The sequence below is a fragment of the Euprymna scolopes genome, chromosome 37, assembly GCF_053919585.1.
Source record: "Euprymna scolopes isolate OS-2025 chromosome 37, ASM5391958v1, whole genome shotgun sequence".
NCBI classification, from domain to species: domain Eukaryota; kingdom Metazoa; phylum Mollusca; class Cephalopoda; order Sepiida; family Sepiolidae; genus Euprymna; species Euprymna scolopes.
This window is the reverse complement of record NC_136518.1, coordinates 30,902,120-30,974,208: the sequence shown is the minus strand read 5'-3', so window position 1 is coordinate 30,974,208 and position 72,089 is coordinate 30,902,120.

The following is a 72,089-nucleotide window of genomic DNA, read 5'->3' as shown; positions in this document are numbered from 1 at the left end:
GTTTCAGGTATGGCAAACCTAACTGTGCGAGTGGGTGAGGAAGACACTACCCAATGACTTTATGTGACTCCCACCCTCTGTAAATCAATGATTTTGGTAAGAGACTGACTGGAGTATAATAAATAATAATGGTGAGATGGAATTGGCCTTGTTGGAAGCTGTAGTGAAGGACAATAGCTCAGGCTGCATGCCCATCATGATGGCCAATACTGCGAATGCAACCATAAAGGTTCATAACGGAGAAGTGATGGGAAGGGCCTTGCCGGTATCTCCTGAAAAGAATGTAGAGCATAGGGAGATATCCGAGTGTGAAAGTTCGCAATCGGTATTTATTATTATGTTAGTATTTGAATAATTGATGAGGAAGAACACAGTAAAAGTTAAATAAATATGTATTAACGAAAATACAGGAACAAGACAAATTGAGCTATATCTTATCTCAATTGCTGGACTGGTGGGTGACGACCATACTCTCCAGCTGTCTGTCTCTGACGGATTTTGTTCACCGGTTCGTGTCACCAGGAAGTGACGTCATGGAATAGTTGCGTTAGATATATGAATGGGCTGTGATCGTCAACTCCTCTTGGTAGTATAAACAAAAAGTTATTTCATGTTAAAATGAATACGAGACACTTTTTATGTTTTCAATACAAATTTGTTTATTTACACTTTATTCTTCAAAATAAAGTGATAACTAACATCGGAACGCAGTGGAGGTTAGTGGAGGGGTGGGTTTGAAGAACTTAGTCTCGACTTGTATTTCGCTTTGACCGTTTTCTCGCCAGCCTGTTTATTGTTTTACAACTCTCTGGGTTAGAGTTCCTGTTGATTGATCTGTTTACCTTATTTTTGCCAGTTTTTGTTTATTGTACTTTTTGCTGGTTTTGGTCTAACCCATTTTAATATCGGTTAGCTTTCCTGTCCGATTGACGTAGTATTGACGCATTTCCAGGCATCAAGGATATAGGTCGTTTTACATCCCGGGATTTCTCATTGTGTTTTTTGATTGCCTGGACATTCTCCGTAACATTATTACAGATCACCTTATTCCGGGGATTGCCCGGACACCTCTCCGTGACTCTATTATAGGTCACCTTATTCCTAGGATTGACTTATTGTGTTCTTTGATTGCCCGGACACCTCTCCATAACAGTTGATTATTCCAGGCAGTAGGGGTGCGTCCCCAACACACCCTCCCAATATTTTTCTTTGTAAAAGCTGTTAATATTTCTTTCGTTTAGAGTCGATCATTAATGGATCAGTGACCTCTCTTTTCTGAACCGACCGTCGTTGTTCAGATGTTGTTTGGAGAGGTTCGAGATCAAATGTATCGAAAATAGTGTCGATCATTTCTTTCCCCAATATCGTTGTATCGTTGGTGTCATCTGTGCGACATTTTCATATTGGTTTTAATGACGTTTATGAGTATGTTTCGGTCCTTGCACGATATATACAATATCACCGACTCCCTTACTGATCGTACCCACATCCCAGAATGAGGCGGTATTTTAGTAACTTTTAAAGAAAACTATCCTGATATAAACATTTACTGGGTACGCAAGTGACCACTTGTGATCTTGACTGTTTTCATAAGAGTTTGTTAAAAACAGATCTCACCTTCCGTGCAAACATAGTTTCCGCCGGTGACGCCGCTGTTGGGGTATTAGGATTAGGTGTAAGGATTATTGGAGGGCTTTATCTGTTGGGGTACATCGAGCCTTCTTCAGTGCTGTTTTAAGAGTGTCCATTAGATGTTGGGTGAACTTAGGGAGTGGTGATGTCTTTAATTTGGAACGTGTCGCAAAAACGTTTGAACTCTGCAGATGTGAACTGAATTCTATTGTCGCTCGCGATACACCGAAACGAGCAAACAGTTCATGTAGGAAATGTATTGTTGTTTCGGTTGTCAATCTTTTGCACCTTAATACCTCAGCCCACTTGGTGTAGCGATCGACTAGGATTAAATGATAATAGTCGTCGAGCAGACCTGCAATATCGACATGGATTCTAGACCACGGCTGGTTAGTCTTCGGCCAAGGTTAAAATGTAATCGGTGGTGCTTTTGCGTCCAATCCCAGGCGTTTTCTTTTTTAAGTAATTCATTCAGTGGGGCACGCAAAGTCATGCATGTTGTTAATGAAAACTTGGTAGTAGTAAGCTAGTCCCAGAAAGCTTTGGAGTGCTTGCACATTATCGGTAGCAGGCATATTTTTATGGCTTCTGTCCTCTCAGGGTCGTGATTGCTATCATTTTTATCAATTACGAGCGAACGCGCGTTTTACATAAAAATAAATATTTTTAAATTTTATCTTTATAGCTTTAAAAAAAAGTTTAAAAATTTTATCAGACGGCATAATTTATTTTTAAATATTGAAAAATTTCAGGAAAATTAATTTTTGCTAGATTTTCAAAACATTGTTTTCGTGTTGTTTACGTGTCTGCGGCTACACCAGAATGGCGGCCGTGATGTCGTAGGTTGGATTGTAAGATTGTGTAAGTTTCGTATTTTTTTTTATTTGTAAATAACAATTTATAAAAAAATTAAACCCTTCCAAGATGGACAATAAATAAAGCCATAATATTTTATGGTAAAGTTAAGAGCCTACGAACCATAGTTTTTTAGGAGATGTGATTAACCAATCAGAAATCGTCTGTGGCACACACATCTCTGTTTTTATAGATATATAGATGTGACCTAAATATTTTAAATATTTTTTTATGTGACCTAAATATTTTATTTCGTTCGTTTAAAACCGAAACTTGGAATTCTTTTAAAACCTCGTGGCAGTGCTTGCGATGCTCCCCTATGGATTTACTGGCAATGACGATGTCGTCCAACTAGGCAGAAGTGAATACTATCGAAAGTGAGCACCAGTGATTGGGCAGCCCTTGACGTATATATGACTAAAAAGACCAATCAGATTCGTGTATGTGCAGATGTCTCCACCTGTCTGAATGCAGCTTTAAAAATGTACCACTATCCTCTCCCCACGCCAGAAGAGGTAAGCGATGCGTATTTACAGATCCCTGCCGAGGAGGAATGTTCTAAAATTCTCTGCATCAATACGCATAGGCGACTCTACAAGTTCAGAGGTTAGCATTCGGGGTCAAGGTAGTACCTACGATTTTCCAGCAGATCATGGACACTATGCTAGGCGGCCTTGGACGATTTCTCGATAAGACGATAAGTCGCCTATGCGTCATGAGTAAGTTACTGGAATCTGTGTTAATTAGAAAAGTAGTCAACCACCTCAGCAAAAATAACCTTCTTAATGACATGCAATATTGTTTCCGTTCTGATAGATCTACAGATATATCTCATAAGATTAGAAAATCTCTTTATCAACGCTTCCTTTCTAGGGCAATTGCTCTTGATATATAGGGTATAGCATAAAGATCTACAAGGTATCGAGCTATGGTATAGCTGGAAATGTTTTCTCAGTTATGAAATAATTTCTCTCTGATAGGTTCATAAGAGTAGTAGTTGATGGGCAGAAATCAGAAGTTCATAGTATTAATGCTGGAATCCCTCAGCGGTCCATTCTGAGTCCAACTCCTTCCTGATCTACATCAAGGATCTTCCAAATCACATCCTTGAATCATTCGTAAACATTTATGTTGACGACACTACCATTTATGGCAGCACCCCAAAGGCCGTAAACGACGAAGTTTTCTCTGACGCTCTCTCCTCTGATCTTGAGACCGTGGGAAAAGAAGTGACTGATTACTTTTAATGCATCAAATACCAAGCTTCTATCTTTACATTAGCAACGCTCTTATCTCCATCTGACATCAATTGAAATGAATAGGTCTCATCTTCCGTTTGTCTGCTTTCCAGTCCAACGTAAATAAATTCTTGTTAAACCGTCTCCTTAAGTAATCCAATTTAACAAATTTACACTACTAACGACTCCTATGATATTGTTCCATTGGCTACTGTACACTCTTTAACCCTTAACCTCGTGTGGCCTCTGGGCCTTTATAAGTGGTGACTCCAATGTAAAAAAGAAAGAATTTCCAACCGTTATGCTCTCTTTCTCGCAATTCTCGGTATCAAATCCTAACGCACATCTTCCAGAAACTTACTTACAAAGTGCACCCTCTCACTCTCTGACACACAGACGTTTTATTTGAAAACCTATTGCATCTCATTTGCATATTCCCCAATTCTCGTTACCTCACATTACTATAAGGCCATAAATAGCAAGAGCGACCATTTTTTTATCGTTCCCTGAAACGAACGGCACATTGTACGAGGTCAGGTTTGCACTATGTTTTAATCACAGCGATATCGCATAACTAACACTTTGAATCTAGAAAATTCGGCAGAATTTTCTATGTAAACGTCACTATGTGGCGACAGTCTTTAGTGCAACGAGAGACAGTCTGTAAGACAATGAAAGACACTTAGATTTCGCTTTAGAAGTGATCAGTTCGATGAGGTCTGTGTGGAACTGGACGACTAGATAGATATCTGCGCACTTACCCAAAATCTAACTTAACTATATTCAATACTGGTTCTATGTTGTTTATCGTGACGCGATCCCGTCGGGGATATCTTCAGACTATTACAGACTCATAACTCTGTTAAACACGGGTGTAATGATTTGGGTCTATTGAAGGGATTGCAGGGTGTTATTGGAGAATTGATTGATCTCGAGCAGAACTATAGAACAATAGTGTGACGGGAAGATGAATTCAGAATATCTTCCGATTCGTAAGATTCTAGAAGGAATAGAACACGACGTGGAGGTTGCGATAATCAATTTTGATTAGTCCAAAGCTTTTAACGAGGTCAATCATCACTTCTCAGCATTTGTTTTACAGATCGTCGGTTTTAAACCGAACTTCGCAAATGGATTTCCATTATATATCGCTCGCCGTCGTAGTGGTGCAACTAGATGAAAAGCGTTTGCAATCTTTCTCTATATCTTAGTTGATGCGTTAGAGCTGTTCGCTCTCTCTCTCTCTCTCTCTCTCTCTCTCTCTCTCTCTCTCTCTCTCTCTGTTCTACATTAGTGCGTTGAAACTGCTACTGAGTAAAGAGAGAGGCAAACTCGGTCGCTCCAAATCGCTTTGGCTGGCAGGCTGCAAGCTACGATCTCTGTGTGCACCGATGACATCGCCATCTTTGTATCGTTCTTCCAAGACATCGAAATGGTAAAAGAATCGCCCATGCATTACGAACCAACCACAGGAGCCAAAATCAACTACTGTAAAATCCCGCTCGTTTCTGTTGGACACATAGCCTAGTTCGAATCCTCAATGTGTAGTTTGGATGGGATCCTCGACTCGAGAGAAACTAGTCGGAGATACAATCAAGGGTCGAAGTATCTGTTAACATTTGACTTCGTATGAACTCTCCTTAAAGGTTAGATCCACTTACGCTTTTCTTCTCATACTTTACCAACTGGTTGTACTTCCCCTTTCTGAGAACTGCCTAAAGGTCCTCCAGCGGGTTCTATCCTCTCTTATTGAAGACAGGAGAGTGCATTGCGTTCACCAGTTGTCATCAACACGCCAAGAAACTGACTTTCCTGAGTCAAATCTTGACAAAGGAATCTTTCTGGAACCCTGTGATCAATATCCCTTTTTCCAACCTCATTCTTGGCCATTCGGTTGAGAAGCGACTTTAGCCGTGCATCGGCTCGTAGTTCTCATAGTAGAATACCAAGCCGCGTTCAAAAAGTAAAATCCACAGTGGATTTAGTGAGGGAAGAGGCTACTGACGATCTATTCGTAATCGACAACGTCAGGCCGGTGTGGGTCCCCTGAGGGGTATGGTGTTTCTGATGGTCTTGACTGCGTTTGAAAGATCAAAAGGTCAAATCTTTTGCTGATGAGAATCTGATCTTCTTCAAGCACAAGATTTGGTAGGACTACATGCTTCGAATTTTGAAAAAGGTACTTCTCGAATTGTTAAAAAAAAGCTGAATACAAATAGCGAGCTCGTGTGTACTAAAAGGCGTCAAGTATAAGATCGTGTTTCCCTTTGTGAACAGGGTGGGCGCGCTTCCTGATTCTTTTGGGTCCCGTTCCTTCGTGTAAGTTTTAGCCTCTTAGCTAGTCGAGTAAATGATTTTCCTCCTACTAATAGGAAGCTTCAAAGATGGCGATTTTGCACCTTCAATTTTTTGTTCCAGATATCCCTCAAATTGTATGCATTTTAGTTGGACACCAACTATTCTCCAACCCCATCTTCCGTCACTTTTCCTTTTCCACGTAGCTCTCAATCACATTTAGAGAATGGTTGTTTGTTTTCGGACAAGTAGGATTTTACTAACCATTTTTTATTTGCTTTTTGTTCTGCCTTCATTGCTCGTTTTATGCGAATGAAATCACTCTATTACATATATTTATGAAAAATATGAAATATATTACAGAGTCTAAGTAAAGCAGCCTCTGATGTAAATGTGGTATTATGGTAACTAAGATGATTTTAGTTAAGGGTAAGTTTATCAACCAAGGATAATAAATGACACCCATTTTCCCCATTTGATAGTCTTGTACATATGCTTTATATATTTTTTATCTGATGATAAATTAATAAAATATACTACACTTTACTGTTCTTCCTTAGGGAAAACGAATTTCTTTTAGATTGAGATAATTTAATTCGTGACCAAATCGCTGGATATTTTTTATATTACAAAAACGACCTTGTATGATAAACACCATCAACCTACGCGACTAACCAGTGCAAAACCATTACCAGACTAGATGTTCATGTTCATGAGATCATTTCTGTACCCCTTAAAGTCGCGCAGGTAATGGCATCGATTAGGATAAAGTCAGAATACATATCTCTCGGATATTTACCATGTTTCAACAAATACATATACATTATCACACACACACACACACACACATATATTCCCACACAAAATATTATATATGTGTGCATATGTGCGTGTAATTATTAATACATAGGATTCTCCTAACAGGTATCCTGACTGAGTTGTCTACGTTACGAAACATCATAATCAATTCCAATAGCTTTCTGCAGTATTTACATTTTTCCGTGATTTTGGTAACACTTTCTTTTCAGTCCGGCAATACGTATGGCATAAAGCTCTGGGCATCGATCGAAGAATTTCCGACAGAAAAAATATCGCCATGCTCGAACAATCATCCTATTCACCTGATATAGTTGTTGGCAATCTATTTTGGGAGGGAATTGAAAGGCCTGCAATTGCAGAAAAGGGTATCTAAAAAGAATTGTTCTTACAGTGCATAGAATCGTGACATAAAAAAATAAAGTGTATTAAACTTGGGAGGTTTAATTTGAAGGAAAGACCATGTACTTAATTGTTTGGAATTAAAATAAATTCTAGGATTTCAATTCTGTTTGTTTTCAGAAACTTTTCATATATATATATATATATATATAATAAAAATTATATATATATATATATAATTTTTATTTTGAAAAGTAAATCTTTCTAAATTAAATTAAAATATATATGTAACACCAAAGAGGGGCCACATCAGATCAGTAGGGTTGATGTGACGTTTTTTGTGTTAAATGTAATATTCAATCACGGGCGAACGCCGGTTACAGAAAAAAAATAATTTTTTTTAGTTAATATTTTTATGTGTCAAAATCTTGTTGTTGAAATACCATACGGTCGGGGGATAAGAATAGAAATCGCATGCTAAACTTCAAAGCGAAAGATTACTTATAACATTTTTTAACCAAAATACGCTCGCGTTTGAATTAAACGAGCCAACACAATAATATTCCGAAACAGAGATTTGAAATGTCGGTCGGCTTGAAATGTGGTGTTTGACAGGTGAAATGTCGGATCGTTTTTGATCTGAGAAACACACACACACAAAACACGAAACAGATCGGGCCTGATAAATTAATGACGTCAGCCCAAGGTTCGACATGAATTGTCTTTTAATATGTATTATTTGAGAAACTTCAGAATGATAATATGTTTTGGGCGTAAATAGAATATTTTGGGGAAATACTCAACCTGCCGATGCACAAAGGACTTCAAAAGCAAGCCAGTGTTTATTTCCAATTATGACTTATCTAAAAATGTCATTTGGCAAATTGTTTTGGGCGCTAATAGAAATTCTGACATGTAAAGAATTTTTTTTAAATCACACGGATGTTTTTAAAAACAAATAATTCAAAGAGGAAAGGAGATCAAACGGATATTTTTAAATAGATGAAATCTGGTGATCTATTACAAGCTAAAAATAATATTTCCTCTGATTATCAGTTGATAATATGAAAAAACCATTATCGAGAAGGCGGGGTCAGACAAGTTGGGGAGGAGTCAATTTGATTTTGGAAATTGAGGGCGGAAAAATAATACCTGCCACAAGCCAAATTGACTAATGAGAAGGAATCAGGTGGATTGTTAACAATCAATTTGATTGGTCGAAGACGAACGTAGGCGTCGTCATTATTCAAGGGTTTTACTAAATAAGATCTGTAAAACTCGATTTAATCAGATAGAAGAAGAGAGAAGACAGAGAGAGATCTTTGGAGCGACAGAGATAAAGGTCTCGGTAGAGGAATCCAGCCACCCAACTTCTCTCTCCCCCTCGCTGGTCGCCAGAGAGCTCAATTTGCAACTTAATAGAATTCAGAGGACCTAGGAAGAGACCAGCCAGAACACCTTAACGATAATTACAACGGTCCGCGACTCCGACCGAGTATTTCAACAACAAGAAGCTCATTCACAAATCTAATTGCTTGCTTCCATTTAATCTTCAATTGTACATACGTTTGTAGATAATCATTTATGAATTTCCTAAATACATTATATATCAACCAACCTCCGGAGTTTGTTTGCTGATGTGCTGTTGTTCCATGTAACTTTATTTCTTTTACTTGCCACTTGTGACCCCGTTCCCGTCAACAAACACCCAGTCAACAGGACGACCAACTAGACGATCAAGAAGAACAGGCCTTGAGGACCGTGCAACCGAGAAGAGTCCTCCAACGCCTTGACGAGGACTCACTGGGTGACGCGAGGTACCAACGGTTGGCAGACCTGGTTGCCCAGTCGACATAATTAATTACCCGGTGACTAGGATAGTCATAATTGGGCATCGACCAAGGTTAAGATCATAACTGTACCGACCAGGTTGCAGATCATAACTGGGCCGCGATCAGAGGTTTAAGGTCGTGTAAGGTCACGTGTAAGGTCACATATAAACCCTGATATATGTATATATATATATAATAAAATTATATATATATATATATAATAAAATTATATATATATATATATATATATATATATACAAACATACTCATATGACGATCTTATGATTCCTTGAGTTCTTAAACTATTATCATTCCCATCATCGTCTTTCAAAGAATTCAATATTATCTTTCTCTAACCGCATTCTATCTTTCTTCCCTGCTTCAACCTTTTTATCTCTCCTCTCTCATTTATCTTACACATTCTCTCCTTTCCTCTCTTACTTTCTCTTTCTCTTTCCAGCTCTCTCTCTCTCTCTCTCTCTCTTTCTCTTTCCCGTTCTCTCTCTCTTTCTCTCTCTCTCTCTCTTTGTTTTAGCATCTCCACACAATTCTGTGTATTTTTTTTAAAACACCAAAAAGAGGGAATTGCGTTTCCCCGCTTTCTAATCATATATTCCTCTTGACTACTTTAACTGTTGTGTCTACTCCAATAATGATTGTCACATTTGATAGATTTTCCCCCGAGGTTTTATTTTCTTTTTATTATGCTTTTCGTTTTCTTTTAATCTCACTATGACAAACCCGGGCGGCCATGCATACAATGCGCAAGTCGCTATTACCAACAGATTAATCGGGATACAGACGGAGAGAAATGGCCAATCTTTATTCATAAAATCCAGCCATGGAAGCAGCGACATTTTGTTCTTTATTCGGCGGATACAAACACGATTATCCCTAAACAAGCATAGAAACATGCGTAGAAAGAGAAGACATTATGAAATGGAGAATTATTCGATTTCTGTTTCTGTCGAGATGATTGTTGCATTTATTATTTTAAATATCACCCATCGCATTATTTATCTCTATTTATATATATTATTATATATTTACCCATATTATGTATCTATAACAAAATTATAAACATTTGTACGTATGTGTGTATAAGATACATAGATAAATGTTGTTACGAATATCTATCCCTTCGTCTATTTTTTAAGCGTCTGTGTCTGTGTATGATTTTGTGTTTTGTACATTAATAAGACATCATCGGGCAAAATATTAAGTAAGATAAAATATTAAAATTGAAGAAAAAAGCTGACATAAGTCAATACCGGATCATGAATTAATTTTGTATTTCGCCTTCAATAAAGCTTCATGAAGAATAGATATACCTATAATTTCTTCGTATTTATTCGTGATATCTTGACTTATTGAAAAATGTTACATCTATAGATGACGTGATATTTTTCCGTTTATGTTGGATTGTCTTCTTGAACAACTGAACTTTATCAATATATATATATATATATATATGTGTTCTGAGTAGACATTGCTCTTTGAAAACGCTGGATGGTCATCATATATATATATATATATATATATATATATATATATATATATATATATATATAATAGACCATCCAGCGTTTTTAAAGAGAAGTGTCTACTCAGAACAGGTAGAAGAAGCTGAGTGCACGTGGTGAATATCAAATTTCTTTCTTTGAAAAATTAGCATAGGAGTTCAGTCAGCGGAGGTGAAGAGATTGAAGAGGTAGGGGTGAACCTGTTAGTGGTTAGACCATACGCTGCACTCTACATCAAATTGGTGTGCATGCTGACAACCCAGGAGGAAGCCTCTTCTTAAGATAATACACAAGAAAGCTCGCAAACAGTTTGCTGGAGACATTTCAACTAAGCACATGGATTAATGGAAACATGTCTTATAGTCTTATGAGATGAAATGTAATTTGTGTTATTCTGATGACTCCAAGCATGTGTTGTGAGGATTACAAAGATAAGTGTACCATGCCTAGAGTAAAGCATGATAATGGGAATGTTATGGTTTGTGACTGTATGGGCACCGAATGTGTTGGAAAGTTATATTTCATTGAGGAAAACATGCACTCTAATATGTAGTGTGAAATACGACAATAGAGATTGACTCCCTTCTTCCAGAAACTGGGTTAAAAGTGTTTTAGCAATGACAATGACTCCAAACACAGCTCACAGCTTTGGTAGATCGTTAAACGGAAGGAAGAGGTGCGAAAAGTTTCAAATGTCCTCAGCTCTACGATATCATCATGGTGGTGTAAAAAAACATTCGAGTGGCTACATGGGCAGCTCTGGTAAACTCCATAACCAGGAGAGTAAAGGCAGTTCAATGATGATGACAATGATGGTGACCACAAAAAATATTGAGAGTTAACATGGTATATGTTAATGTTTGCAAATTTCCCTATAAGATGTACTCACTTTTGTTGACAGGAGTTTATCTTTATACTTTGAGTTATGTGGAGGGGAAACTAAATTACCATGCACACAAATTACTTTGTATCAAAGTGTCATTTTGTAGGTGTTGTCCTATGAATAAGTATCTGCATACATGTGACGAGTGTATATATATATATATATATATATATATATATATATATATATATATATATATATATATAAGTTTAGTGGTTATATAAAAATTCTGAAAAAAAACAACATTAGACACATGTATTCGAATTAAGAATTTATGGTTTCACAAAAGGAATATATAGAAGGGGTGTTGATTTTCTTAATCCATGGATTTTCAATAAAGGCTCACATCATCAGAGGAAATGAAATACCGTTAGTAAAATGTTCAGCTGTGAATAGACACTTATTTTGCTTTTCAGCACAATGATTGAAAATAGTTTTTTTAAATAGTCGATGATAATTACCTGAAAATAATTATAGGAAAAGTGAATTTGATACAACCTGAGCAGTCCATTATCGGAAGGAGTACAATTCCTCCGGGGTTATAAATCCAGGTAGAAAGAATATTGGTCCAGGGGAGAACACAGCAGTCCCATATAACAAAAAGGCGTGATTGCTCCTTATTGATTTTCCGAAAGGTATACGGGGCAGCCGTATTCGTTGGTGCGTTGAATGTGTTTTGGTAGATGTAATCCAAAATCTTTTTAGGTGTTGACACAATGTATCAGATGTTGAATGGATATATCATTTAATTGTATATATCCCTGTGGGTAAGAGAATTTGAGCATTAAATTATGTATGCAATGGATCTCGAAATCAATGGTATGGGTAGCAGAATAATTCGGGATATGCGTTGGACGACTAGCTTCTGGTGAGAATCCCGGTAAAGTGTTGGTCAGCTTTCTTGTTGATAGTGGGTGAGGGGAGCCTTTTAGATGAGGGAAAGAGGATGGGTGGGGTGAAGTAGAGAGGGTAAAGAGAAAAGAGGGTAAATATTAAGCGAGCAGGCTGGTGCTTAATGGAATTTCTTCGGCGGAGTTGTATTTTAGTATTCAGTGTTGACCTCTTAATTTCAAGTTCAAATGGGAAATGGATATTCTTGTGATTTTTAATGGGATTGTGTATGAGATGGGGTGGCGTGCTGTTTTTGCCAAGCGGATGGGTGAGTGGGTGAGGTGGAGATGACGAGTCATGGTCTGAAGTTTTGGAATGCTTGTAGGATTACTTATTTAATTGAGTTTAAGTTTGGGTGCCTTTAATTCTGAGGGTGTATTTAAAAGTAACTTGATTAACTGAGATGCAGTTTGTTCAGTATGCTTGTTGTCGTAGTGTGGACTCGTTTAATTAAATTAATTTAAAATGTATATATTTCTGTTTGGAGGCGATCTATGGATGATTTGGCTTTGCTGTTCGTTGGATTTGAATCGATGTTTGAGTGAATGCTTTATATACTGTGGTTAATTAGCTATTTTTATAATGGGGAGGGTCTTGATGCAATTTCGGGGCTGGGCGTGAGATTATCCAAACGTGGTTGAATTTAACTATTTATATAATAATAAACTGTATACCACTCTGTGAAACCTATATATAACCGCAGATATCAGCACATATACACACGCAGATACACATATATACGCAAATATACATATACTCACACATACACGTACATATATATATATATATATATATCATGCACATACGCACACACACTTATCCATACCATGCATGCACACATACACACCTAAATGCATACATAAATAACACGCATCCTTATATTCATGCACATGTGTACATATTTACATATATACACATCATAAAACATACACGCATGCACACATATGTAAAAAAGGGCATACACAGGCTCTACATATACATCCAGGCGCACCTGCATGCGCATGTATTGGGTGTACAGCTGCGTCCAGATACACAGCCGAACATCCCAATAATCATGCAAGTCACATTCATACCATCGTATACATACAGCAAATAAACATATCTACATGAGTGTTATGTCCATAAAGAGATAAAGACGCGCACACTGATATATCTACACCTACAAATACAACGAGCGTGCACCTCACAGTTAATACATGCATCAACAAATGATCGGGATTGTCTAATAATTCATATTTTATACATACAGATGGTCCGGGGAGATAGAGATAGCTAGAGCGTGTGTGCCACACCCTCAGACACGGAAAGTTCATGAGCTTGAAAATGACATTTATTTCTGTCGGCGAATTCACATGCTCAAGCAGACTTGACACTGAAGACGGTCATTGGTATACATACGTATATATTCACGCACGCACACATACATATGTACATATATCACACACATATATACATGCATACATGCACAATACGTAATACGCACACATACATATACATACACACACACATGCAAACATACAGAAGACGGTCATTGGAATACATACATATAAATATCTACTTGCATACATACATACATATCTATAAGCATACGCTCATATATACCCATATACATACACAATGCATAATACACACTCATCCATATACATACCCACATGCATATATACACATATACATACATATACATCCATATATACACATACATATACAAATACATACACACATATACTTACGCATACACATCCTTATACGTACACATATGCACATATATATATTTACATACACTTACCTACATATACATACACATACATATATATGCATTCATACACACACATACATGCACATATACACATACATATACATACACACATGCATACATACACATATATGTGCATGCATACACATAAACACATATATGCATATACACACATACATGCATACAAACATATATAAATGTATATACACACACACAAACATATATACACACAGACACATATACATACATATACACATATATAAATAAATATACACACATGTACATATATAGATATGCATACACATATACATACATATATACATAGATACATATAATGATGGCAGATTAATCGTTACGTGCATCCAGCATTTCAGGCGTACACATGTCACAGCGTTTTTATCACTACAGGACTTTTTTTTAATGGACAAATGCCTGAGGGAGTATTTATACAAAGATGATGTTACAGAGTTTTAGCTTTGTACGACAGCTAAATCTCTCTCTCGGTTCAAAATGTTGACATCCAGCAACAAACAAGAGCAAGATAGCCAGCAACAAGTTAAATTGCAGGTACTGGTCTCCTACTTTGTGTTTTTTTTAAATCAGAGATTTCCTTCTCCTAGAAAGGTTGCCTTCACTACGGCTTACAGGAGCCCTCTCCACTCCACACACACGTGGAAATAAACACATGCACACATACAGATGTATGCCAACATACATATGCATATGCACACACATGCAAACATACACACGTAGTAGCACACAAATACGCATATACATCCACATGCATATAGATACATACACATAATGCACATGAAGGAACATTCCAAAAGTCTTAAATACTCAACGACGATGATGGTGATGGGCACGATTAAAGGAGATTGACAAAAAAAAGGCACGGATTTACATCTTGTTCTTATTTTTACAAAAAGGTTTCGCTGTAAGCTATCACTTTTGTAGTAGAAAATTATGATGACGTGGACAATTTCACACATTATTTCGCAAAGAAAATCGACGACGAATCAAACGTAAACACAATCCAACTATCATATATATATATATATACACACATACATCATACACAGACACATATATATATACACACACACATATATTAGACCTCTTCAAAATTGACCTTTTTCTTCAAACATATGGAAACTGATATTATTCCCATTCTCCAAGGTCTAAATTAGCTAAATATACCAGTTATTGTGATCTTGGACCTTGGCTATGCCTGCCTCAAGAGCCATGTAATTATATTGTTGACGTTTTTCAAAAACGCTGCAAAATTTGGGATATTATGTCCTCATTTTCATTGTAGCTTTCCAGAGGTTGATGCTATAGCATTGAAAATGGTACCAAATGAAAGCTAATAAATTTTTCTTGCATATGGAAGTAAACACATGAACATCTGTGTTCATTTTAATTAATTTTAATGCACAAACATATATATTTTTTATGCTTGGAAGGGATGCCATCATATAATACATAACTTTATCTCAAAAATGTTACTCTTAATGCATGTATATAATTTATAATTACTAAGTATGTTTTATCTCTTCATTTCAGATTGTAAGTTAAAGCTGATTTGTTAAGATTTGTGAACTGCTGACAACATGACATCTGGAAGACAACTACTCTGTGCGAAAGTGGTCAGCGATACAAGTGAACGGGATGAACCAACTGAAAAGAGAAGAAAGATGGCAACTCCTGCCACAAGTTCATTTAGTGATGTGTATCTCATTGGGCAACCCAGCTCCAGCATCAGGGGCTCTCAACTTCCTACTAATCGCCAGGTGTTCCAGTATTTCCTGCATTTGAGGAACGATAATCCCAACAGTGACAATAGGTCTTTAGCCCATGATACAGTGGATGTCGTTTTGCCATTCTGGAATATGGCAAGGATTAAAACACTAACTAGACCAAATGCAGTCAACCGTTTCATGATCCTCTATGAAAAGTACAGGAAAATTGTTAAAAACAAGGAAAGAAATAACAAACCAGAGGAAAAGAAACGAGCTAACTTTCTGAAGAACTTAGACAAGTTATTTGATATTGGAGCAAAGGATGTTGTGGAGGAGATAAGAAGCGACATGCTGCTCTCAAAGGAGACCAAGGAAGAGGACGTCAATTTCTACTTGGACCAACAGACCACTCGCCTGGCACACATGTCAGGTCATGATAAGGTGTTTGAGAAGAAGTCTAGAGAGAAAAGCTTCCGAGAAGAAAGAGAAGAGAGAATGTTATCATCAATGACTGCTGCAGCAGCAGAAGTTGGGAAAATTTCAAGTGATGAAGACCCAGAGAACAGTCAAGGCTCTGGTACTAGTGAGGGTTCAGAATACACTGAGACAACACCAAGCTGTTCATCAAAACCAAGTACGATAACCTTACACTTCTCACACTCAGTTATGACCAGTAAAGAGATTTGTAGCACTGCAGATCGGTTGTCACTCTCTGACAACCAGACTACAGCCATGATGTCTGCAGTGTTGAAGGCAGGAGGCACAGATCTTGATGACTTTGTTATATCAGCCTCTACTAAAAGACGAAATAGGATAAACACTCGTCATAACGTGCCAAAGTTACATGAATAACTTCAAGGAAAGTCCGCCAGATTACTGCACACTACACTGGGATGGAAAACTTCTATTGGATGTTCTTGGTGAAAGATACCCAGTGGAAAGACTTGCAGTGCTCGTCTCTGGTACTCCATAGTATGAAGAAGGGAAGCTGCTTGGTGTGCCCTTCATAGAAAGTTCCACAGGAATCCAACAGTGTAATACTACATTGGAACTGATAGAAGTATGGGGTCTCACACAACATTGTAGGCTTGGTATTTGATACCACAGCAAGCAACAGTGGCATCAACAAGGGTGTAGCGAAGCTTATTGAAGAAAAAACTAGGCAAAAAGGTATTCTACTTCGCTTGTCGCCATCACATATCAGAGGTAATAAATGGAAGTGTATGGGAGGCTGTGTTCAGCAAGGTCAAGAGTCCTGACAACCCAATGTTCAGCAATGTGAAAGAGAAGTGGGACAAGTTGGTTAAGGACTGGCCAAGAGTTCTGGGCCTAGTTGAACAAGACTTGAAACAGAAGAAGACAAGCACAATTGCAGTCTTAAGCAACTTCCTTGAGGAAGCAAGTCCGAGGGCAGATTACAGAGAGGTGGCAGAGCTGTGCCTGATCCTGCTTGGTGAGAAATCTCCTCGAGGTATCCACTGGGCCAAGCCAGGTGCCATTCACCAAGCCCGCTGGATGGCCAGGAACATTTACTGTATGAAAATGCTCATGTTTTCCAAGGAACTAAAATACAACACGGACACTATCTTCAAGCTGGAGAGGATGAACAAGTTCCTGGCCTTATTCTACATCAGTCACTGGGTGACCACCACATCTGCAGCTGATGCACCTATCCATGACCTCCAGCTTATGAAGAACATGCTGCAATACAAGCAGTATGACTATGAACTGGCAACCTCTGTTCTCAAGAAAATGAACAATCACCGCTGGTATCTGACCCAGGAACTAGTGCCATTCACCTAGTTCAGTACACATGCCAGCATGACCAAGTCTGCAAAAGAGAAGCTCGCAGTCAAACTGTCAGAAACAGAGAAACCTGAGAGTTACAGGAAAGGCAAGCCAGTGTTTCCTGTCATCAATGCAGCTACAGTTCTCACAGACCTGGTAGGGCCAGAGTCTCACTTTCTGTTTGATGCTCTTCGAGTGAAATGTGACTGGCTCACTACTCCTGCTGACACCTGGGAAGACAATGACAGCTACAGGAATGCACAGAAGTTTGTGAGGTCAGTGAAAGTGACCAATGATGTGGCTGAGAGAGGTGTGAAACTAATGAGTGACTTTGCAACTCAGATCACAAGTGACCCAGAGCAAAGAAGCTGCTTACTACAAGTTGTGGAGTAGACACTTTAAATATCCACACTAACGTACTGTACTTACAATAACCCTTATCCCTGAGTGGCTTCCGGGCCTTGATAAGTGGGTACTACCTTGTAAAAAAACAAAAAAAAAACTGAGCAATCCATTATCGGAAGAAATACAATGTCCTCCGGGGTTATAAATCCAGGTAGAAAGAATATTGATCCAAGGGAGAAGGCAGTTGTCCAATATAAGAAAAATCATGGTTGCTCCTTATTGATTTTCCGAAAGGTATACGGGGCAGCCGTATTCGTTGGTGCGTTGAATGTGTTTTGGTAGATGTAATCCAAAATCTTTTTAGGTGTTTACACAGTATATCAGATGTTGAATGGATATACCATTTAATTGTATATATCCCTGTGGGTAATAGAATTTGAGCATTAAATTATGTATGCAATGGATCTCGAAATCAATGGTATGGGTAGCAGTATAATCCGGGAGATGATATTCAGAACGATGCGTTGGACGACTAGCTTCTGGCTAAGAAGCTTACGTATAAAGAATTGAATAAATTTTATAAAACTCTTCATAAAAATGAATTAGACATGATAAATATAGATGCCATGAACATACTCAAACAAATGAACCTCCACAATTTCACCGAAATCGTTACTCCGGTAACCCCAATATTTATATTGAAGGACCATAAAGAAAATTTCCAAGACACCCCCTCGTTAAGATTAATCTGCCTCTCAAGCTCTGATTTAGGACTAGTTAGCAAGAAAATCTAAGACAGAATTATACCGCAAATAAAAGAGAAAATAAAATTCCCCCTCTGGCAATGCTCCCAAACTTTCCTCAAATGGTTTCTTCAACTCAAAGATAAAAAAGACTTAACTTTATAACATTCGATATATGTAATTATTACCAATCTATATCCCCAATACTTCTTAATGAAGCCCTGATTTTCGTAACGAACAATTCCAATATAACAGACCTAGAAAGGAAAGTTATCCTCCTGGCTAGGCGTTCTCTGAATAACTTTGATGGAAAGTACTAGACCAGGAAGGATACCCCATCTAATTTTGATATTTTAATGGGATCGACCGACTCTGCACAAGTTACCGATTTGGTCGATCTTTACTTGTTAAGGGAGCTCAAGGAGGCCTGTATAGAGAGGATTCCTTCTTCATCACAAATGACAGACCCAGACAATACAATAACACGGTAAAGAAATTACTGGCCTTTCTATTGAAGTTGATCATAATAAGAAGAGGTCCAACTTCTTGGACATCTCCTTAAATTTAAATTCGGAAACCTAATTCAATTACCATAAGACCAATTTGAGCCTTTTCTTATGTGCATAAGCAATCGAATCATCCCAGATCTATAATCAACTGTATAGTACCATCCGTCTCAAATAGAATATCAATCCTATGAGCCGACAAGAAAACACTTAGCCAAGTAGCAACTTTTTATAATGATGCCTTACGCAACTCAGGATATACGGATAAGATAGAATACATAGGAAACAAACTAGAAAACAGCAATAATAAATTCATAATCACGCATAACATGACCCCAAAGAAAAACAATAACCCCATCCGTAATTCCCCGAAAAAGCATAATCCTATTCCAGAGCACACAATGACTAAGACTAAATCCAGTAGCAATCAAAATAAAAAGAATAGCAACAAATCAAGGCGAAAAAATCCATATGGTTCAACCCACCATACAGCTCTAACGTAAAAACGAATATAATAAAGGAATTCCTTGAAATAATTGAACAATCTTTTCAACAACCTCATAGATACAGCACTATATTAAATAAAATTTCAATAAAAATCTCTTACTCCACTATGCTTAACCTAGCACAAACAATAATAGCATCAAAAAACTCTAAAATAAGAAAAGCCAAGGCCCCTCCCCCGCATCTTGCCCCTTAAGAAACGATTGCATGCACAAGGATGTTATATACTCATGTACAGTTACCGAACTCCCAACCACAACAGTAAATATAACTGATAGAACACCCAACAATCGCACTCAAAATACATTAACTATAGAACCAACAACACTAGGGAACTCCATTGACTCCCATTATTGACACTCAATAAATGAGACACATGGTAACACCCAAGTTACTCAAGAACCCCATCCTGAAAACGATTCGAACCTAATTATCTCTTCCCCCTCTGTAAGTCTATTCTACACCCATAGTAGAAACCCTATCAGCTTAAGCACCATTATTGCAAATGTAAAATCCCACACGTATATCGGCGCAACGGTAAATCTAATTAAACTGAGAATTTCCTTTAATAATGAAAATCCAAATAGCAATACGGGAACCTCCCTAACAACTCGGATTAAAGACCTTCAAGATAAGAATATTCCGTCCTCGCTAAAATGGCATATATTGAAAAAATCTAATTCCTACGCCCCTAAATCCAAATTTTGCAACCTTTGCACCTCAGAAGCAGTTGCAATAATAACATACCCTAAAGCCACAATAAACACCAAAAAATGAGCTTATTTCGTTATGCAAGCACAGGAAAAAATCCAAGTATAGCCAGCTCAAAACCACTTAAGTCACCATACCCAAACTAGTTTTGGCAATTTGCCCCTATATGTATTCACATACGTATGAGTGTATATGTATGGATGCATGAGTGGGTGGATATTGTATGCTTTGTATCTGTGTTAATATATACGTATGTCTATATGTGTACCTATGTGGGTGAGTATGTATATGTTTGTACGTATCTGTGTGTGCATGGCTGTACATATGTATGTGTATGTATATGTATATATGTGTGTGTATATGTATATATATATATATGTGTGTATACGTATATGTATATGTATGAATTTGCTTCCATTAATTTCATTCCTTATGTATGTGGGTGTATATATGTGCGTGAGCATGTGGGCGTGCGTTTTGTGTTGTGTGTATATATATGATTATGTGTAAGAGTGTGTATATGGGTGTATGCACGTGTGTGTGCACATGTATACACGTTTTTATATGCATGTATATATGTTTATACGCATATATATATATATATATATATATATATATATATATATATATATATATATATATATATATATATATATGTTTGTATGTGCGTATGGGTATGTGAACTTGGACATTTAACGGAGTTGCACACCTTAGCCGTAATTTAGTACGCTCTAGCTGTCTCCATCTTCCCGGACCATCTGTAGGCGAAGGCAAAGGGGGATTACTCCCCCTCTCTAAAATATGAATTATTAGACAATCCCGATCATTTGTTGATGCATGTATATGTTTAACTGTGAGGTGCACGCTCGTTGTATTTGTAGGTGTAGATATATCAGTGTGCGCGTCTTTATCTCTTTTTGGACATAACACTTATGTAGATATGTTTATTTGCTGTATGTATACGATGGTATGAATGTGACTTGCATGATTATTGGAATGTTCGGCTGTGTATCTGGACGCAGCTGTACACCCAATACATGCGCATGCAGGTGCGCCTGGATGTATATGTAGTTCCCTGTGTATGCGCTTTTTTACATATGTGTGCATGCGTGTATGTTTTATGATGTGTATATATGTAAATGTGTACACATGTGCATGAATATAAGGATATGTGTGCATTTAGGTATATATTTAGGTGGCTATGTGTGTATGCATGGTATGGATCAGTGTGTGCGCGTATGTGTATGCCATATATATATATGTATGTATATACATATATATATATGCACGTGTATGTGTGAGTATATGTATATTTGCGTATATATGTGTGTCTGTGTGTGTATATGTGTTGATATCTGCGGTTATATTTAGGTTTCACAGAGTGGTATACAGTTTATTATTATATAAATAGTTAAATTCAACCACGTTTGGATAATCTCACGCCCAGCCCCGAAATTGCATCAAGACCCTCCCCATTATAAAAATAGCTAATTAACCACAGTATATAAAGCATTCACTCAAACATCGATTCAAATCCAACGAATAGCAAAGCCAAATCATCCATAGATCGCCTCCAAACAGAAATATATACATTTTAAATTAATTTAATTAAACGAGTCCACACTACGACAACAAGCATACTGAACAAACTGCATCTCAGTTAATCAAGTTACTTTTAAATACACCCTCAGAATTAAAGGCACCCAAACTTAAACTCAATTAAATAAGTAATCCTCCAAGTATTCCAAAACTTCAGACCATGACTCGTCATCTCCACCTCACCCACTCACCCATCCGCTTGGCAAAAACAGCACGCCACCCCATCTCATACACAATCCCATTAAAAATCACAAGAATATCCATTTCCCATTTGAACTTGAAATTAAGAGGTCAACACTGAATACTAAAATACAACTCCGCCGAAGAAATTCCATTAAGCACCAGCCTGCTCGCTTAATATTTACCCCCTTCTCTCTTTACCCTCTCTACTTCACCCCACCCATCCTCTTTCCCTCATCTAAAAGGCTCCCCTCACCCACTATCAACAAGAAAGCTGACCAACACTTTACCGGGATTCTCACCAGAAGCTAGTCGTCCAACGCATATCCCGAATTATTCTGCTACCCATACCATTGATTTCGAGATCCATTGCATACATAATTCAATGCTCAAATTCTCTTACCCACAGGGATATATACAATTAAATGATATATCCATTCAACATCTGATACATTGTGTCAACACCTAAAAAGATTTTGGATTACATCTACCAAAACACATTCAACGCACCAACGAATACGGCTGCCCCGTATACCTTTCGGAAAATCAATAAGGAGCAATCACGCCTTTTTGTTATATGGGACTGCTGTGTTCTCCCCTGGACCAATATTCTTTCTACCTGGATTTATAACCCCGGAGGAATTGTACTCCTTCCGATAATGGACTGCCCAGGTTGTATCAAATTCACTTTTCCTATAATTATTTCCATGTAATTATCATCCACCACTCAAAAAAAAAAACTATTTTCAATATTTGTTCTGAAAAGCAAAATAAGTGTCCATTCACAGCTGAACATTTTGCTAACTGCATTTCATTTCCTCTGATGATGTGAGCCTTTATTGAAAATCCATGGATTAAAGAAATCAACATAACTCCTTCTGTATATTCTTTTTCTGAAAGAATGAATTCTTAATTCGAATATATGTGTCTGTATGTTGTTGTTTTTTTCAGAATTTTTATATAACCACTAAACTTATATATTTCTCTATGCTTTAATATTGAGCTTCTCCTTTTTGGCTAGGATCGTCCTGAAAATATTACTTCCAATAATATCTATCAGGATCTTCCATCTGATTTCTAATCAGTGTCTTATCTCGATTATATATGTATATATATATATATATATATATATATATATATATATATATATATATGTGTGTGTGTGTGTGTGTGTGTGTTTAGAGATAAAATCGGAACAAACCAAGATATGTGTTCATCAACGTTTTTTTCTTTATTGCGAAACTTCCTCTGAATGAATAAAATTGAAAAAACAAAACACCAGTACAAGTATTTGAAAATATATTTTTGATGTAATGAAATGTATGACCGTTTCCATTTCAAAAACGAAGAAGATCATTGGAAATTTATGTGTGTATGTGTGGCTTTGTGTGGAAATTGCTTGGAAAAATTCATGCTATGTTAATTTAATCATGTATATATATATATATATATATATATATATATATATATATATATATATATATATATATATATATATATATATATAACAGTAGACGTATATGTGTGTGTAAATATCTAACAGATAAGCTATTAAATTACTGGTCAGATAGCACTGAAATTGTCAGAAAATAATATTCATGCACCAAGGATTGTTTATAGCGAGTAATATCTTTGCTGACATGCATGTATATCGCATCCAGACATCGGCAAATTTACATGTAAAATGTTCATTAAATATTACCCGACATTTTATTTTGTATACGCACGCGCGTACTTTCGTTTTTTTTTTTCTCAGGCTTGAACGTTCGGTTCTTTTTAATTTCAATTCTAACTAATGACACCAACTCATTTTTTTAAATGTTTTTGTATTTAATAAAAAAACAAAAAAACGAAACAATACGTACATTTTATTCGCGGTTTGAAATTTGTGAATATGAAAACAAAACTATAAATCTTTTTACCATCTCATATTTATTTAATTTCATACATTATTTCAACACAGAGGAGGGATGATGACACACGGATTACGGACAGTGCTGGAATAATAACGTTATTATGTAGAGAGCCATTCTTAATATAGGGAGGGGAAGGTATTATTTAAACTATTCTGTACTTTCACCTAACAATTTATTAAATAAGAAACTGACATGTATTATCTCTATTTTTGTTTAGTACTAGTTAACATTATGATCTGTTTCTCAATCCAATTTATTGATTAGTTTATTGTAAAGCAAGTGTTGCCTAATCACTAACTGCATTTTGAAATATTTATTTTTTGAGTAGCATGAATTTTAAATAAGGTTCTTCTACAGTGTAGTACGCATATTTAAAAAATATAAACAATTTATAATGAAATCATGTATTTCGAAAAACTGCTGAGTCATTTTCCGGAAGTGACATCATGTGCTAATGATGGGGGGGGGACAAGCACGATTATGTTGCTTTGAAAAGTACTCTGGAGGCTGCCAGAGATTACCAAACCTTCTTTTTAGGTGAGGTTGAGGTGTTATGAAGTAGTGCATTATCACCACTTTGTTTGTTTATAGAGAGGGAACCAGTAGATGCTTTCGCTGAAATGCTGCGTCAGAACAGATACTACACTTTGATCTTAGCCAAAAAGCCAAGTACGCGTAATATAGTTTTCTACCAAGTTCACAAAAATAAAAAATACAAAATAACCGACACAGCATATATTTTAAGAGGTGGGAAGGGGAATGTGGAGTAAGTCCCGGTAATGGCTGCAGCAGCGTTTATGATCTCAAAAATACTTTATTTCATATATATTTTTAAAAGAAGTGGGAATACAGAGTCAGGCCCGGAAACGACTGAAGCAGTTTACGATCTCAAAATTACTTTACCTAATATTAAGAGCTGAAACAGTCTACGCTTTAGACATTACATTATTTCATGTATGTTTTTAAAACAGTGAGGTGGGGATATGAAATCAGTCCAGAAAATGGCCGAAACCGTTTACGAGTTAAACATTACTATATTTCATTCATAGTTTTAACAGTGGGGTGAGGATATAGAGTCAGCCCCGGGAATGGCTGCAACATTTTACGTTTTGACATTAATTTATTTAATGTATATTTTTAACAGTGGAGTTAGGGATAAGAAGTCAGTGCCGGAAATGGTTGAAACAGTTTACGATTTAAACATTATTTTATTTCATGTATATTTTAAACAGACATTATTACATAGTTATTATTTCGTAATAATGTGGGTTAAAATTATGAAAAATGATTGTCTAAATTAATAACATATCCAAGAATTATGAAAAATAATGAAATGTGAGTTAATTGATTGGTGTTATTTTAATGAAATAATCGGCCCAAACAACATATCAATGTTATTATTTTCGTAAGCTAGGGGGGAGCTAAATGTGGGTTAAAATTATAAACAGAAACGATTGTCGAAATTAGTAACATGTCCAAGAATTATGAAAAATGTTGAAATGTGAGTTAATTGATTGGTATTTTTTAGTGAAATAATCGACCCAGACAATATATCAAAGTTATTATTTTCGTAAATGGAGTTGCGATAATGTGGGCTACTATTATGAAAAATGTTTGTCGAAACTAGTAACATGTCCAAGAATTATGAAAAATGATGAAATCTGAATGAATCGATTGATGTGTTTTTAATGAAATAAATAACTCAGACAATATATCAAAGTTATTATTTTTGCAAGGGAGGGGGTGATGACGTAGGATAAAATAATGAAAAATGATTGCGGAAATTAGTAGCGTATCCAGAATTATGAAAAATCATAAAATGTTAATTTATTGATTGGTGCGTTTGTAATAAAATAATCGGCCCAGACAATATATCAAAGTTATTATTTTAGTAAGGGGCAGGCAATAACGTGGATTACAAATATCAAAATTGATTGTCGAAATTAGGAACATATCCAAGAATTATGAAGAATAAATCGATTGATGTGTTTGTAATGAAATAAACAACCAAGATAATATATCAAAGTTATTATTTTCGTAAGGGGGGCATAATATGGGTTAAAATTATAAAAAATGATTGTCAAAATTAGTAACATATCTAAGAATTATGAAAAATGATGAAATGTAAGTTGATTCATTGGTGCGTTTGTAATGAATTTGTAATGAATGTCTTATTTTCGTAAGTGGGGTTGCGATAATGTCGATTAAAATTATGAAAAATGATTGTCGAACTTAGTAACATATTCAAGAATTATGAAAAATGATGAAATGTGAGTTAATTGATTGGTGTGTTTGTAATGAAATAATCAACCGAGATAATCCATCAATGTTATAATTTTTGTAAGAGGGGGACCGATATCAGCTGGAATTATGAAAAATGATTGTCGAAATTAGTAACATATCCAAGAATTTAAAAATATAATGCAATGTGAGTTAATTGATTGATCTGTTTGTAATGTAATAATAAGCCCAGACAATTTATCAGTTTCTGTAGGTGATCAACAATATTTTTCTGAATTTTCAATGTTAACTTCTGGGAATGACGTCCCAATTGTAATGGTGAGTAGAAAGACACATGATTATGTTGGTTTTTAACGTACTTTGGAGTTCTGTATGAATTAACAAACCTTCAGTTTTTGGATAGGGCTGGAGAGAGTAATGTCAGTTTTGGGGTGGTGCAATCCCCCACAATGTCATATTCCAAACACATGGAATAACTATGGAATCATATTCCGGAAATGACATCGTTTCTCTTACTAATGTGTTGTTGGCGGTTGTGGTAGTAAGGGGAACAACTATATTAAAATTGAAAATTGTGATAAAGTAAAAGTTGCCTAATGATTATTTGCATCAATGCATTTATGTAATTATTAGGAAAACCTGCTGAGTTATGGTAAAGAAATGATATCATTTCACTTAAAATGATGCTATCAGTAGTAAGGAAGGAAAGAACACAGTAATGTGGAATTTTGTAGTGAAGCAAGGGTTGCCTAATCACAAAGATTCTCAACATATTTGTTTATTTGTTTGTAAAGCCAGCTGAGTAATCTTCTGAAAATTACTTTTTTTCCAAAAACTTTTGATTGTTGGTAGTGGTGAAAAAATGAAACAGAATAATGAAGAATTTGATAATGAAGCAAGGGTTGTCTAATCACTTAATTTTGTCAATGTGTTTATGCATTAATTTTAAAATCCTGCTGAGACATCTTCCAACAATGGCAATTTATTTTACAATATAGTGCCGATAGTGAGGTAGGAAAGAAACGCAGTAATGTTGAAATTTATGATGAAGCAAGAGTTGAAAACTCATTAACTAACACAATGTATTTATCTATTAATTTGGAAATCTTCTAAAAATGATTTCAATTTTCTTAAAATCATGGTAGGCTTGGTGGAAGGAGAAATTATTTCATATATGCTGTTGAGAGTGTGTAAAATTGTTTCATATATGTGCATAAATTACCCGTGTGAAGGTAGGTAAACATATTTTAAATATGTGTTGTAAATTACCCGTCCCAAAAAGGTAAAATTATTTCATATACATTCTGTAAATTACCTGTCCTAAGGAAGGTACAATTATATCATATGTGTAATAGTCGTCCTAGGGTAGGTAAAATATTCTTTTGCTCGAAATAGCAAATGATACATACACATTGAAATTCCTTTCTCCAAAGAATAACAATTATATTAAAAATCAACTTCAATTTTCTCATTGTTTATGTGGTCCCGAGCAACGTCGGCTAGCCCAGCTAGTATTCAATAAAATTAGAACATTTATAAATTTTCGAGCAGTTTTGGGGGGTTTTTTTTGCGACTGGAAGCTGAAGAGGCAACATGTGCCAACTATGTAGGGACAAAAGTGAATCCTGAGACTTTCATTCGTTGACAAATTCTTAGTTAAAAAGAATTAACCACAGTGATAAATTATGAAAAAGAAAAACTATTTTGTAAGAGAGGATTTCAAATTGCATTTTTATGATGACTGAATTCATGCATTCATGACATGAATGTTTAATCCGTGTGTTTCAGATAATGACGTTGTAAGACTTTAAAAATATAAGCCCTCTCAGGAATGTGCTTCAGAAGCAGAGACTTCACGGCAAAAGCCCATTGAGAATATGTAGAAAATAAATTATGATGTAAAAAGGGTCGTTTGTTTTTATGGGAATATCGTCTTTGTAACTCTCAAACTTTTTGTGTTAAAATAACAGAAGTTTTTACATTTGGAATAACCCTTATATATATATATATATATATATATATATATATATATATATATATATTCCTATGAATTCGTTTTTCTTTTGTGTGCATTAATATTCATATTAAAAACCCTCTTTTCCATTTATTTAAAAAGAAAATACAATTTTCTAATATATGGGTTTTGAAATTGCATTCACTAGCAAAAGATCTAGCTAATTTGCATATTCTTTTAAACATTCATTTTATTTAATTCCCTATTAGTTGCTTCGGTATTCTTATGAGATGATCATCTTTAGTTAACTATTACGTGCAATTATATTCATGCAGATATTCTACATGATTTATACTTGCAAAATATTTGCGTAAAAATTTATAGTATACACAAAATTGTTTCCATATATATATATATATATATATATATATATATATATATATATATATATATATATATATATATATATATATGCGTATATATTTTTGTTTAACAAATTTTGCCTACCAAACTCCTCCTAGAGTTTTTGGTCTACGGACATGAAACTTCATATATAATGTATGTGAATCCAGGTAAAACCTTATATTTGGGTTTTAGCCCGGAAAAATCGGTGCAACATTGTGAAAATTTAAAAATAAATGAAATTTTCCAGGTGAAAGTCGAACGCCGGCATTACGAATGCATAACTTAATAACTATTGGTTCATGTTTTAATTTTTAGCCTTGCAGTAAACATGTTTTCATAGCCCAGTCATTGACGGCAGAGGCCAAATTAATCGTTTTGGTTTCGATTCTCGGTGGTGGCGCATGAGTCTTTTTTTTTTAATACTTTTTAAATTATTACTATATATTGCATACAATCCATCTATCTATCTGTCTACCTATATATCTATAAAAGTGAAAACGTCTGTCTGTCTTTTCTCTATGGTAGCTGAGGAAGACTATTATACAGAAAGGCATTACTTTAAATATTCACAATTTTTAATATATACATATGCACATAAATTTATGAACAGTATATAGGGCCCGAGCAAGGCCGAGCGTAACTGCTAGTATATATATATATATATATATATATATATATATATATATATATATATATATTTATATATATATATATATATGTGCTATTTTTACTTTTATTGTTACCTTCATTTTTCATTCTTGCACTATTATGAACAATATATTACGCGAAATTATGTGTCGATTGTCACTTTGTAATGTGGACTTTGTTGCATAGTTCGCCTTTTTTATCCTTCTGCTATAATGACTTATATTTTAACCTACAGCATGTGTACTCTTACCCATTCTTCGTTTAGAAATCTATCTTTTATACCCCCTTCTATCTCTTACCCTTTTCTCTGTCTTAGTTTACCGTTTGTTTGTTTTAACTTTCACAGATAAATCCTCTCTTAGATTTATTACTCCTAATTGGTAATGACCCTCCCACCATAATTCCTACGATATATTTTTTGCCACTATTTAGTCTTTTAATACATTTTTTAACTCTATCTTGCTAGTAATTTATTTTTTTTATTTCTCAATCTATATTTTTATAATTTTTATAGTTTACTTCTACATTTATGATTGCATTATGTTTTGATTCTTACTTATTTGACATATCTTAACGTCCATTTCACTTCCATAATTATTGCTGCATTTATATTTTTATCTCTTATTCTGTCATTCTAATCATTAATCATTATTCTTATATTTATTTTTTTCGGTATGTTCTAGTTTATTCTCTACTTAGTATTTAACACATTTTATCACTTCCTAAATATTATTTATATTTTTATATTTATTTTATATTTATTTTTATTAGCTATTACAATCGCTATGCTATTTACTAATTTATTCTCCAATTATTTTTTACGTTATTGTTTTCTTTATATTATTAATATAAATATGTATATTTTTATTGATGTTTTCCTAATTTTCTTTGTTGCTTTATTGTCTTATTTCTTTATTTGTATTTATATTTAATAAATAAACAAAGAGATAAAGAGGGGTAAAAATAGATACTGACCATCTTCTCCCCTTAATTTTTTGTTTCGCTTTAACTCTTTATTTGTTTACTCATCTATTTACATATATGTATGTATATGTGTGTGCGTATGTTGTGTATATATATATATATATTTATGTATATGTGTAATTGTATGTATTCATATATATGTATATATATATATATATATATATATGTGTGTGTGTGTGAATATGGATATGTCTATGTATGTATTAAAATTATCATTCCTCACAATTCATTTGCTTCTTTTAATAACTCCTACTGATAATTTAATTCTAAAGTAATAACTTGTCCATTTCAGTTGATCTCTTTATTTGCTTTAAATTTGGCGCCACTTCACACCATCCTCTCTGGGTCATTTTGACATTGCCTTTTCTATTCTAAAAATAACTCAATCACCATTCAATTATTATTATTATTTTCTTTTTTCTACTTCTTCTTTACTCATTTTCATAAAATCAGTGTTGACAGCCGTGTTTTAAAATCTCCCCTTTCTTCTTTCTATGCAAAATTTATCTTTTAATAACATCATTTGAAAGCATTCCCTTTTTACCTTGTACCCATTTGTGAATTATTCCACGGAATTCTGCCTTTTGAATTACTTTGAACCATCTTCCATTAATGCGATTCCCTTGGATTTTACTTGTGGAAATGGAAATTTAATCAACTTTTTTGGATTTTACCGTTATTGGATATTTTACCTTTCACCATACCATCCATTCACGTGAAATCACTTTTTCTTCCCCTTATTCCCTCTGCTTCATCATTTTTTACCAAGTAATATCTATGACTTACTTGTAGTTTCATTAAATACTTTTGCAAGCAAAATCCGATCTCGCATTTTGCTAATCCCTACCCTCTGATGAGAAGGAAAGTATTTCTTCGAAACTCAGCGAATTAAGGACGATCCACTTATTTTGTGCTTCCTTTTTAAAATTAAATATGTTTTTAACTCTTTTTCAAAGTGTTTTTTAACATGTTTTATTAACTACTTGTTCTTATTATAAGCTCTATTTCCTATTTAGTTTTATCGAGTTTTTACATCTGGTTGAAATTTCTTTATATTTATAATATACTTTAGTTTTGCCATCTTGGATTATCTTGGTAGACTTTATTTGTAAATCTTATTTCATTATATATATATATATATATATATATATATATATATATATATATATATATATATATATATATATATAAGCATATTAGTGTCTGTCTGTGCATGTACAATTCCCTACCAAAGTACTCTGTCAATTTTCAGTCTACGGACTCTAGATTTGACATAAGGGGTATTGAGATTTTGGAAATCTTTTTAATCGGTTTTCGCCCGGAAATTTGTCTATCAAGGATAAAAGTTCAACAATTTGACCTTTGAAAACTCTTCAAAACCTCTCTGTTAATTGTGGGTCCAAACACTTGAAATTTTAGATGTAGGTTACTTGGACATGGATCAATCTTTTCAATCTGATTTGAGCCCAATCCACAATAAATGTTAAGGGGTCACAAATTGAGTCAAATTAAAAAAAAGAATTGACTTCTCAGCCAATTTTTTTTCTAAACATTTGAAATTTTACATAAAGTTTATTCAGACATAGGGCAAGCTTTTTAATCGGTTTTGGGCTGAAAATTTTTCAAACGATCAAAATAAAAAACGATTTTACATTTGCAGTATCAAATTATTCTGCCAATTTTGGGCAAACATTTAAAATTTTACATTACATATATTCAGACATGCAGCTTTTTAATCAGTTTTTGGGCAAAAATTTGGCTGCTGATAGGTGAAAGTTGAAAGAGCCGACCTTTGCAGACTCTACTAAACTCCTCTGCAATTTGAAATTTTAGATGTAGGATACCTGGACATAAGTCAAACTTTTTAATGCATGTATATATATATACATATGTACATAAAGTTAGGAACTTAGTACATAAGGTCCGAGCACAGCCGGGCTGAACTGCTAGTATATATATATATATGTGTGTGTGTGTGTCTGTGTCTGTGTGTCTGTGTGTGTGTGTATATATAAGAGAAATTGTCTATGTGTGTGTCTGTCTGTGTGTGTATATTTCCTTACCAAAGTACTCTGTCAATTTTCGATCTACGGACTCGAGATTTGACATAAGGGGCATTGAGGTTTGGAAAAATCATTTTAATCGGTGTTGGGTCAGAAATTCTGTTGTCAAGATGTCAAAGTTGTACGATGTGACCTTTGAAAACTCTACAAAACTCTACTTCCAATTTTGGGACGAAACACATAGAACTTTAGATGTAGGTTACTTGCACATAGATCGAACTTTTTAATCTGCCCAAAACAATAAATGTTAAGGGTCAAAAATGGGGTCTAATTTTTTTAAAAATTGACCTCTTCAGTCTCTTTCAGATTACTTCTTAATCCGTTTTTGTCCGACATTTGGCAAAGAGCTAAAGTGAGGAAGATTTTATCTTTACGATCTCTAGCAAACTATTCAGCTAATTTTGGGTCTAAACATTTGAAATTTTGCATAAAAGGTATTCAGACATGCAGCAAGCCTTAGCATCAGATTTTGTGCCAAAATTTGGCTTCCAATAGGTTAAAGTTGAAAGATCGACCTTTGCAGACTTTACTAAACTCCTCCGCCAATTTTTGGTCTAAACACTTGAAATGTTAGATGTTGTTTACCTGGACAAACTTTTTAATATATATATATATATATATATATATATATATATATATATATATATATAGGCCCATAAAGTTATGAACAGTACATAGGGCCCGAGTAAAGTCGGCCTGAACTGCTAGTACATATGCATAGATATACATATATATATACATATATATATATACATACATACATATATATATACACACAAGTATATATACATACATATATATACACATATATATATACATACATATATACACACATATATAGTTACATACATATATATACACACACATATATATACATACATATATATATATATACACGCACACATATCTATCTATCCATATATATATATATATATATATACATACATACTAGCAGTTCAGCCCAGCTTTGCTCGGGCCCCATGTTCTGTTCATAACTTTATGTGCATATGTATATATTAAAAAATGTACATATGTACAGTAATGCCTTTCTATATAATAAGTTTCCTTAACTACCATAAAGAAAAGTTTGTAGAGACTGCAGAGGCCAAATTTTTAAAAAGTTTGAGACCAATTTTGACCACTTAACATTTATTGTTTTGGGCTTAAATCAAATTAAAATGTTTGACCTCAACCAAGTATCCTACATCTAAAATTTCAAGTGTTTAAACCAAAAATACACTCAAGAGTATTGTAGAGTGTGCAAAGATAAACTTTTTCAACGCTTGGCAAATTTCTGCCCCAAAACTAATTAAAAAGCTTTCCCCATGTCTGGATATCCCTTATGTCAAATTTCAAATGTTTAGACCAAAAATTGGCTGAGTAGTTTGTTAAAGACAGCAAAAGTCAAATCTTTTTAACTTTGACCCCTTTCCATCAAATTCTTCGGCTAAAAAAAAGAATAAAAATCTTGCTTAATGTCTGATTACTCTTACGTAAAGTTTCAAAGGTTTAGACCAAAACTTGCCCGAGTAATTTGGTAGAGCCTGCAGAGGTCAATTTTTTTTTAAATTTACACCAATTTTGACCCTTTAATATTTATTGTTTTGGGTTCAAATTAAATAAAAGTTTTACCTATGTCCAAGTAACCTACATCTAAAATTTCAAGTGGTTGGACTCAAAATTGGTGGAGGAGTTTTGTGGAGTTCTCAAAAGTTAAATCGTTAACTTTGACCCCTTAACAGCCAAATTTACGACCGAAAACCGATTAAAAAGGTTTCCCCAACTCTAAATACACTTTATATCAAGTCTCGAGTCTGTGGACCGAAATTTGACAAAGTAGTTTGAAAGGAAAATGTACACACGGAGACACACACATACACACACATAGATAATTTCACTTTTATCTATATGCTAGCAGTTCAGCTCGGCTTTGCCCGGGCCCTGTGTACTCTTAATAACTTTGCATGCATATATATATATATATATATATATATATATATATATATATATATATTGTTGTGTCTGTATCAATAACAAGACGAACGCAGAAAGTAAAGGTAAAACAAATATATTAAGACGAAAAGATAATACATATTTACAAAGGTGCAGTTGTACTGCAGTTGGAAGATTGTGCGGCAGTGGGCGTGTTAAAATCTTTCGTGGAGCAACCGGCACATGCTTCTTGCCTACATCTGGCGTTCGAACACAGCTCCCCGGTCTTGTTGACTTGATACCTTTATCTATATCTTTTCACCCACGTATGCTAATTAGTGGGCGTCTCCACAACACCCCCCTCCCAAGATTTGAAGCCGTGCAGATTTCAATATCTTTTTCTTTTGGGGTTCATTATCATTGGGTCTATAGCCTTTCTTTTCCTTCCCGATCTCCTTGGTTCGGGCATGGTCTGTGGTGGTTCAATATTAAACGTTTCGTATACTATATCAATTGGATCTTCCTGTTCCTCAGGTTTGTACTGTTCGCTGTCCTTCCTATGATGTTTTCTCAATTGATTTTGGTGTCTTTTATGTATCCTTTTTGGACCTTTTATCATGTAGACCAAGTCGCCGATACGTTTATCTACTGTACCCGACTCCCAATATGACATATTATTTTTAAAGCATTTAAAATATACCTGATCACCAGGTTTAAATCTTTTACGTGATGTGTGTGTCGTTTTATATACGACTGCTTGCTTTGGTATTAATTTATCAAATGGTGATTTTATTTTTCTCGCAAACATTAATTCTGCTGGCGATAATTTCGACGGTGCATTTGGGTTCTCAGTTATCCTGTATATTTGCAGGAACTGTTGTAATGCTTTATCCGTCGGTGTCCCTATCGATTTTCTAAGGGCACGCTTTATCGCATCTACGAACCTTTCCGCTAATGCATTTGATCTAGGATGGAACAGTGGGGTAGTTATATGGTTTACCTGAAACGATTCACAAAAATCCTTGAAAACACTTGAAGTAAATTGTGTTCCGTTATCTGTGACTACAATGTCTGGTACCCCAAAACATGCAAATATTTCATGCAGAAAACTTATTGTGTTATCTGTCATTGGGTTTTTGACCCGCTTTACTTCCGGACATCTGGAAAAACTATCTACTATGATTAGGTAGTATTTCCCCTTGATCGGTCCAGCAAAGTCTAGATGAATGCGTGACCATGGATGGTCAGTTTTTTTCCAAGGTTTATGAACTATCGGTGATGCCTTAGCGGCTAACGCACAACCTTTACATTTGTTTACTGTTAATGCAATATCCACATCCATATTACGCCAGTAAACATTACTCTTCATAAGTGTCTTCATCCTATTTATACCCGGGTGTCCTGTATGAAAATCACGTAAGATTTTTTTCTGCAAGGTTTTCGGTACAACCACTCTTTTACTATATAATAATACCTCATTGCATAAGGAAAATATACTTTGCGTTTTTCCGTCATTTTCCCTTAATTTTTTCTTTATGTCTTTGATGACGTCGTCATTTTCAGCCTCCCTTTTTATATCGGTAAGCGTGACTGGTAATTCTCTTATTATATTCACCACCATGATTTTTGTCCTCATAATTGGAACGTATAGCTGCAATTACTGACTCTTCAAGGGTTTCCTCCATTTTCGGTATAAGCCTTGACCGCATAAACTATTTTTTCCCGAACGTAGATGTTTTATTTGAAAATCATAATTTAGCAAGATCGTATCCCAACGGAGTAACCGATTTGCCGTGTATACTGGTAAGCTCTTTTTTGAGCCGAAAATAGTCACTAGGGGTTTGTGGTCTGTTTCCAGTATGAACTGTCTTCCGTACAGATAATGGTGGAATTTTGTCACCACGAAAATAATGCTTAATGCTTCTTTTCTATTCTGACGGAATTAAGGTCCTTGAAGCGTGCGCTATAGGTTTCTTCGTTCCATCTGGCATGATATGCTGTATACATGCTCCTATACCATAGGAGCTCGCGTCACTCGCAACAATTATTTGTAATTTTGGGTCGTAATAAGTTAAGGATAAATCTGACGTCAAAGTCTTTTTAATTTCCTCAAATGAGTCTTGACATTCTTTTGTCCATATCCATGGTGTTTCTTTCTTTAGTGATTCGTTCAGCGGAGCTCTTAGGTCGTGCATGCCTTTGATAAATACTTGATAGTAGTTCGCGAGGCCTAAGAAGTTCTGTAAAGTCGTCACCTTATGTGGCGCTGGCATGTTTCTAATTGCTATCGCTCTTTCTGGATCAGGGTGTCGGCCATCTTTACTTATTATTTGCCCTAAATACTTGATTTCGTCTAGACAAAACTCACATTTGTTTTCTTTCACCTTGAATCCGTACTCGTTTATTCTTGTGAACACTTGTTTTAAATGCTCTATATGTTCACTTATGACGCGCTCCTTATGATTATGTCATCCAGCTATGCACAAGCACAATCTAAACCGTTCAATATTGTGTCCATCGCTTTGTGTGCGACTTTTATCCCGAACGGTAATCGGTTATACTTGAATAACCCTTTGTGTGTGTTAATGCATAAAATCTTTGAGCGTTTTTCTTCTATCGGAATTTGCAAATAGGCGTCGGACAAATCTACTTTTGAAAAAGTTTTCCCACCATTTAGTTTGGCAAAAATCTCTTCCGGGCTTAGTAAAGGGTAATCCTTCGTGGATGTGTTCAAATTTGCGCCCCCCCATCTCATTTCTTATGACACGCTAACTATTTTCCTTCTTCCATTTCTCTGTTCTTTCCGTTTTCTTTTACGTTTTCCTTTTCTTTTCCTTTTTATCCTGTTAAGTTTTGGCATTCTCTTTGCCCTTACACTTTCTTTGTTTGTAGTCTAAAATCTAACTTTACTTCCCATCTCCCTTTTAAATTTAATGTTTTATTCGTATAAAAAATATTTTTCATTTCTTCCATTTAAGAAGAAGATTCCTTCAGTGGTACATAAGCTTTGTTACTTCGCCTTACAAGGAGTTTTGTCCTCTTGCCAACTAATTGTCCAAAACGTTTGCGTGTTCAGTGTGGCGACTATGAAATATTTGTCTATATAAATAAAAATATTATGCATATATATATATATATATATATATATATATATATATATATATATATATATATATATATATATATATATATATATTTAACTCTTGGTTCGTTCGCAATTAATAGTCTAAAGAACCACTGGCCGAATGGCTTCCACGTTTTGGTATAATATGTTTACTATACCCATGTATTTCTTTTAAATTATAACATTATACTTATTTTTTCTATAATAAATTGGTGGTTTTCTTTGTACTGATAGGCAATTTTTTTTTATTTAGGGACATTTATTTATTACAGCTTCCCGTCACGTGACCATTTTTTCCAATTTAGCGGTTTTCCTGCTAGATCTGGAGATTTCGTTTGCAATCTAGCGGGGAATTCTAGAAAATCTGGAGATATTTGGCACCCACACACCCGCAATTTTAGATTAAAAAATAAAGAAAAGCGCTTGAAAATACTTTAAAACATAAAATAAACTCATTCATGTGAGTAAAAAAAAGTAGCAATTATTGCCTTTGGTAACAATTATTTATTGATTATTGATTTTTTATTCACTTTTTTTTCGGCTAACCATTCTTAAATCTCGCTATAATCGATTTTTCCAAGTACACTTTAGGTGCAGGGGGGCATTCCAACCTCCGAAGTTTAATTTAAAATACGATCTAAGCAACCCCGCTCAATTTAGAAGTATTTAGTCGAAAATTGTAAAAAGCAAGAAACAACAGCAAAAAAAAACTTATACCAATACAGTAGAATGTAATTATCTACCAACCTAAATACATTTAACATGCTAAAACAAAGTTTTTTATTTTTCTAATTTCAAAATATGTTGCACCATTATTGTGATGTTTAATTTACAGTATATTTCAATTTAACTTTTATTATAAAAAGTTTGAGCTTATGATTTGTTTCTTGCAAAAAAAAAACCCTCTCTTAAAAAACAGTTAAAACTAGCTGATAAAATATGTAAGGCTTCTGGGGAGCTAACCGCTTCAATATAGTTCCAGAAACATGTAGTGAGAAAACACGGAACATTTCATATATGTAATATACTATATTTATAATTTTTTATCGTAGGAAGTTAAAATATGGAGTTTGGGTGGGGGTGGGGGTAAATTAGCGATTTTTGAAAATTTCAGACGATAAAAGTTAAAAATCTACCGATTTTCTGGAGATTTCTTTCTCCTGATCTCACGGCTTTTTTTTTAAATCTCAGTTGCCAACACTGCATGTAAGATCACTACAGAATGTGTTTACAATATCGGTAAATTTCAATGGGTTTAATCACATGATTATTGATAATGTAACCATGTGATTGAAATTTAATTTAAATTAACCACACGTGGTCGCTTTCCTATCAAATATTCATCGAAAAATGGTAGGTACAAACAAAATGAATGCAGACACTCAAAGTGTATAAACCTTTTGACCACTTCCTTTACTTAAAAATTCACCAAAAATCAGGAAATTAACCAATTTTAATGAAAATTTCAGTATTTATCAAATAATGATCGCAAAATATAATGAACTAATTATTTTTACTTAACTCTTAGTGAAAATGTTTTATTTTGTTTAAACAAAAATACCTTAAGTTATGGTTTTCAGTAGTAAATAAAAAACGCAAAAATTTATTTTTGCTTTTTTTATGTAAATAAAGCATCGTAATTTGTAACAATAAAAATAATTTTTACAGGAACATTACGAAAAAAGCCCCTAAAGTCCGTATTAATGAATTCGATATAACTCGAGGAAAAATGAATTTGTCGCATACTATTCAGGAAACTAAAGATTCAATTAGATTCCTATTTCAGTCACCTAAATTATTTAGGGTGAAATGAGTTTAGGAATTTATAGTCAAACCTAAATTTTTTTTTTGCTTAAAAAATAGCATTAATACAGTAAGTTAGGTAAAATTTGCATAGAATGCTCTGCTTTACGGTTGTTGTAAAAATGGAATGGAAATTTGAATTTCGTTTCCTTTTAAATTCGGTACATTTTTACATTACGTCCAACTCATCGTTCACATTCGACACATCAACTTTTATAGCTTTTCGGGTATGCTGACAAGGTTAGGGGTGTCTATTCCGAAAGCCGTTCTTAACATGGGTTGATTAGAGTATTTATTCGTTGTAAACGTACTTGACAACCTATAAATGTCCACATTTCCAATGTGAATGGTAAGCTGGACTTATGAAAAAAATAACAAAAGATATACCAAACTGACTTTTTCGTTTAAAAATGGAATTATTTCCCTTTCTTGTTTTTTGGGTTTTTTAAAAAAAATATTTTGTGTTTTATATGCATAAAGTACAATTGTTGAAAGTTACTGTTTTGATTATATTCATTTGGGGGGCACAATTAAAAAATTAAGAAAGATTAAAACGCAACGAAATTTAAGTTTCCGTTCCATTTTTATAACAACCGTAAAGCAGCGCATACTCAGCAAGTTTTATCGTAATTTATAAGCATAATGTTGAAACACTAAATCAACATTTTATTTATTTTTTGCATATTAAATTATCGAAGTATGTTTCTGTTTATTTTCTGAACATTTTTTAAAAAAATAATTTGTACATTCTCTTGAAAAAAGAATCAAACTTTTCTCTACTTTCACCTACTGTTTACAGTGTTCATGTAAAACATTCATCTGTTCTTTTTATAATAAAAATTCCGTTTTCAAAGAGAAAGTTTACTGCCAAATTTCTTTAAAAAACGTGCAAGTTTTCCTGAAAAAAAAACTTTCACCTAACAATTTGTGGTAAAAAATTAATCTTTATTTGGGGGAAAAAATAACTTTTATTTATTAAAAAAATTGCAAAAATTAATAAAAGTAAATAAACGAACAAAATACAATTTTTCTTGAGGAATGTGTTCCATTTTAACAAAATGAGCCACAGCAACGCGTGGCCGGGTATAGCTAGTGTATATATATATATATATATATATATATATATATATATATATATATATATATATAATTCTTGGTTCGTTCAAAGTTGATACAACCATATTTCTACATTACCAATTTATTTGGAATTTTCAGACAACCCATCTTTAGAGTCGAAGGATGTTTCTATGTTATTAAAATAAATTTACATCGCCAATTATTAAAATATTAAATAAAATAAAAATATTTTTCGTAAGCCGTTAGTGCGAACCTGTTTTGTTGATTGAACTGAACTTCCGGTTCGATTCATTTCACACACCACGAGTTGACGAAACGAATTAGGAGATTCCATTTTCTGTTTACTCGATAAGTAAAAAAAACATAATTCATGTGTTTATCTTCCAATTTTTTTTCATTCAAACATTTTTTCTTTATTATATCAGGCAAAAAAAAGTTTGTTGCTTGCTTTTTGAGTAGAAGTTGTTTTTTTTTTGTTTTTGTTTTCGTTATTTTATTTTTCGATATAAGAAAATATGAACTTTTTTATTATTAACACTATAAATTGTTTGGTAAGAGTACAGATTTTTTTGGAAGAAATTTTACGGATTGGTAACGTGCTTAAATAATATTTGGTCATAATGCAGAGAGTGGTCCGCGCTATTTTTTAAATTGTATTTCCACGTTTAATTAAAGTTTTATTATATGTTTTTTTTTTATTCAATTGTAAGGTTAAAATACAGATTAGGTACAAAACACCCTCCCCTCCCCATGTTAAGAATGGCTTTTTAAATAATAACGTTATTATTTCAGCACGGACCACGCTCTGCATGAGTACTGTACTTTTACCTAACAATTTAATAAACAAAACATGGTACTTATGCGGAGAAAGTACCGTCCTAAAATAATAACGTTATTTAGAAAGCCATTCTTAACATGGGGAGGGCGTTTTGTAACTATTCTATACTTTCACCTAACAATTTAATAAACAAAAGATAGTACTTATGCGGAGAAGGTACCGTGCTGAAATAATGCTATTAAGAAAGCCATTCTTAACATGGGAAAGGGAGGGTGTTCTGTAACTATTTTGTACTTTCACCTAACAATTTAATAAACAAAAGATAGTACTTATGCAGAGAAGGTATCGTGCTGAAATAATACCGTTATTTAGAAAGCTATTCTTAACATGGGGAGGGAGTTTTGCATCTATTCTATACTTGCACCTAACAATTTAATAAACAAAAATAGATAGTACGTATGCATAGAAAATACCGTGCTGAAATAATGTTATTTAGAAAGACATTCTTAACATGGAAGCGGTATTTTGTAACTATCCTGTCCTTTCATCTAACAATTTAAAAACAAAACATGGTACTTATGAAGAGAAGCAACCCTGCTGAAATAATGACGTTATTATTTAGAAAGCCATTCTTAACATGGGAATAGGGGTGTTTTGCAACTATTCTGGACTTTCACCTAACAATTTAATAAACAAAAGTTAAACTTAAGCAGACAAGGAACAGTACTGAATCATTAACATTATTTAGAAAGCCATTCTTAACATGGGTATGGAGGATGTTTTCTAACTATTCTGTACTTTCGGGGCTAATGCAGAGAGTGATCCTCGCTATTTTTTAAATTGTATTTCCACGTTTAATTAAAGTTTTATGATATGTTTTTTATTCAATTGTAAGGTTAAAGTACAGAATAGGTACAAAACCCCTCCCCTCCCCATGTTAAGAATGGCTTTTTAAATAATAACATTATTTCAGCACGAATCACTCTCTGCATGAATACCGATTAATGTTTTGTTGTTTGTTTTTTTTACCGTACTTTTTGTTTTTTTTTAAGAAAACCTTTTTTAACAAAGATTGAAAGTACACTTTTTTCTTTTATTTCTTTTTACAGAAGTTGTTTTTATATAAGAAAATATGAATGCTTTTTTCTTTATTAAAGACATTGGGTACTCGCGCACTTATTGATCCGTGCTGAAATAATAACGTTATTATTTAAAAAGCTATTCTTAACAAGGGGAGAAGAGGGGGTTTTGTTCTATTCTGTACTTTAACCTTACAATTGAATAAAAAAACGGCAAACTTTTAGATTAGGTCCACCTCCACAATTTTCTTTTAAATGACGACTTTTGAAGGTTTTCGACTATGCTGCTTACGGAAATCGCATTGAAATTTTGCAGAAATAAGTAGTTATGAAGATATAAAAAGTTGTATAATGCATTGTAATCTCTGGCGGCCATCTTTTTTACACGCTTGAGCGCGTCATAAACAAATCTACGCGCGTAACAAAGATGCCGCCAAAGAATACAATCCATAAAACAACTATTTATATCTCGATAACTACTTATTTCTGCAAGATTTCAATGCGATTTCCGTATTCAGCATAGTCGGAAACCTTTAAAAGTCGTCATTTAAAAGAAAATTGTGGAGGTGGACCTAATCTAAAAATACCAAAAAACTATAAAACTGTAATTAAACTTGGAAATACGATTTTAAAAAAATAGCGCGGATCAGTAAGTGCATTAGCACCCATTAATCGACTAACGTGACCTTATTGCCAAATAAGCTCCGGCTACAATGTTGAACGCGCCGTTCACATTGTTTTTTTTTTTCAAGTTAAATTCAACTTTCACAATATCTTTATTTTAATATTAAATTGTTAGTTAAAAGCACAGAATAGTTACAAAACACCATCCCTTCTCTATGGTAAGAATGGCTGAAAAAATATTAGGTACTCATGTAGAGAGTGATCTGTACTGAACAAATAACGTTATTATTTAAAAAGCCATTCTTAACATGGGGGAGGTTGTTTTGTACCTATTCTGTACTTTATCCTTACAAGTGAATAAAAAAACATATCATAAAACTTTAATTAAACTTGGAAATACAATTTAAAAAATAGCGCGGATCAGTAAGTTCATTAGCACCAGAAATTGTTAGGTGAAATACAGAAAAGTGTCTACCATTATTATTTACTTATTTATTTTTTTGCTATTCTTACCAAGGGGAGGGGATGATGTTTTGTCACTGTTCTGTGCTTTCAACTAACACTTGATTAAAAAAAAAACAAAAGGTAAATTTTCACATTAGGTCCACATCCACAATTTTTAACATGGTTAGGTTGGGGGTGTTTATTCTGAAAACCGTTCTTAACTTGGGGGGAATGGTGGTATTTATTCCAAAATCCGTTTTTAAAAGACGAGAGACAGGTAAAAGGTTAAAACACGTGGTTAGGCATGGGTGTTGTTTATTCCGAAAGCCGTTCTTAATATGGAGAGGTTGGGAGTGTTTATTCATGACCGTCAGTGAATTATAGTGCATAGTACATGTCTTTATATCTCGAAAAGTAATTGCCTCTGCAAGTTTTAAGTGAGATTTTCTTATTCAGCATAGTCGAAAATTGTGGAGGTGGACCTAATGTAAAAAAAAAAATACTCTCCCCCAAAAAAGATATCGTGAAATTTATATTTAAGCGCGGTACTAAAAATAAAATTAGACAGAAAAATACACCTTTGGGTTTGTACTTGCACAAAGACTTGAAAATTTGTCAACAAAAACAAATATATAACAAGTAAACATTTTTAAAGGCAAGATAAGTAACTTTTCTACCTAATTGGATAATTTTTAGTGTTTTCATTGGGTTTATATTGCTGTACATATAGATTCGAAAAAGTTGTCAAAAAATAAATGTATAACAAATATTATCAAAGGCAAGATATGTTACTTTATTACCAAAATGGATAATCATTTTGTTTTTTAATGTAAAATGTTTATTCGGCCCGAAAAACGCAGCGTTTACTGCTATATTTGAAAATTACAAATGGTGGCAGACTGTGTTAAAAACAACCGAATACATGTCTGCCTATGTAACGGTAACATATACTGAGTGAGTTTCTGGCAGTATTTTGTATAGTTTTTTTTAGTTTTAACTCATTTTCCCAAACTTAACGTGTTCAACACAGTCTGCTGCCATTTGTATTTTTCAAATATACAGATAACACTACATGTTTTTGAACCGATTAAACATTTTACACTAAATAAAAACACTAAAATCTTATCCAGTTAGGTAGAAAAGTAACTTATCTTGCCTTTGATAACATTTATTTGTTATATTTATTTTTCGACAACTTTTTCGCTTCTGTATTTAGTAATACAAACCCGTTTTATTTACTATAACGTTTAGTCGGCTCGAAAAACAGTGTTTATCAGTGTATTTGAAAAATACAAACGGTGACGGACACTGTTTATGATGTTAAGTGAGAAAATGATTTAAAACTAAAAACCTATACAAAATACTATCAGAAACCCACCGAATATGTCAGCCTATGTCACAATAACATATAATCAGTAGGTGTCTGACACTGTTTTGTATAGTGTTTAACTGATTTTCCCAAACTTAACGAACAGAGTCCACGACCATTCGTCTTTTTGAAATACATAGATAAACATTTTACATTAAATAAAAACACTATAAAATTATCCAGTTAGATAGAAACTTAATTTACCTTACCTTTGCTTTCATTTATTCGTTTTTGGACAACTTTTTCGAATCTGTGTATAGTAACCCCCCCTCCTTACCCAAATATTAATTAAAAACTCACATTTTTTAATACAATAAAAAAGAAAACTATTTAGCGTTTCAACGTTTTAGCAACTTTCAGCTTAATCCACTGAATGTTGGTCGAGTCCAAGCCATGATTGACGGTAACTCCCGAGGATCCGGATTCAATTCTGCAAGAGCACCATTTTATTTTTCATTTTCGACTTTTTTTTTTAACTTTTTGGAGTGGATTGCTGTACTAAGAATATAAGAAACATGCATTTTCTCTTTTTATTAGAATTTTCCATTACACCAAATTAAGCCACTGCAACGCGTGGCAGGGTACAGTTAGTATATATATATATATATATATATATAGCTTCCCGAACGGATGAAACACTATTTAATTATTATAATAAAAATATAATTATATATATATATATATATATATATATATATATATATATATATATATATATATATATATATATATATATGAATAAAATAAAGCAAGATATAAACGATGCTTTAGACGTTATGTGAATAAAAAGGAAAAACCTAAAAGAGTAAAAACAAAAATAAGATCAACGTCTCGTCCCTATTTCAGGGAACATCATAAGGATTTCTAAGCGAGGATGTACAGGAAGACGGTTATATATCACATGCGAAATGTGGTCCATCTGTTTGCAAAGAGCAGTTTATTGTAAGGGCCTCCAAGAATCCGAGATGTTGAACAGACCTAGCCCTGTGCAAAATTGAGAACCACTCCGGTGTGTACTCGCACATTTATTTGAACTGGTCAGGTGATCACTAATCGCGGTAGCAGAAACACGTGATCGTGCAGAGGAGTCTAACCTACCCTGTGGTATATATAAAGGGATTTGTTGGGAAATTCTGACCTCCAATCTGTGACTTGTTCTGCCCATGTAGTCAGCTCCACACTGGCACAAATTTATAGACGACAAGACTACTTTGAATGGTGGGCAAAACATCTTTCTGAAAGGAAGAAAAGAATTTCCGAGTGGTAAAAACAGGGCGGACTAAAGTGGCGGGGAAACAATTATGGGTCTGGTGAACAATATTTTTGAGTATGTTATCACCTGCTGAACCCAACCATGGAAACTTTAGGTAAATCGGACACCGGGAAGTGCCTATGAATCTATTAGAATTAAAGTCCCCGACCTTGTTAGAAATTATCTTACTAACAATACGTCGGGGGTAGCCATTATCAAGAAAGATATTAAGTAGTTTTTCTAATTCGGCATCTAACTTAGAAGTCGAGCAAATGTTTTTTTTTTTAGTCAATCTTCTTCCTTTTCAATTTATTTTTCTTAGTTTTAGTCGATCCTGATTCTTTTTATATTATAGTCGATCTTTTTTTATAAGGTTTAAAAAAAATGCACCACTTCGCTTTTAAACTATTACAATTCTGTTGTACTTCGAATTTAATATATATATATATATATATATATATATATATATATATATATATATATATATATATATATATATATATGACTCATTCCATGTAAAATCGACAAGGGGTTGAACCATGTCCGAAACGGATTTTTTTCAAATTTGCTACACTTATAGGTCTCCATGAAAGGAATTGAATGGCACCTGTTACACATCTCAAGGTCAAGGGGTTTCTGAGATATGACCTTGACCTTTTTACAAAAATGTGAATTTTCATGGAGAGGTGACCAACTTTAAAAAACAATATCTGTTATTTATGAGCCTACAAAGTTCATTCATATAACATTCTAAATACTTGGATAGATATATTATTATTTGGGGATATTTTTTTCAAGCTCAAATTTTAAAAAGTTGATTTTGACCTTGATATATTACCTGAATTATCTCAAAAAGAGCCATTTTAATTTCTTTGTAATTTTGACAAAAAATTGGTCTATCTTATGACAGTATATATTCCAAATTTCAGGATGGGTTTTCCACTAGAACCATTCCTACAAGCGTTTTAAAGAAGTTGACTGAATTCAAAATGGCGGAATGTAGTACCTGCTACTTCATATAAAAGCATTTTGATATTTTACAATGTGGTTATGTTTGATATCTTTGTAAAGCTATTTTAATGCTGATTAATAGGTGCCCGGAAAACTCTTTCCGGGAAAACTCGTCTCCGGAAAACCCGTACCCGGAAAACTCATTTGATATCTTTGTAAAGCTATTTTCATGCTGATTAATATATACATAAAACCATGGTCACAAAATCCATATAAAAAAATTATGTTGATGAAACTGAATTTTTTTCATTTGTTTTTTTTTTGTTTTTTAATGAACACAGATTTTGTTATGGTAAAATAGTCATATAATAAAAGATAATTTTGAAAACTGTTAAACGTTAATTAAATTATAATATAAAACATATGTTATCTCAATGGTGAACCGTTTTTTTTGCTCGATAATTGATATTCTAAATCTACAAAAAGGCAATTTATGTTGTTTATGGGTACTTTTCAATTAAAAACCTTAATAACGAATGTTCTAAAAAACACGTGACATGTGAGATTTTATCAGTACATATCTTATGAGAGTATCAATTTCCCATCCCAAGTTTATCTATTTATTAAATTGTTAGGTGAAAGGGGTTTAGGGTGTGCTTAAAACGAATATCACATTTAAAATTAAAGCCAGCTACTAAGTTTCACGATTGTGAAAATATACTTTTCCACAAGTTTGATGTAATAAAAAAATACATGTGCGCACTTGCATGTACAACAATGACCACCACTTATAGCATAAAATATCGCATTTAAATTTTCCACAAATAAATAGTTTTCCGGGTATTAAGCAATGTAATTCTACATGTTATGAGTGGTGGCTATTGTTATATGCACAAGCGTGCATATTTTTGCCAACCCCCGTAATGTCGGAATTTTATCTTGCTTTCAGATAAATTCGACGCTAAAGTAACTAACCTGAAAAAAATGACAGCATGAAACAAAAGAGGGGGGTAACGAATAAAATATAGTGGTCTTGCTTTGAAACGAAGAAGAGATTTTATTCACAATAAAATTATTTGCAAATTTTCCCCTTTGCGGGCATTAAATTCAAAAAACGCCAAAGTAACATATAACGAAAAAAATAACATTGGTTCTGATAATGAAGATGTCGTATCCATGAACGAATACAAAAATAAGATTCAAAATAGTAGTGTCTAATCGCACTCTCTTATGTAGTAAATTTTAGGAGCGTACTTACAAATTGAAAGCCTGTCAGGCACGTGCCTTTTTCTTTTTCTTTTTTTTTTTGGTTTTAGAATTTTCTCTCCTTCATTTATGTGCAAACCGTATACACGCAGATGGATTTCAGAAGTATGGCCACGTCGCATATCCGGGTATTCTTGCCGGGTTTTCTTCTTTGTAGGAGGTTCCGAAATTCCTTGTCATGTAAAATAAGGTATTTTCTTTTTAGATAATTACAGTCCTTAAAATTACGTGCAAAACGTAGATAGTTTCAGAAGCATGCCTCGTCGCATGCCCGGGGTGTTCTTGCCGGGTTTTCTTCTTTGAAGAAGGCTCGTCAAAATTCCATTTTCAGCGCCGGATAATGAAACGAACGTTCAATCTCCACGTCGGCGGAATTTCAAAAGAGCGTGAATCTCGCGCTGGGGTCGTGACGTCATCACGGAACTTGCATTTCCCTTTTCTCCAAATTAAAGTGAGTTTCGTACAAACCTAAAATGTACGAAACTAAAAATCAAAAAAGATACGAATTACAAAAAATTAAATAGAAGAACCAGATAAAAAATAATTTATGTAAACAGGAGGGTGCACCATTATTGGTACAAAAAAATTCCAACAATCCCAACAAAAACAAAAAAAAAAAAAATACTTTTATAAATATTGGCAGACCAGAAAAGTACCCAATTCAAACTTAGCAGCAAACGGTGTTTTATCATATTCAGTCCCTGATATTGAACTTTATCAGTATATATCTTCGTGTGAGAGTATCAATTTCCCATCCCAAGTTTATTTATTTATAAAATTGTTAGGTGAATGTACAGAATAGTTACGAAGTCCCCTCTCTTCAGGTTCTGCAGATTATTTAGAAACCTATCCTTCAGGTAGGCTCAATTATAGCTTAAAAATAAAAATAAAACAAAATACTGGAAGAAACCATGTCAATAAACGTTATCATAACATTTATTGGGTAAATTAAAACTAGTAATTTGTTTTATTTTTATTTTTAAGTCATTATCGAGACTCCAAAAATATAACGTGGTACGGGCAAAATGAATGTCGATGCACAAAATGTATAAACAGTTTGACCTCCTCCCTTTACTGAAAAATTCACCAAAAATCTGAAAATTAATCAATTTTAATGAAATTTTCAGTATTTCTAAAATAATGATCACGAAATATAATGATCTCATTATTTTTATTTAAATCTTCGTGAAAATGTATTATGTTGTTTAAACAAAAAATGCTTTTATTAAAGTTATGATTTTCTGTAGTAAAAATAAAATGAATGAATTTGTTTTTATTTTTTTATGAAAATAAAGCATCGTAAATTATAACAATTTTTTAAAAATTATTTAATTTTTACAGGAACATTACGAAAAAAGCCCCTAAAGTCTGGATTAATGAATTCGATATAACTCGAAGAAAAATTAGTTTCTCGAACTACCGATATTACCATTGAATTAAGCCTTGTTTGTTTAATATTTTCACAAAAAAATTATAATAGCAAAAATATTTCTACTTTTTTTTTAAATTAAAGACTACGCATAATTTGTATATGCAAGATTTTAATGTGAAACTTTTGGTGTAACATAATTTTTGTATAATCTCGAACAATAATTAAAAAAAAATAATTTAAAAACAGGAACATAAAGAATTATTAAATTAAAAAAATGATAAAAATTGATACAAACGTTCAGAATAGGCATGTACGGAAGCACGCCTGGGAAAAACAAAGATAACAGACACCCCTACCTCCTTTTAGTATCATGACTTCATTTTTAAACAGCATTTTGATTAGCTGTAATTTTGGGTTTCCGCATAATCGTGTTTACAAATCTTTATTTGTTGCGTTTTGGCGAACGGCAGAATTACTTGCTTTTGACGGCTAATTAAGCTATTTTTTGTACCAACAAGGTGTTTATTTTTAATTCAATATCTTAGGACTTTAATTTACTAATTATCTTGAAAATAAACCCAGAAAACTAATATTTATCTTTTAAAGGGTTTTTGCAATGAATTTATTTAACTTCCAAATTTAGCTGAATTGGTTAGCTCGCCGTGAAAACATTTTTCATAACTTTTTTTTTCACACGTACAAATATTTTTGTCCTTTATGAAATTAACTTTAGTCTTTAATCTTTCAAATACAATCAAAAAGTAGTCGGAAACCTACAAAAAATTTATGATAAATCGGCTTTCAAAACTAAGTCCCCCTATCTTTATCTGCCCATTTTTGGCCGTACCTATATAACGATATCGTGTCGGCCATTTTTTCCTTGTTCCTATATAACGCTCAACGCTTGTAATTTGTAAACAAATTTTCCCAATTTTCTGCAGTATAACATTTTTTTTTAAGTAAAAATCTTTTTGTTGCATGAAAATTAAAAGCTATGGCCGCCAGCGATTAAATCATTGAAATAAGTTTCCATTTTCAAGACTTAATAAACTAAACTGAATGATAAATATTGGCTTTAGCTACAACAGAACACCAAGAACTCAAATTTGTTTTTAAGGATATTCGAGGTTGCTAACTGTTGTGGTGGCAACCACTTATTTGCATATGCGAATAACATAACACTATAAATGGCAAGCCTAGGTTGGCCTTGGTGTGTCTTACTCAAATGCCACCAGAAGTGACGCCGAAGAGCGTACATGTCCTCCCACCAAGACTCTCTGACTCGACACCGTCATTTGTACATATTGTAAATATACCTTTTCTTTAATACACTTATTATTGCGTTATCTTGTTGTTTGCGTCTTCATTGTATTTCCTTACTAATTATTGTTCAACCTTGCAACCACAACACTAACAATGAATCTGATGATAAAATAAACCGAGCGCACGGTAGCTCCACTTGCACATTTTTTTTTAAAATGACGACTTTCGGTTTTCGGTTGAGGTTTTCGGCTATGCTGAAAACGAATATCACAGCTAACTTTATAGTAAATATTTACATTAGGTCCACCTCCACAATATTTCTTTAAAATGGCGACTTGTATAGATATTCGACTATGCTGAATCAGAAAATCTAAGTGCGATAAACAAATCTACTTTTCTGCGAACGACACTTCCTCTCCCAATAGTATTATCTATACAACTCGTCATTTAAAAGAATGTGGAAGTGGACCTAATGTAAATATTTATTAAAAAAGTTATCCACGCATGTAAATTAAAAATGTATGCAAAATTGAGAAATTATCAATAAATGTTAATCATTCAAAAAGTTAAGCCAATATAAGTAAATAAATAAATAAAATGTTATCAGCGCATGCATTAACCTTGGTAAAGGAGCGACTAATAAACAAATAGGCCGTGTCGCCGTTGAACTAAATGCTCAAGAAGTACCAAAAATGTAGAATAACACTTTTGTTTAGGAGAATTTTGCTGAAGACTGATTAAAAAAAAAGATGAAGATGATGATTATGATGATATTATTATTATTATTATTATTATTATTATTATTATTATTATTATAGTAATAATAATAATACTAGTAGTAGTAGTAGTAGTAGTATTAAGTAGTTTTATATAGTAAAAATATCTATGTAAACATTAACATGCAAATGAATTTAGGAAAACTGGTCCCCGGAAACTCGTCTCCGGAAACTCGTCTCCGGAAAACTCGTCTCCGGAAAACTCGTACCCGGAAAACTCGACCTCGGAACACTCATCCCCTTTTGCTAGGTAGGAAAACTGGTCCCTTATTAAATAAATATCGATTGAAAACATTTTATGACCGTTCTTCAAGAAGATATTGTCTTTAAAAGAAAATACACATCCCATAATATTTTTTTAAATATTTATACTTGTTTACTGTTGTTTTAAAAAAAATTTAATTAATTTTTCTAAGTTTTCGTTTTCTACCTAGCTTTGAAAGTTTTTGGTGTTTCAACTTATTTTAAAGAGTTTATTTAGTTAAAAAAAAAAGTAATGTCGAGTGTTACTTATGAACAAAAATTGTCGGACATAAGAGGATCACGTCTTAGGAGGATAATTGCTCAAAAATAGAAAATTAAAGAAAATATTAAGGTAGATATAGTTTTAAAACGAGTCCCCCCTCCAAAAGAAAATAAATTTGTATATTTTTAGGTAATAATGCACATCCCATAATATCTTTAAGAATATTTTTACCTTTTTATTGTTTTCGTTTTCTACCTAGCTTTGTAAGTTTTTGGTGTTTAAACTTATTTTAAAGAGTTTATTTAGTGAAAAAGAAATAATAATTAATGTCGCACTCGACATTACTTAGTAAATAATTTTTAATAAAAGAAATGTCCGAAAATTAAAGAAAATACTGACGTAGATATAGTTTTAAAACGAGCCTCCCAAAGAAAATAAATTTGTATATTTTTAAGTACTGCACAAGTGCCCCCGAAATGACTTTTAAACGATACCCTCCTCTCCCCATGTTAAGAATGGCTTTTGAAATAATAACGTTATAATTTCAACGGGTACAAAATTACATAAGACCGTATTTTCTTTTTTGTTGTTTTGTAACAACAAGAATTATTTTAACTGAATCAATTCTAAATAAGATTATTGCTTTATTTGATAATGCGTATTTTCTTTATTTTTGTTTCTTAAGGACACAAAAAGTGTTAAAACTAGGGTATTTTTTTAAATAAATATTTTGTTTCGTTTTTCGTATCTTGATTCCGTGATCAAGTTTATTTTTTTAAGCAAGATTTAAAAATAATTTTTAAAAATATTATGGGGGCGCATAGTCTCTTTTAAAAACAATATCTCCTTCAAGAACCATAATAAAATGTGTTTTCAATCGATATTTATTCAATAAGGGACCAGTTTTCCTACCTAGCAAAAAGGGGGGATTTTTCCGGGTACGAGTTTTCCGGGTATGAGTTTTCCGGGTACGGGTTTTCCGGAGACGAGTTTTCCCGGAACGAGTTTTCTGGCCACCTATTAATCAGCATTAAGATAGCTTTACAAAGATATCAAACATAACCACATTGTGAAATATCAAAATGTTTTATATGAAGTAGCAGGTACTACATTCCGCCATTTTGAATTAAGCCAACTTCTTTAAAACGCTTGTAAGAATGGTTCTAGTGGAAAACCCATCATGAAATTTGGAATATATACTGTCATAAGATAGACCAATCTTTTGTCAAAATGACAAAGAAATTAAAATGGCTCTTTTTGAGATAATTCAGGTAATAGATCAAGGTCAAAATCAACTTTTTAAAATTTGACCTTGAAAAAAATATCCCCAAATAAAATTGTATATCTATCCAAGTACTTTAGAATGATATAAATGTCGACAGCAGGAACTCGCCCAACCTCTACATTTACTCTGCAGTATCCTTGGCAATTCAATGTCCTTCCGCCAGTTGTCAGTACTCTGGCTGATTTCCGCTTCTAAAAGCGACACACAGCTTTACTCACTAAAGTCTGTGAACATCTGGAATCAATTAACGCCGTACACTCTTGCCTATCTACATCTTTCATGGAGGGAAAAGTCTCAGTGTTTAATTTGTCGGGGAGGAGACTAATGCTGCTGCCTCATCACTTCTGCGTTTCCCTGACACTGTGATGATATATGTCCAAGTCCACTGCATCTGAAGCAACGTATCTCACAACGGACTTTGCACGCCCGACTGTTCGCCCTCTTTTGCTGATTCTGTAAGCAGTCCTTCGCCAAGTCGTTGGGACCACTACACCTGTAGCAAACAAATTTTTATCATCACGGTTGATTCTGTAGGTGATCATCTGGCAGACGTAGCAGCAGCCAATTCTGCAGGGCCGTCGTGGTCAACCATGATAGCTCTTGTTCGGGTCATCAGTTGTTCCGCACTCATTGTTTCCGTCCTGGATGAGCCACGTAATACACGTTTTACATGTTATGGCAGTCCAGGCACGAATGCACACGTTAGCCAACAAACCGAGCTAGCTCAGGTAAAAACTCGTCTGCCGTCTCGTTAGGACAAAGTCGTCGAGTGACAAACTGGTCATATGCATTAAATGCATCAGTACCATACGCGATTATAAAGGCTTGCTTGATCTGTTTTGCATCTGCTTTCTGCTCTATACTAAGTTGCCTGTATATGGCCAGAGCTCCACCTCGCAATCTCAAATGCAGGACGTGCTCAACATTTTTCATGGTGCAAAGCTCACACACAAGCTCCACATTTTCAATCCACTCAAAAATGAGCGTATACCACTAAATTCCGGAATCAACCCGATATCAAACATCTAGGTCTCCATGGCCGAAAGGTGAGATAAAAGGCCGAAATAGCTTTTACAGTATTTGAACCGAGTCAAATTTGTTGTTCTCTCTTTTCTGATTTAGCTTCAATTGTGTGATTTTGACACGCGTTTTCCCAACACTTTGTTTTCCCACTCGCCGGTGGTTCTTTTCTCCTCCTCTTTTATACCCGTTCAACAAACTCCCTCACCTCTAATTTGCATATCTCACACGTAAATTTGCATGACCATCATACATATAAATGCGACGTCGGCATTTTAAGTTTTTGTTTTTCTTAGAGGAAAAATCACGAAACTCGTGCTATTCAGGTAAGTTACGGTTTTCTCCATAACATTGATTTTAAATTGTATTTGTGGCGCCTCTTTTCAACTAATATTCTACAGTTTGATCATTCATAAGACGTTGCAAACGCCCAATGCCAACAATAATTTGAATAGAAACTGTCAACCGATGAAAGCGGAAATTATAACTCAGAGCTGGATATATCTAGCCGAAATATCCGACTTTGAAAAACTGGAATACTTTATGGCATAAGACTCAACTTGACTGAATGTGTGTAATTCTTACATATGTTTTCGGGTAAGTTGTTTGTAAAAACGAAAGAGAAATGCAGGGTATGCTGTTTGCAAAAACGAAAGAGAAATGCAGGGTATGTTGTTTGTAAAAACGAAAGAGAAATGCAGGGTATGTTGTTTGCAAAAACGAAAGAGAAATGCAGGGTATGTTGTTTGCAAAAACGAAAGAGAAATGCAGGATATGTTGTTTGTAAAAACGAAAGAGAAATGCAGGGTGGAACAATAAAGTGTCGCCCTAAAGATAACACCACTATTGCTTTTATTGAAAAGATAACACCACTACTGCTTTTATTGAAAAGATAACACCACTACTGCTTTTATTGAAAAGATAACGCCACTATTGCTTTTATTGAAAAGATAACACCACTACTGTTTTTATTGAAAAGATAACACCACTACTGCTTTTATTGAAAAGATAACACCACTACTGCTTTTATTGAAAAGATAACACCACTACTGTTTTTATTGAAAAGATAACACCACTACTGCTTTTATTGAAAAGATAACACCACTACTGCTTTTATTGAAAAGATAACACCACTACTGCTTTTATTGAAAAGATAACACCACTACTGCTTTTATTGAAAAGATAACACCACTACTGTTTTTATTGAAAAGATAACACCACTACTGCTTTTATTGAAAAGATAACACCACTACTGATAGATGACATGATAGAAATGTCCTAACGCTCTTGGAATTTGTACACAACTGGCCAACTAGTAGATGGTCTGTAACAAAAAAAGAAAATCGTTTTTTATCAAACGGAAATGGAATCATGACGTTTTTTTTAAGGGGGTCAATTTTATTGTTCCACCCTATAATTTCATAAAAAATACTTTGAGAGTGTTAACCCTTAGCTAAGGATCTACAGCAATACACCCACGACTTAGAAAATTAATGTAATAAATCTGTTATCTAAATAGTCATATAATTGAAAATGATTTCTAAGTACTGTTTAATGTTTGAAATAATATTTTTCTCTTTTAAAACTTGCATTGTTGAAACCCTGACCTGATTTTTTTTAATCTTATGCCACATTTTTCTTTACTCTTGTGTGTTTTTTGTTTTAGACATTTTATATAAAAAGAATTTATATTTATAGAAAGCACAACAAGGCAAATATGTAACAGACACACCAAAATAGACTAAAAGCTGAAGCAACGTAAGATATAATGGTGGAACCAACTATGCAGTTTCAATTTTATTGATGCAATTCATGCAATATATATATATATATATATTTATATATATTATGTAGGATTTTCTTATTTTTAAGGCAGTCAGGCGGTGTGAGTGATGCTATATTTCAGGATGTCTTCAATTCATCATGCGTGTTTTCGACTTTTAGACGTGTATGGCAGATTTTATTGTAGATGAAGCAAATTCGCAGAAATTGGAAATTTATCTGTTCCAGATGCATAATTTATTAATATAATATCAATAAATTATGCATCTGGAACAGATAAATTTCCAATTTCTGCGAATGTGTGTGTTTGTATTAAGTCTTATTTCTGCGAATGGGTGTGTTTGTATTAAGTCTTATTTAGTTTTTTTTTTAATTAATATTTAGCCTTAATTATTTATCTTTGTATTATTAACTAGTCTTTATTTGTTTATTTTAATTGTTTATTTATTTTTTTAGGTTCTTCTTTTATTTTAATTTTCTGCGGTTCTCTTAAAGTAGTTATGAGCTTTGATTTTAGTTTTATGATTTATTATTAATAGCAAGCGGGTATTAATTTTCTATAAACATTATAGTTTTTTTTTAATTAATAATCCATTTTAATTACTTATTTTATATCATTAGCTGGTCTTTATCTGTTTATTTTTTTTTTCTGTGAATCAGTTTTTAATTTCCTGCGGTTCTTGTTAAGATCTTTAAGTGTTTTTATATTTTTATAATAAAAGGAGAAGTAACTGTTTATATATTTTTCTACAATAGTTTAAGATGTTTTTTTTTTATTTAAAGGTAAGATAACGTTTATTTTTCTTTCTTTTTTTCCTCTTTCTATTTACCGGTTAAAAGGGAATAACACGGCAATAATTTTGCCTGTATTTGTTTCTATTGTCTATTTTTTTCAATTTTATTTAATGTTACAGTATATGTCTATCTAATGTATTGGTTTAACTGGCTCGTATTCATTGTGTAATATAGTAATTTTTGTTATTACTTATTGTATTTTTTATTGTATTTTGTTAGTCTTAGGGTGTTATTTATCTGTGCGTATTAAACTACAAATGTGGATGTGGCTTATGTCCGCGACAAGGGGAGGAGACAATTATCAAATATTTTAAGATTTTTTACAATTGATATTTAGTCTCAAATAGTTTACGATTCTGTAAATTAAGACGAAATAACATTTTTCTATTAAAGGGGAATAATTCGGTATGATTGTGTCGCATTGTCATCTATTGTCTGTTATTATTTTCTTTTTCGATAGCTTTATTTAATGTTCACTCATTTGACTGATGTATTTAATTGTATTGATGGTTTAATTGGTTCGTGTCCTTTTTCTATCTAGTTACTTGTTTATTATTATTTGTTATTATTATTCATTCTTGAGATGTTATTTACGTGTGCATATTAAACTAAAAATATGGATCCTAACTCGCGCCGGTGATTTATTTCAGGGTGTGTAACATAGCAATCAATTGAAAAAAGAAATCTTTTAGACCTGCTGATAAGAGAATCAATTTTGAGTGCTAAGTTACAACCTGTCAAAGTTATTGGGACAAAAAATAAAGGTTTAAACGAAATTGAATAGCAGAAGTTGTTGCGATTGGTTTGGTCAAACAGCTTTTTACTTTCACCCTTTTTCATGTCAGAACCCGTAAATAAATGACACTCTACTATGATTGCTGTTGGGTTATGGTTTTTTTCTCTATGGTTGCGTTTAAAACATTTTGGCAAGAAATGATCGAATCAATTTTGACAGATGCCATACAATTTCGCTACAGCAAACAAAAAGCTTTTAGCAGAAAAGATAAAATTACTATAGTGGGCTCAACCTACAAATATCGAATGCCCATCCATTCGCACACGTTGGCGTATACATACATACATACATACATACATACATATATATATATATATATATAATTCAAACACTATCGTGTTTGAATGCATGGTTAAGTCTTAGCTTTACTCATAGAACTGCTTTAAGGCTTCACCGCTCACTCATTTTGCAACCAAATTTCAAACAATTTTTACAGTTCATAGATCACCTTCTCAGCTATATTTTGAAAAGAAATATTTTTTCAATTTTCGTTCAGCAAAACAAAAGTTATAATAAAATTACTTATATTCAAAGTTCTCAGAATCTGTAAGAAACAGAGATACGTTTTTTTTCTGATTGGCTGTTGGTTACCATAGCAACCAATAACTCTTATCCCAAGTGGCCTCCGGGCCTTGATAAGTGGTGACTTCCTTGTAAAAAATAAAATCACGTTTTGCATCCCATATCTTGAATTTTTTTATTCAATACATTTTTTTTATTCAATACATTTAAGATATTCGCTTTTCTAAGGACTCTGTTTGTTCAAACAAAATCGGTCCAGCGATTTGTGTTTGTTTACGCTGTTATGGGTTTATCTTTATGTACGCATGCGCAACCGGAAGTCGTAAACCGGATGTTGGGTTAAAAAACCCGTTACAAGGTCATTTGAGTTTTATAATTTTATATATATATATATATATATATATATATATATATATATATATATATACATATATATATATATGTATACATATATATATTTCTATGAATTCGTTTTTTTTTTCGTGTGTTTATTGAAATTCAGATGAAAATCCCCTTCTCTATTTATTTATAAAGAAATACAATTTTCTTATATATGGGTCGTGGGATTGCATTCACTAGCAAAAGATCTAGCTAAGTTGCATATTCTTTTAAACATTCATTTTAATTAATCCCCTGTTAGTTTCTTCTGTTTTCTCATGGGATGATCATCTTTACTTTACTATTACGTGTAATTATATTCGTGTAGATATTCTACATGATTTATACTTGCATAATATTTGCGTAGAATGTTTATAGTAAACACAAAATTGTATATTTATGTATACGTATATAGTTTTGTTTAACAAATTTTGCCTAACAAACTCCTCCTAGAGTGTGGTCTACGGACATGGAACTTCATATATAGAGTATTTGAATCCAAGCAAAACTTTATATTTGGGTTTTTGCCCGGAAAAATCGTTGCAAATGTGTGAAAATTAAAAAAATGAAATTTGCCAGGTGAAGGTCGAACGCCGGCATGCCGAACTCATAACGTAGTAGTTATTGGTTCGTGTTTTAACTTTTTAAATCATTACAATATATTGCATCCAATATAATCTATAACATAAATCTCACCTGTCTGTTAAAATGTATGTATAGATGTGTGTATGTTTGTCTGCCTAAAACTTTCGACAGACGACGGATTTTCACAAGATCAGTATCGTTTTGAAGCTCGACCCTTCAGACGACAAATACGGAGATCGGTATCGTTGTGAAGCCAAACCTTCGGACGACAAATATGGAAAAATTGGTTAAATACAGTAATCACTTTACCCTCAACTTAGAGCTATTTCGCCGATGTTTTCGAAAACCATCCTCTCTTTTCGATTGACTAGTCTTAATTTTAACCTACATCACTTTCTGTTTGGCGATAGGCGCAACAGCAAAGATGCCACATTCTTTTCGTCCGTCACAGTATGGGTTCGAATCCGCCTGCCCACTACTATTGTTTTTGATCAACTCACACCTCCATACACCCGGGCAACGCCGGGCTACCAGGCTAGTATATATATAAAAGTGAACGTGTTTGTTTGTGTGTGTGTGTGTGTGTGTGTGTGTGTGTGTGTGTGTGTGTACATTTTCCAACGCAATAATTCTGTCAATTTTCAGTGATGTTAGACTCGAAATTTGATATACAGTGTACGGAGATTTGGAAAAATCTTTGTGATCATCTTTCGGCCAGAAATTTGGCTATTAAGGGGTCAAAGTTCAACGATTTGACCTTTGAGAACTCTACCACACTCCCCCGACAATTTTGGGTCTAAACACTTGAAAATTTAGATATAAGTTCCTTGGACATGGATCTAACTTAATAACTGAATTTGAGCCCAAAACAATAAATTTTAAGGGGTCATGATAGGGGTCAAAGTTTAAAAAATTGACCTCTGCGGTCTCTCCCAAATTACTCAGGCACTTTCTGGTCTAAACATTTGAAATTTTACATAAGGTGTAGTCAGAGATAGGGCAAGCTTTTTAATCAGTTGCGTCGAAAATTTGAGCTACAAATATATAAATGTATGCATGTCTGCTTGCATGTCTGCCTAAAACTTTTGACAGAGGCGACGAATTTTCACAAGATTAGTATCGTTTTGAAGCCCGTTTAATAATTTAATTTGAGCCCAAAACAATAAATGTTAAGGGGTCATAATAGGGGTCAAAGTTTAAAAAAGTTAACCTCTGCGGTCTCTACCAAATTACTCAGACACTTTCTGGTCTAAACATTTGACATTTTACATAAAGGGTATTGAGAGATAAGGCAAGCTTTTTAATTGGTTTGGGTTGAAAATTTTAGCTACTAGTATATAAATCTATGTATGTATGTATGTGTGTATGTTTGCATGTCTGCCTAAACTTTCAACAGAACCGACGGATTTTTACAAGACCAGTATCATTTTGATGTTCGACCTTTCAGACGACAAATATCGAAAAATTGGCTAAAAACATTAATTTGTTCATCTTCCACTGGGCACTTTTCTATAGGGAGGGGTTGCTTTTTTCGCCAATATTGTCGAAAGTCATCCCCTCTTTTCGATTGTCTAGCCTTAATTTTAATCTACGTCACTTCCGGTGTGGCGCTGGTCGTAAAAGCAAAGACGTCATGTTTTTCCCCCATTCTTTTCCTCCTTCGTGGTACGGGTTCGAGCCTGCCTTCCTACTACCACTTTTTTTTCTTTTTGCTCAACATGCACCTCCAAACACCCGGGCAACGCCGGGCTGAAATGCTAGTATATATATATATATATATATATATATATATATATATATATATATATATATATATATATATATATATATATATACTAGCAAATAGGCCCAAAATTGTTCAGGATTGAATTAGTATGAACGAATGTTTAACACTATATTTCAATCAACTCGGTATATTGCCTACTCTAATTGGGGAGCCACCAAGGTGCAACGGGAGGAAGTTTCATATGCCTCCCCTCAGTGACATAATCCGTAATGCACCGCATTCTAGCAAACCAACTGCTGATTGTATAAAATTATACTTATTGTTGAATTAAAGTTTAAAATTCCAAAATCATGCGGTGATAAAACTTCGCGTGATGTTAGACTTTATAAGATTATTAACTTTTTAAAACCGAATTGTTCTTTCTTTAATCGGATTTGTTTGATAATCAATTTTTGATAGCATTTTGCTACGAAACCTATCTAAAAAAAAAAAAAACTCCAAATAAAGTACATTTGTGTGAAATTTGAAATAAATCGGTATAGATGTTTCAGAATCCATGGGGAACGGATACACACACAGACAAAGTGTCTTTAAAATATAAATAGAGATATTATGTATATAATATATCTGTAAACGCGAGGCTCGCTGTTTGTAAATAAACAAGCAGATCAGACACTGTAAAAGCGGTGGGTGAATGTTTATTTAAATGAACATTTGTTAAGGTTATTTACAGGCACTAATTTCATGCGCCGACTATCAACGCGATGGTTGTATGTTCCATCCTGGGCTAGGGGAACGTGCTTGTCTAGCAACACCGATGTGTTGTGATACAACGAAACAGTACTGACAGCAGTAAAATGCCCAGATAGTTTCTAGTCATTTCTGGCACCCTTTCCCTTGTATAGCTCCAGCCAATCCCGTGGAATACACTTATCATGCTAAGCAGTCTGCAACAGGTCTGCCAAGCGCTGCATCATCTTGGGGTCAGAACATTTAAAGGTCTCTGCGTGCAACCGATTCATGCCAGGGGACTTTCCATTGTTCCGCTTATGGACAGCCACTTCTACCTCTTGGAGAGAGGGAACGTCTGTCAAGATATTCTTGACCGGGTTGTTAGGAATCGACCTAACAAACCCCTAATCAACATAAGAAAGCCTGTTACGAAAGTCATCGAAATGCTTCCTCCATCTATGAAGAATGTTGGTAGGGTCTCGAAGAAGATCCCGACCATTTCTCGAGCGCAACGGGTCATAGGTGATCTGGATGATCCATAAACCTTGTGTATCGCTTTATTGCAGGTCAATATTTTTTTTTAATTTTGAAATTGCTATGAAACACATGAAATGCGGCATACCTAAAGAGTTTAACAAGGTGCCTTATTTCCCTGATTTTTGTGGAATTTAAACAACTATTTTAAAAGTTATGCGTATATATACATATATATATATATATATATATATATATATATATATATATATAAAGATGTGTGCGTGTGCTTCTAGAATAGTAATGTTCTTGTTTTTATATTTAATATTAAATGCTTTATATTTAAAACGGTTCTCCGTTCTTGATTACAAAAAGAGTAGAAATAAAAATTAAATAAGTTGACAAAAACTAGAAATTTTTTTTTGGGGGGGGGTCGTTTATTCCTTGCAAAAATGTTCGAAAGAGTCCATGTTTACCGTTTGTGAAAGAAGAATGTTGTTTTTATTTTAATTTTTTTTTAAATTTACAACGCATTAGCGTTTATTTCAACTGGCAATAAACAAGATGCAATTGATTTCAATATGTATAATAAATGTTTACAAACTGCAAAAATGTGTTGAACGGTAAAAATAATATAATTATTAATAGTTATCATAATAATAATAATAATAATAATAATAATAATAATAATAATAATAATAATAATAATAATAATAATAGTTGAAGCAAAAATGATAGTAAATAAATATAGTAAATTAATAATAACAATAGTGATGATAATAACACTACACGAAAGACTAACCCAAAACATGAGAAGATGTACACAGGAAACGAACGTGTTAGATTGGATGGCAAAAAAAGCAGAACCACACTGATACAGAGAAAGGAACCACCACCAGCAACTATAGGCCTATCACGTGCTTATCCACTATGTGGAAAATATTTACAGCACAACTGAGGGAACAAATCTACCACTCCCTAAATAATCGTGAACCTCTCTCCAGAGGAACAGAAAGGATGCCAGAAAGGAAAGGAAAGAGAGGAACACATGATCTGCTATACATAGATCAAAATATCCTGAAGGAGGTAAAAAGAACGAGAAAGAATTTAACCATGGCATGGATCGACTACAAAAAGGCGTACGACTGGATCCCACAAACATGGATAATAAAATACTTAAAAATGTATAAAATATCAAGCGGGATCACCAATGTAATAGAAAATGCAATGAGGACATGGAGACTGGAATTGGCAGCTGATGAACAAAAAAGAAATTAACATACAAAGAGGCATCTGCCAAAGAGAATCACTATCACTACTACTGTTTATAATAGCAATAATTACCCTGAACAATATACTGAGAAAATGCCAAGTCGGGTACAAGTTCTCTAATACAAAGGAAAAAATGAACCACCTAATGTCCATGGACGATCTGAAACTTTTTGCAAGGACCGAAAAGAACTACAGACACTAATAAACACTACTGGGATTTTCAGCCAGGATAACCAAATGAGGTTTGGTATGGAAAAGTGCGCACTACTTGTTATAAGAAAGGGAAAACAGGAGACAACAGAAGGCATGAAATTACCCAACCAAACAGAGATGACAACATAGGGGAATAAGACGCCTATAAATACTTGGGAGTTCTGGAAGCAGACACTATCAAAGCTACATGAATGAAAGAGAGAATTGGAAAGAAATACCTCAGGAGAATAAAATATAAACTTCTAGAAACTAAATTATATAACAGAAACCTAATAAACGGTATAAATACATGGGCAGTATCACTAGTAATATACTCTAGACCGTTCATAGGATGGGCTAAAGAAGAGCTGAGACACCTATATCAGAAGATAATGAAACTCATGACCATACACAGTGCACTACACACAAACGACGATGTTCACCGACTCTATATGAAAAGAAAAGTAGGCGGGACAGGACTAGTTTTATAGAAGACTGTGCGCATGACACAAGAAAGAATTTGAAAAATAATGCAAAACACAGAAATGATAATCATGGCAGTAAAGGCCACTAAAAAAATTGACAAAACAGAAAACAAAGATAAATTGTAAGACGAGAAAAGAAAAATGGGAAGAAAAACAACTACACGGAAGATTCATAAGGATGACATCACTGTTGTATTTAGAGGTGGGGATCAATTTCCTAAACGTCCACCCAATAAACGAATAATGATTTTAATTTTTAATTTTTCTTCATCAGACTGGAAATTAGGTGGCAAAATACTCTCGATCCCTTTATCACATAAAAGGAACATAATTTCCTAATCACCATTATGTTACTATGCCAGCATATATAAACCATGTATCGGTAAGTTAAGAGTTAAAAATAAGCAGAAATTACAGTTGTTTTCTTTTTAGAATAAACACTTTTTATTAATTGTAAACAATATATACAGAACGTTTAAATTTTTTTAACTATAAACAGATTTTTATACTATTTAACAATGTAAACCTTTTTATTTTTAATTTTAAACAATATAAATAACTTTTTTATAATTTTAAACGGTAAATTTTCACTTGGTTTCTACCTCAACATTTTCTAGTAAAATGATGACATCTCAGATTTCGGGTATGCTGAAAACGAATATCGCATTTAAATTTTCTGCGAATAAGTAGTTTGCGGGATATTAAGCAATATAATTCATGTTAAAAGTGGTGGCCATACTTGTACACTAAAAATATGCACACTTGTGCGTACAACTACGGCTAGCATTTTCACATAATAAATTATATATTGCTTAATATCCGGAAAACTATTACATTTAAATGCGATATTCGTTTTCAGCATATCCAAAAACCTATAAAATTTGTTATTTCAAAGGAAAATGTTAAATGCTTTTGTGTGCCTTTCATTCTTTAATGAGACTAAATTTCTTTTATTTCAATGAAGGTAAATGCGTGACCCACAATCTTTTTGTTAACATAATCTATTACTAGCAAGACCTATGGAAATTCATATATAATGCATTACTGCTGAGCATTCTGTGATCGTTTAGCATGAAGAGAGATCCCACGATATTATTGTAGCCATTTTGTTAAAACTGTAAAAGTATTTATCTAAATAACCTGATTAATGTATTGTCAGAATACATCTGGTTATTACGGTTTATTTCCAATATCCTTATAAGAGTCTGTGATATAATTCCATTGTATGGACGCCCAGCAGGAATGGAAACCCCACAATATCATTATACCATCTTAAGAGAGAGCAGATACTTACTTTGGATCCTAGCCAGAAAACTTAAAAGATATAGTTTAGTTTCACGTACGGCCCAAAAGCGACATCATTTTTATATATATATATATATATATATATATATATATATATATATATATATATATATATATATATATATATATATATATTCTTACATTGCGTCTTTGGTGATTGGGAGATCCTATTTATTAAAAAGCGACATCATAGAAGGTGATGACATACTATGAACATTAAATGAGTGAATCAATACATCAATTTAATGTCCGTAGTGTGTTATCACCTTCTATCCTCCTTTTTAATAAATAGGATCTCCCGATCGAATAATCTGGAAACCTGACATCTATGTACATATGTTAAAAGTACTACTGCATTAATATATATATATATATACAACCATTATAATAATGATTATCGTAATAAGGTTAATAATCTTAATGGATTATAAAAAAAATAATTGTTGTAATATACTACTACTATTATTAACTACTAGCAGAACCCGTGGAAATTCCGCGGTAGTTGAAAACATCATCATACAAGCAAACAATAGAATAAGTGAATAGAATTAGTTCCGATTAGACCATAATATAAAAACTAAATATTTTGTAGACAAATATGAATAATAGCTTGAGATATATTATTGCATAAAATAAGACTACATAAAGCATCACTTTTTTCCCTATGTCACAATCTTTTCCGGATAATCTGATGATTTAGCACATTAGAAATAAGATTTGTTAGTAACGTGTTGCATGTAAACTTTTGCAATTTCTTCATAGTGGTAAGAAAATAGAATGAACCATTAATTGGTGGGATTTGATTTATGAAAAAAATAAAAGTGTAGGATGTTGACAGATGATATGGCTATATTGCATATATATATATATATATATATATATATATATATATATGCAATATATATATGCAATATATGCAATATATATGCAATATATGCAATATATATATATATATATATATATATAAATATATATATATGAGGGGCGTACAATAAGAAATGCCTCTAACCCACTTTCCATAGCAGTAGAGCAACGGAACTTGGCACAGTTTTTAGTTTTTCTCTACATAGGAACCACCCAGAGTTATACATTTCTCTCATCGTTTGGTGCAGCTCAGGAGGATAGGGGGGATGGGGAAGGATTTCATAATCTCGCGCCCGTGCTTCTGATCTGGCGACATGCGAATTGTGGACCAGAGCGTTGTCCTGCAGGAGGAGGGTACCTTTGCTGATCTTGCCCCGCCTCTTGATTTTGATAGCTTCCCTTAATTTCCTCAAAAGTAAAGCATAATAGGTTCCTGTAATTGTGGTACCCTTTGCCAGGAAATCTGTCCACTTCTCCGTCCTGGTCCCAGAAGACTGTGAGCATGACCTTGCCAGTGGAGGGCTGCACCCTTACCTTCTTTGGAGGTGGTGAGTCCAAGTGCTTCTACTGCATTGACTGGGTTTAGGTCTCTGGATCATAATGATAGGCCCAGGTTTCATCCTGTGTAACCATTTTTTTTAAAAAACTTTGACTCATCTTCTTGGCACATCTCCAAATTCATTCTCGAGCACTCGACACGTTCTCGCTTCTGGAATGGCGTGAGCAACCTGGGAATACATCTGGCAGACACCTTATGCATATGCAAATGGTCATGAATAATAGTTTCCACAGACCCTGTACTAATCTTGACATCTTGAGCTATTTGGCGAATAGTAATGCACCGATCATCCAAAATGGCAGCCTATACTTGTTGGACGACCAAGTCTGGGAACTATTTCCACAGACTTCCGGTCATGTTTGAATTCATGATGCCAGCGTTTTACAAGATCATATGATGGGGCATTATCACCATAAGTTTCTTTCATTTCATCAAAAGTCTCCTGTGGTGTGCGTCCTATATATATATTATACAAAACCCGGATAACTGCTCGACATTCAACAGCCTCGATTTCACACCTGTCTCAGTTCAAACACCTGTAAAACAGAAACCACAATTAGTTCAGAGTTGTAATTTGCCACATTACCCGTAGAGATATAAATCATTGCACATGCGAAATTTCAGCTAGATCAGACAATTGGATGTGGGTCAGGGGCATTACTTATTGCACGCCCCTCGTGTATATATATATATATATATATATATATATATATATATATATATATATATATATAGAGAGAGAGAGAGAGAGAGAGAGAGAGAGAGAGAGAGCGAGAGAGAAATAATAATTCATTAATTTGTTAAATGAAATAAAATGATTTTTAGATTGTAAATTGTTTAAGCTATTTTCGGGAATGACTTTGTATAGCCCCCCCCCTCTTAAAAATTTATATATGAAATACAGATAGATACTAAACTGCTTCAGCAATTACCGAAATTACACCATACACTTCACTCTTCAAAATATATATAAAATAAGTGATTTTAAGTTCGTAAATTGCTTCGGTGATTTCCGTGACTGACTACTTATACACCTTCTGTTCTCTCCACCCCTTTTCATAATAATATGAGGAAAATAAGGTACTTGTACAGTATTCTACCTATATGAGAAAACAATGAAAAGTCATGCTACTCAATGATTGCACGTGATTTTCGGTTTGAAAAACTTTTATGTACGTCACAGTTAAGATTTTTTTGTGTTTTTCATATGAGTACTATAGCGTACTTATTTCTTGAGTCAATTTCTGTCCAAGTACCTTTTTTTCTTATTAAAAATGACACTCTTCAGTTATTTTCTGTAATTTTTTGTTGAGCTAACTTTTCAGTACGTTACAGCTAAGAGTTTAATATGAGTGCTATACTGCAGAAGCATCTTGCTTATTATTGAAAAGTTATATTACTCGTAGTATACTCGTCATAGTATACTCGTGATTTTCGGTTTTAATAGTTTTTATGTACGTCAGAGGTAAGATTTTTTTCTTACTGCTAAGAGGGTTTTTTTTCATATATGTACGGATATCATATGTTAACCATTACAAAACAAAGAAAAAGAAAGTAATGCTTTGAAAGTCTGGAATTGTGGGAACAAAACAAACACTATTTTCTCCTACCTCCCGCTCAAAACAAAAACGAAGGAGATAATGCATGGGAGATTATATTGTAACCACAAAACATACAACTCCTCTTACCCCTGCCTAAAACAGAATTTTGGAAATCCTAGACGTCTCCAGACCACTTTTAAAAGCAACGTAATCGTGCTTCGTTCCCCGCCTCCACAACCACCAAATGTATACAGAAATAAACTGTTAAATAATGAAAAAAATTTACATAACATCGAAAATCCCGGAAAAACGAACACCGCTCAACATAAATTAGCCTGTTTAACCCTCACAAAACACTAACAATTAATTAATGGTGGTGGCGATGATGGTTAGGGTTGTGTCAGCAGTGGTGGCGGTAGCAGTGAGGGTGGCGGTAGTGAAGGTGATGATGGCGGTGGAGGTAGTGCCTGCGGTGGTGCTGCCGGTGGTGGCAGTCGTTTTGGCAGTCCTTGTGGAAATTGAGGCTGCAGTGGTGGTGGTGGTTGTGGTGGTGGTGGTGTATGGTTGATGGTGACGGTGGTGGTAGTGATAACGATTATGGTGCGTTAGAATTTGTACTAATTTCAACATGATATATAAGTAGGTAATAATGTTTTCACCTGAAATGCGGAGATTTGAAGGGCATTTTATAATTAATCAGAAAGGACATTTCCAAGGCCTACTTATAATTAATCAGAAAAGGCATTTCCATGTCATTTATAATTAATCAGAAGAGACATTTCTAGAGCATTTTATAATTAATCAGAAGTGACATTTCCAGGGCATCTTATAATTAATTAGAAGGGAAATTTCCAGGGCATTTTGTAAATAAGCTTTTTTTCTGTTATTTTTGGCATTCAGGCAAAGATTAAAGTGTAGTATCTGTTCTTCAGAGGCTGCCGTAACTTTTTCTTAATGAAGGAGAAACCCTTCTTACCAGTTTTGGTAAATAGCAAACAGGATCCTGAACAGAAGTGTGCGTTCTATCCCAACCATTATCAATGGACCTGAGATCATCTCGTCAGCATCAGACAAGGCCAAACTATTTGCCAAGCTATTCGACGAAATCCATCAACATGCTATCCAACATAAAAATATCTGTGCGTGAGGTCGTTAAGCTAATCAAGAACCTTGATTCCAGTAAAGCAACTGGCCCTAACGGCATTCCAATTATAGTGCTGAAAAAGCTTCAACCAGAACTTGCCCTCATACTTACACAACTGTTTAAGCGTTGCCTTAAGAAGAAGAGCTTCCCAACACCCTGGAGAACCTCATCAGTATGCCCTGTATTTAAGAATTCAGGTAATAAGTCATCTCCCTCTCAGTACAGACCCATAAGTCTCCTGTGTGTCATGAGTAAGTTGCTGGAATTAATATTAAATAGAGAAGTAGTCAACCACCGCAGCAGAAATAACCTTCTTAGTGACATGCAATATGGTCCGTTCTGCAAGATCTACAGCAGATGTGCTCATAGGATTAGTGAATCTCTTTACAAAGGCTTCCTTTCTATGGCAATTGCTCTTGACATATCAAAGGCCTTATATAAGGTATGGCATAAGGGCCTTCTTCACAAGATTTCCAGCTACGGTATAACTGAAAATGTTTTCTCAATCATTAAATCATTTCTCTCTAATAGGCTCATAAGTAGTGGCTGATGGGCAGAAATCAGAAGCCCACAGTATTAATGCAGGAGTCCCTCAAGGGTCCATCCTGGGCCCAATTCTCTTCCTGATCTATGTCAATGATCTCTGAAAACACATACTTAAATCATTCGTTGACCTCTATGCTGATGACACGACCATCTATGGCAGCACATCAAAGGCCGTAAATGCCAAAGTTCTCTCTGATTCTCTCTCCTCTGATCTTGAGCGCCTGGTACAGTGGGGGAAGAGGTGGGTAGTTACTTTTAATGCATCTAAAACTAAGCTCCTATCTTTATATCATCAACACTCTGACCCCATCTGGAATCAATTGAAATGGGTGGCTCTCGTCTAGGGGAAGCTTCATGTTTTGATAAGCTTCTGGGGTTGAGCTTTACTCCTGATCTGAAATGGAACATGTCCATCGTCTGTCGCCAAGGTCGCTGGATAATGGTAGGATCCTACTACCGCTCCAGAATATATCTCACTGCTGATGCAATTCTCTATCTATATAAAAGCCAAGTGTGTCCAAGGATGGAGTACTATGTAATATGCGTTCAGAGATGACTGTTAAAATATTTGCAGTAGAACGATATTGCCTAAGTCCATGCTCTTTGTCAGAGAGAAGATTAGCTTTTACGAGGTGGTGGACTAGTGCTTGATTGGTTGAAGTCTCAGATTTTAGCCAAGAGGGAAAGGAGACTGATAGGGCGATAATTGAGCGGGTCTGTCCTTTCACCAGAATTCTTATACACTCGTACCAAAGAAGCCAGCTTCCAACTATTAATGAAGCAAGATTCAGCAAGACATTTGTTGTAGAGTTTGGAAAGTCTGGGGTTAGCTCAACTAAGCATTTCTGAATTAGTATAGCAGAGATAAAATCAAGCTCACACGCATTGGAGGTGTCTAAGAATAAATGGTCTATAACTTATGGCATGTCTAGGATATTTCCCCAGGGGTATTGCTACAACCACGCACTGACTCTTATAAATTACCTCGCGTTCATTTTTTTCAATATCAAAACAGATGAAGTCTGAATACATTTTCAATACATTTTGATTTAATCGCAAATGAAAATTTTGTATGAATGGCTTGTCAACTAAACTTGCAGTTCAGTTACATTAAATTAGAAATGTAATGTACAAGCATTTTTCAGGAAACTAATTAAATAAAAGTTGTTTAAAAGTGTTTTTTTCTGTTTTGTTAAATGTTTTCTATTTATTTTGCCAGAAACTTTCATTATGACCAGTAATTATTTTCCAACGTGAAAAATCGTTCTTTGCTGCGATCTCCAATATATTTAACCGCCTCTAAAGTCAATACATTCATCGGAATACGATGATTCAAGATGACATCTTGCTTATTTTTCCCTAGTTTTATGTCATTCATAGTTTAGTGAAATTGTTTTATTTGAATTGAGAGATGGTGACTCTATACCTTTCCTCCATTTGATTTATAAAACAGAGTAAACATTATTTCTATCACTTTCAGTTTCATCCAAAAATGTCAGAATGAACGAAGAAAGAAATAAAGAAATTTGATTTTATTACTTGAGACAAATACTTTCTTTTATTAAATGTATTCAATGATCAAAACTTGTAAATGAAAGATTAAGATCAACTACAGTTCATATATACTTATATATATATATATATATATATATATATATATATATATATATATATATATATATATATATATATATAAGTGGTTTTGTATTTGATTTTGTTAAAAATACAATCCGCCTCGGAGAACCGGTGTTTTTCTAAGAAAGTCACCCATTTTTTATTTGGACATCTTTTTACATATTTATTTATTATTTTTTAAAATTTGTATATATATATATATATATATATATATATATATATATGTGTGTGTGTGTGTGTGTGTGTATGTATATATATGTATATATATGTATGTATATATATATATTTATGTATATATATATGTATATATATATGTATATATATGTATATATATATATTTATGTATATATATGTATATATGTATATATATGCATGTATATGTATGCATATATATAAATGTATTTAAATGGAATTGTAGAAGGTGGTACAATGCAGAAGTAACGGAAAGACAAGCTGAAGCAGGTGAGAAATGTATTAATACAACTT